Source organism: Temnothorax nylanderi, unplaced genomic scaffold (genome assembly GCF_030848795.1).
Source record: "Temnothorax nylanderi isolate EJ_2023f unplaced genomic scaffold, tnyl_v1.0 TNYL_tig0603_pilon, whole genome shotgun sequence".
Lineage (NCBI taxonomy): Eukaryota > Metazoa > Arthropoda > Insecta > Hymenoptera > Formicidae > Temnothorax > Temnothorax nylanderi.
Genome location: NW_027249665.1, coordinates 35,001 through 101,747, shown reverse-complemented (window position 1 = coordinate 101,747; position 66,747 = coordinate 35,001). Strand labels below are relative to the sequence as shown.

At 35.7% G+C, this 66,747-nt stretch overlaps 2 protein-coding genes, 5 long non-coding RNA genes and 2 pseudogenes across 12 annotated transcripts; 5 read left to right on the top strand and 4 right to left on the bottom strand.

The window, feature by feature from the left end:
• The first annotated feature begins 1,421 nt into the window (after positions 1 to 1,421).
• LOC139784271 (serine palmitoyltransferase 2-like) lies at positions 1,422 to 3,777 on the top strand (annotated as a pseudogene).
• A 992-nt stretch (positions 3,778 to 4,769) lies between these two features.
• On the top strand, positions 4,770 to 6,590 carry LOC139784270 (uncharacterized; annotated as a pseudogene).
• Positions 6,591 to 22,569: 15,979 nt separating this feature from the next.
• Positions 22,570 to 25,134, top strand: LOC139784273 (mediator of RNA polymerase II transcription subunit 24-like). Of its 4 annotated transcripts, none has more exons than XR_011721526.1 (7): positions 22,570 to 23,059; positions 23,392 to 23,695; positions 23,812 to 24,058; positions 24,153 to 24,251; positions 24,335 to 24,460; positions 24,598 to 24,934; positions 25,005 to 25,134. XR_011721526.1 is itself a non-coding variant. In XM_071723440.1 (7 exons), the coding sequence occupies exons 2-6, from the start codon at positions 23,643 to 23,645 to the stop codon at positions 24,811 to 24,813; spliced, it is 789 nt and encodes a 262-aa protein (XP_071579541.1). In that variant the 5' UTR covers positions 22,570 to 23,059; positions 23,392 to 23,642; the 3' UTR covers positions 24,814 to 24,858; positions 25,005 to 25,095. The 4 variants fall into 4 exon arrangements, 2 of the variants coding, with proteins under 2 accessions (XP_071579541.1, XP_071579540.1); XR_011721525.1 differs by having other exon boundaries at positions 23,392 to 23,743; XM_071723440.1 differs by having other exon boundaries at positions 23,392 to 23,743; positions 24,598 to 24,858; positions 25,005 to 25,095.
• A 5,367-nt stretch (positions 25,135 to 30,501) lies between these two features.
• LOC139784274 (uncharacterized) lies at positions 30,502 to 31,804 on the bottom strand. The gene is made up of 3 exons (XR_011721527.1): positions 31,500 to 31,804; positions 30,816 to 31,167; positions 30,502 to 30,741 (listed from the first exon to the last, which is right to left on the bottom strand). It is a non-coding gene; the product is annotated as an uncharacterized lncRNA (long non-coding RNA).
• Positions 31,805 to 33,590: 1,786 nt separating this feature from the next.
• LOC139784272 (uncharacterized) lies at positions 33,591 to 46,241 on the bottom strand. 2 transcript variants are annotated; one of them, XM_071723437.1, is made up of 5 exons: positions 43,477 to 46,241; positions 43,202 to 43,381; positions 41,882 to 41,997; positions 35,345 to 40,536; positions 33,591 to 35,290 (listed from the first exon to the last, which is right to left on the bottom strand). In XM_071723437.1, the coding sequence occupies exons 4-5, from the start codon at positions 38,025 to 38,027 to the stop codon at positions 34,173 to 34,175; spliced, it is 3,801 nt and encodes a 1,266-aa protein (XP_071579538.1). In that variant the 5' UTR covers positions 38,028 to 40,536; positions 41,882 to 41,997; positions 43,202 to 43,381; positions 43,477 to 46,241; the 3' UTR covers positions 33,591 to 34,172. The 2 variants fall into 2 exon arrangements, with proteins under 2 accessions (XP_071579538.1, XP_071579537.1); XM_071723436.1 differs by having other exon boundaries at positions 33,591 to 40,536.
• On the top strand, positions 40,543 to 41,733 carry LOC139784275 (uncharacterized). Its single transcript, XR_011721528.1, has 3 exons — positions 40,543 to 40,738; positions 40,832 to 40,973; positions 41,267 to 41,733. It is a non-coding gene; the product is annotated as an uncharacterized lncRNA (long non-coding RNA).
• Positions 46,242 to 49,041: 2,800 nt separating the features above from the next.
• On the bottom strand, positions 49,042 to 49,647 carry LOC139784267 (uncharacterized). Of its 2 annotated transcripts, none has more exons than XR_011721522.1 (3): positions 49,570 to 49,647; positions 49,348 to 49,473; positions 49,042 to 49,277 (listed from the first exon to the last, which is right to left on the bottom strand). It is a non-coding gene; the product is annotated as an uncharacterized lncRNA (long non-coding RNA). The 2 variants fall into 2 exon arrangements; XR_011721523.1 differs by having other exon boundaries at positions 49,582 to 49,599.
• A 334-nt stretch (positions 49,648 to 49,981) lies between these two features.
• LOC139784266 (uncharacterized) lies at positions 49,982 to 50,864 on the bottom strand. The gene is made up of 3 exons (XR_011721521.1): positions 50,574 to 50,864; positions 50,406 to 50,502; positions 49,982 to 50,142 (listed from the first exon to the last, which is right to left on the bottom strand). It is a non-coding gene; the product is annotated as an uncharacterized lncRNA (long non-coding RNA).
• A 3,334-nt stretch (positions 50,865 to 54,198) lies between these two features.
• On the top strand, positions 54,199 to 55,246 carry LOC139784268 (uncharacterized). Its single transcript, XR_011721524.1, has 2 exons — positions 54,199 to 54,808; positions 54,891 to 55,246. It is a non-coding gene; the product is annotated as an uncharacterized lncRNA (long non-coding RNA).
• Positions 55,247 to 66,747: the final 11,501 nt, after the last annotated feature.

Here is a 66,747-nt window from a genome sequence, read left to right as displayed (position 1 = left end):
TTCGTACAGAACAAACTTATTATTTCGATAATTATAGGCTTAACCCAGTATCTTACTTCTCTTAGCCTTCCGCAGAAATCTATTGAAACTCACGATACACTTAAGTATCAGTATTCAAGTATTTTTAAAGTATTTTTTTTAATATCTTAAACAAAGTTTAAAATAGCACAATTTTTAATATAGAAACTAAATAGTCAAATTATATTAATCAGTAAAATACGTTTCCAATTTTATTTAAAAGCTTAATAAAAATAAATCTCCCTCAATGGCAGGTAATGGCAGTGGCCCGTCATTGGTACTTTTACCTATATTCTGCAGTCTTTTTCTACTACCCCTATTCATATATAATTGTTTAAATTTGATTGTTACATCTAGCTTTATACGCAATCAAATTTTGAATTTTTTGAGAAATGACTCTTATGACCATCTAACATTATTTGAACAAAACTACATTAAAAGTGATACCCTAATCTGACTTACAATTAGAATAATGTAATATTTGACCAGAAGAGGATGGAGCCCGTAAAATTTCTGTGAAAATTATATAAAAATTAAAAAAATGTACAAATTAGGAATTTGCACATTGCTTCCTCAACATTTTTAAATGTGCAAATTAGGAATTTGCACATTGCTTTTTATTGCGCTTATAAAGCTTCCTCTATGAGGAAGCCAAACTAATAAATACTATTAATTTTATGCATCAAATAAAATACAAGCTTCCTCAAGAAATAGAGGAGCTTTGTGAGCGCAATAAAAATAATGTGAAATTCCTAATGTGCATACTTAAAAATGGTGAGGAAGCATGTGCAAATTCTTAATTTTTTTTATTTATATGAAATAAATAATGAATATCTGAAAGAATCAAATAAAAAAGCATAAAGCAGAAATGTGATCGCTTTGAAACTCAAACGTTAATACCTATATTTGGCCAATATTCTATCTCTGTCCATGTGTGACGACCATATGTGGAATGACATAAAATATATATACTAATATAAAATAATATAATATTCGTTAAAAATATACGACTTTTTTCATAAGTTACAGTTTCACTAGTCAATGTTTATAATTAATTTGTAGAAAATGACAAACTTTTATACCATTTATTAAAATCAACTGATTTTAGTTTTAAACGGACATATTTTGATGTCTGTTTACTTTGTAATTCTAATTAATCCCATTTTTAATACCATCAACACTCTTGTGCTTACGTCTGTTTAGACTAAAATCTGATTTCAATAGTTCTTACAAAAATAGAATGTTTCTGATATTTTGGAATGAAATTTAGAGGGGGGCCGAAAACCGGCTTAAAGCTTCTTTCTTTATTTTTTTTTTATGGTGATAATTTGCTATGATTTATTAAAGTTCCATGTTTTTTTTTAACTGCATACAGTAAAAAGAAATTGAACGAATCACTTTTATTATGCTAAGGTACCATGCCCATACATGATGAACTAGAAAAGTTGACTGCGAAAATTTTTGGGAGTGGAAGACGCCATAGTATTGGAATGGGATTTGCCACAAACTCGTTAAACCTACCTTCCTTGGTCAGCAAAGGTTGTCTGTTTCTTAGCGACGAGAAGAATCATGCGTCGCTTATTCTCGGACTACGACTATCTGGCGCAGTGACACAGATCTTCAAGCATAATAGTACGCATATTATGTAATAGTCAAATAGTCAACGCATAATTATCTACTGTTGACAGTACAAAAAGCTCATGATCCACAGATGTGAAGCATTTAGAGGAATGTTTGAAGAAGGCTATTGTCTCCGGGCAGCCGAAAAACTGGCGAACCTTGGAAGAAAATAGTTATCATTGTTGAAGGCGTTTATTCTATGGAAGGTTCAATCGGCCATTTACCCGAAATATTAGAGTTAAAAAAGAAATACAAAGTTCGTAAAAGTAACTTTGATTGTAATCTATTACTTCCTTCTTTAAATTCTTATTACGATTATATAATTTTTTAATTGTCGAATAGGCCTACCTTTATGTGGATGAGGCACATAGCGCGGGAGCCATGGGAAAACATGGGAGAGGAGTTTGCGATTACTACGGTATTGACCCGCGCGAAGTAGATATACTCATGGGAACATTTACGAAAAGCTTTGGCTCGGCGGGTGGATATATAGCTGGAACAAGAGTAATATTTTAACGATCTTTCAACAGTCTCGACATATTTAATACTTATCTGTAATCAGATCACGTTTGTTTCAGACATTGATAAATCATATAAGGATATTATAGTCATGCGCATACGTACGCGGCATCGATGTCCCGCCTGTTACGCAACAAATTATCACGTCGATGCGAATTATTGCAGGAGAAGATGGCACAGATGCTGGTGAAAAACGTATCAAACAGTTGGCTAAGAATACGAGATATTTAGACGCAGATTGAATCAGATCGGAGTTATAATTTATGGAAACGAGGACTCGCCCGTTGTGCCTATGCTAGTTTACTTATTCTCTAAGATCGGGTAAGTTAAGATATTATCTCTAAAATCCGAATCATTTCATTCTCTTTTTTCTCTGTAATGTTTAATATAGCGCAGTGATCCGTACTCTGACGACCCGTAACATAGCAACCGTCGGCGTTGGATTCCCAGCAACGCCGTTGATGGAGGGCAGAATTAGATTTTGTCTTTCAGCCGCACACACAAAGGAACAATTAGATTATGTAAGTAATAGCTGGTAAACTAAAAGACTTGATATTTTAATCGCAATTTTATTTATATCTCAGGTATTGTCGCATATTGAGGAGATTGCGGACATGTTAGGATTAAGATACTCGAGGAAACCTCGCACTCCTACGAAAATAGAATATTCCGACAGCGAAGCGGAATGACCTACCTCGTAGAGTAATGAATCGTTAGATAATATGTTTCTATGACGGGTCAAGATAGCTGAAAATTTTAAATATCGCCATAGCTCCAAATATAGTTCATCGCATCGCACAATACATTAAGTGAAAACTACATATATTATGATTATTACAACAATAAGCTAATCCTTACGTAAATTTCTCATTAAAAATATACGAGTGTAACGATTTATACATGAAGTTAAGAAATAACTGGAGGACGTATAATATGGGCAGGCTAAACCAGATAAATGCAAGGAAAGAAGGGGGATGAGATTAAAGTACATTACATCGTATATATGACTAAGACGCGAAATTTTTTGTTATAGTTTTTTTTAAACGTCGATTTTATGCCAAGAGAAGTGCTATTTACAAGCATTTACAGAAATAGTATTTCGTTGTATTTTACGTAGGTTACAACTATAAACCTCAGAAATATGTCGCGCTTTGTTTGAAAAGATAATCACGAAATGACATTAGCCAATTAGATCTGTTGCTATTTGTCACTGTTCTTTCCATTTGCCTTTTATTCGAAATAAGGAATTACACTGCCTCCAGATATCTTCTTGCTTTTCACGATCCGTACATATTGAACGAACAAACGAATTTGATCAATATCAAATGTCAATGAGTTATAATTGTACATACTGTTAATTTTATTTACTCATTCTCACAGTATTCACGCATAGTTGAAGAAATATTCTATAATTAAAGTACATTAAAAACATTGCAAATACTAACTAAAGTTACTAAATTTTTATGACTGGCCATCTCTCTGGAATTGTCATCATTGTAGAATAATTTAAGTTAACATTTGTTTTGTTTATTTCACACTTTATTGGAATAATTGATAAAGATTATGTATCAGAAAATCTAAATGTAGAGATAATCCAATATAATGCATTATGTACTTCTTTTTTTATTATCATTCATAATTTTATACATATATATATTTATAATATAGCGTAATATGATGATTATGTAATATTATGTATAGTATGTATATTATATAATATACTTTTATATATTATATAATTAATTTTTACTTATATATTAATATTATACATATTTATTTATGTATATGTATAAAATCATGAATATATATATTCATATCTTTTATATCATTGGAAAATGGGAAATATGCTTTACTTCCAGCCATTAAACAAATGTTTTATGCATATATACAAAAAACTGTTTTTATGCACATTCCTTGTAATCTAGTACTGGGATCGATTTCGTAATCAGTTTGTAGCAATCATTTCAGTTTCAAAAAATAGATTTTTGTAGATGGACGTAAATGCACATTTATAATTAATATACAGGGTTAGGCAAAAGTATGGAAACCCCTAAATTTTACGAAATATTATGCGTTTCGAGAAATATGTTTCAGACAAAAGTGGATGGTTTCAAGTAACGCATTACATAGCAATATTAGTATGACCTTGAAGAGTGTTGTCAAGGTTACGTAAAGATCACCTTGAAATTTTTAAATAAAAACCCTAATTTTTTATTACATATTCTTGTAGCTTACCTCGAAAGCTTTTCAAAACACTATAATACTCCTCTTGATTATTACTTTTGGGTAATGCTGATGCTGGAGATAGTGACTTCCAAGCTCCATAACTTGAAAAGTATTCTTTTATTAAGTACTTTTTAAGTTATGGAGCTTGGAAGTCACTATCTCCAGCATCAGCATTACCCAAAAGTAATAATCAAGAAGAGTTAGACCGAGGTGGCCAATCGTCTCCTCCCTCATTTTGGTTTTTTCTTTTTATCCTATGGGGTGAGGGGGAGGGAGAGGGCGATTGGGTCATTGGAGGACCCTTCCTAAGAGGGTCCAATAAAGGGATTGGAGCCTCCAATGACCCAATTGCACTCCCCCTCTCCCACAGTGTCATTTTCCTCGCGCATAATCACACGGGTAGGGTGATAGCGTTCAGAACAGAGCGCTCTGCTTCTGTCGAGGACTTTTGTCTTTTTAATTCGCAAATTAATAAATTAAAAATTAAACGTTTGGCTAAAAATGGCTAACAAATTATCGGAGCGTGAAAGAATCACTATCCTAATGATGCGCGGATGGGGTGATGATGAACGATCGTTTACTGATGTCGTTCGATTGTTTAATGACACGTATCCGAATCGTCAAATTAATAAGTCCACTGTTTTGAAAACAATACGACGTTTTCAAGAAACTGATGGCGTAAAAAGTCGCGTTAGGTCAAGCAGGCCATCGTCTGCAACTAACAATGAGAAACAACAAGAAAATCCCCGTACGTCTCTTAATAAAGCAGCCCAAGCTCACGATATTGCTCCCAGGTCTGTACACAGAATTTTGAAAAAAAAAAAAATTAATTACATCCGTACAAATTGCAATACGTTCAAAAATTGCAAGACGGAGATGATGAGCGTCGTATACGCTTCTGTGTAAGAATGATGGAATAGATGACTGGTCCAACTTCCCTTATCAAATTGTTCTTACAGACGAGGCAACGTGACGTTCACGTTGACGGGAGAGGTTAATAATCAAAATTTTCGTTTCTGATCAGATAAAAATCCGAATTGGGTGCGGAAAACTCACACGCAATACCCACAAAAAGTAAATGTATGGTGTGGTATGATAGATGGTTATTTGATAGGGCCGTTCTTTTTTTTCGAAGAAACCTTAATGCTTAGAGGTACGAGAGATTACTTGTAGATGAAGTAATTCCAGCCATACGAAATGTTTTTCCAAATAACTTCAAAGAAATATGGTTTCAGCATGATAGAGCTTCTCATTTTGGTGCAGGACCACGTCGAATTTTAAATGAAGTTTTCCTACGAAGGTGGATAGGAAGAAGGAACCGAGGTGAAGGAGAAGAGCATTGGCCACCTCGGTCACCAGATCTAACTCATCTTGATTATTACCTTTGGGGCTACCTGAAGAGTGAGGTTTACAAAACAAAACCTGAAAACATCCAAGAATTGAGGCAGCAAATAAGAGATGAAGCGGCCTTGTTACCAGCTGAATCGGATCGTAGAACCATGTCTGCATTCTATCAAAGATTGGCATACTGTCAGAAAGTCAATGGGAGCCACTTTCAGAATTTACTCTAAAACACCAAAAAAATACACCAGAAAAAGAGAAATAGCAGAAATGTTTTACATTATAAAGTTCCATGACACCATGCATAACACACGCACACACGCACACACACGCACACACGCACGCGCAGAAATGTAAATCCGACCGTGCAACCTCTACGCGGTATACCTTGTTGCTGATGCCGACGATACTGTGACTTCCAAGCTCCATAACATGAAAAGTACTTAATAAAAGAATACTTTATTATAGTGTTTTGAAAAGCTTTCGAGGTAAGCTACAAGAGTAATAAAAAATTAGGGTTTTTATTTAAAAATTTCAAGGTGATCTTTACGTAACCTTGACAACACTCTTCAAGGTCATACTGATATTGTTATGTAATGCGTTACTTGAAACCATACAACTTTTGTCTGAAACATTTTCCTCGAAAATGCATAGTTTTCGTAAAATTTAGGGGTTTCCATATTTTTGCCTAACTCTGTATAATATTTTCCTTCGGATGGAATCAAGTGAGAATTTAAATCGAGCAACGTAACATTAATCGTGTTGAATTGGGTGTAAATAAAATTATGAGCTCTGAGAACTGATTATTAATGTAAATTTCAACATTTGTTAGAATTGGTTTCCTAATCTTACTTCAATAAAAATTATACACACATATATGATACATATCAACAAGATTTCTATCTTTAAGTACCTAAATGTCTGACGTTATCTTTGACACAGCTTTTTAAAATTTTGATATTGGACATGGGTTTTTTTATAATAAGATAAGTTAAAAATTTTCTTTGGTATACTGACTTTAAACAAGAGATAATACATAACAATGATGACACAGACAACGGAACAATAAAAAATATTTCAAATTTATTACTCCGTTAAATATTCAATGACTGTTGTTGGAATTCCATTTTCATTTCATTAAGCATACTGCCATTTTTGTAATATAATGATCTCATAATATTATCAAAATATATGTGACTGATAAATCAAATTGTCACGATATTAGAATATAGCATAAAAGAGAATTTCAATTACTTTTTAATCTCGCTGTCATATTTATAAAGTAAAAAAATACACAAAATGTATCATAAATATGAAAAATACGATCTTTGCCGTGTAATATATTCGTATTGATTACGATACAATGTAAAATATCGCAAATTTATTGTTCCTTATTACTAGGGCTTATACTATACATGCATACTTGAACGAATCATGTGGCCAAATTGTTCTAACAGATCGAAACGAAACACTCGAGCTGTCAAAAATACGAACAATTCAAACACTTTTAACGGAAATAACTGAACTACTTGCTCGCGATTTACAGTAGGTAAAGTACAAATATTCAAAGTTGAGACATCAAAGAAAATCCAAGCAAATAAGAATAATCAATTTTTGCCTGGTTTTTAAATATATCGTCTTATTTTATGTTGCTATTCTACCTAATTCCGAATCGAATTGTTCAAGTGTATATTCAGACTTGAATAATCTGAACAATTTAAGATTCGAGTTTTATAATTCGAATTACTTGAATTGCTCAATCATCAGAAAATTCTGAGCGTTACTTGTTACTATACGAAATAATTCGAACAAATAAAAAGGCACATTTGTTTATTAATACCTGTAAATTTTATTAAAATTTAGCATTTTATATTTATGTAGAAACACTAGGTATATATTTTTTTATGGTAATTAAAATTTTGGTACAATAGCACCAACTGAATATACAAATGGGCTGTTTAGGTATATCTTGTTAATCATTTGTAATTATGTTACACACTGACACCGCACGCATTTGATGTTGTTTTCTTATGTGAGCGATAGATCATTTTTATATGAGCATTTGTGCTTTGCTTATCACAAACGAAAGGTGTACTATTACGTCACTCGTTCGCAATATCTAATCTACGAGAAGATATCGCTACGTCATCAGTTGCGAAAATTAATCGCGTTGATACTGCAATGTGCAAACCTCTGTATAATATTTAAGTGCTTATATATACACACCAAACATATATTTGCATTTTGGAAAAGAAAAATTAAATAGACTTAATTCTATGATTGCTCATTAATCATAAGCAAATTGTTAGTGTGTTTACTAACAGATTGGAGACATATTTAAACGGAAATTATAGCAAATGAGCGACAATTGTATCTAATCTACATTAAGCTTGCTGTTCTGAGCAGAATTTGCGGATATAATATGATACGGTATATCGAAATTGCAGAAATCAATTTACTAAAACGGTTTTGAACGCAGTTCAAAGGCAAATTGGAAGCAAATTCTGTTGAGTTTCTGCTAATCTACTCCCGTTATATTTTATTGGAAAATTGCTATATTTCTATCAGCGATATTGTATGTCTTGCATTAAATCTGTAGCCTTTTGGCTGAGACCATTTGTACTAAACATTTCCCAAAATCTCTTTAACATATTTAACTATCTAGGTTTCACACTTATAGTCTGTTACACAAGAGCTTATGGACGGTTATTTTTATTGCCTTCAAATTAAAATTTTTTAAAACAATTATTAGATTTTTGAATAATTATATTTTCATGATCGCTCGTAATATAAAATCATGAGTCAAGGTTGAAACTATTATTATCACAAAATACATTAAAAAGCGACAAGTATGGGCTAAGCCATATCATTCGAAATTGGAGCAATATGATAATTACTCGTTTTGGGCATGGATTCCTAAATGAGAGGCTCAGAATAACGCTGCCAAGCAATAACAGATGTTGCAATAATAGAACTATATACAAAATTTTATATTTAAAGCAATAATATGATCGCTCACATGACTGTTACAGACTGTATATTATCGGACACTTGGATACTAATAGCTTAGAATACTATAAACTTTAAAAAGATCCAGTTAATACTTGCTTGCAAATATAGGGATAATGCATATAATATAGCATCTTTATGATTCGTAAAATTTATCAAGTTTTAATATTCTTACAATTTTAATTCTTTTACCTTTTAAGAGTTAGAAATAGTTTTGAAATATGTTATAATAAAACTAACTTTTTAAGACAAATGATATTTATTAAATTCTCTGGAGTCCCTTTATTGCCATTTTAGATTATAATGTTAGAAATGAAAAATCGTATAAATTTTTCTTACGTTATATATTGAGATGAATTTCGTTTGCATATAATTCATATAAAGTAAATTTATAGATGTGCCAAAGATTATTTTTAATTTACGAATTATTAAAAATTGTAAATCTTGATAAATTCATAAAGATTTTTTTCCAAATATTCTGAGAACGTAAGGTATGAATTTTACACGCGCACACGCGTGACGTATATTAGACAAAATTAGATAATTACTATATAATTAAATTTTATATATATATATACATAATATATAATTATATAATAAATTATATACAATAATATGTTAGATAATCACTAAATAATTAAATTAAAATAGTTTTTGTTATATTAAGTATATTTTATCATTCATACTATTACACGTGGTGGTATACGAAGGAACGAATTTATTTCGATATATGGTACAATAAGTAAAATTTATTTTTTTTACTTCAAATATCATGATCCAATATAGTTGCAGTAAGGGATCTCGAGTCTTATATAATTATTCTGTAACGTTTCAATTATATTATTTTTATGTCTCCAACTAAAGTAATTTACATTCTATAAATATGTATTAAATATGTGCATTAAACTTTTCGCTGAATGAGGCTATTTAATGATACAAAATGTATTACGTTGAACAAATTTCAATTTAATCTTGCGTTAAACAAGGGTATATAACAAGAAATTCTTGACAATCCAATAAATCCAAAATGCAATCAAGATGAACAATCTAGTTACGTTTAGCTGTGCATTTAATGCGAAACATGCTTCTATTCTAAGTGACTCTAGATGAGGATGTCAGACAAGTCATTGATCAACCGAAAAATGAAGGTAGATTGGATCAAACTGAAAAGAAAAGTCATGTACCATTTTGCAAAATTTGCAATAGTTATTAAGTGCTTTATTAAAACGTCTGAGCGAATGAGCGTATGAGAAGCAGTAGAACGGACTGGTAGGCATGTAAAATGTTTTAGTTAAATCTCTTAGCAGGATGAGCATCATCTGATTGTAAGAGGTGGAGTCACGCAGCGAGTGGCAAACAAATATGATACGTGAACGCGTGACACGACCGCGCACAAAAAACTATGATTCACCTCTTTCTATCAGATGATACCTTGCTAAAAGATCTAATAACTAAATCATTTTACATGCTTATCAAGTCTGACCTATCGGTTATGATGCGTTTATTTGCTCAGATGGTTTAATTAATCACTCAATAACTATTGCGAATTTTGCAAATGGTACACGACTTTTCTTTTCAGTTTGACCCAATCTACTTTCCCCTTTGGATTGATCAGTAACTTTTCAGACACCCCATATATGGATCAGATTGTGCAAATATGTGTTACATTTAATACAAAGAAATTTTGAATCTTGTATAATGTAAATCTCTCATTCGATATAATCGCATTGAATTTAAATTGGGTAATTATGTATATCTAATCTTAAATATAATATGGTAATAATATTAACCCTTAAAGGTTACATCTTAAGTCTCAACCACTTGAAACTCTTCAAAAATTAATGTTTTTGGACAATTTAATATTAATTATTGGCAATTTTTCTAATTCTATTATATTCTTTAGTCTTTTCTATCCCTATTTAATATATAATTCTTTAAGATTTGGTTGATTAAATCCAGCTTTATACGCAATCGAAGGTCCATATGCGAGGTTTATATATGGACTATGTAGCCTTTAAGAGTTAAGCTTTGTTTTTTCTAGCCGCATCTTCTTACACTTTCCGTAGTTTTGTCGCAAAGCAACTATTTTAGACTATTTTTTACAAGGTGTAGACATTTATTATAATTATAATTATTATTATTACTATTTTAGATAATCCTTCACAATTTTTGCGTGATTTTTTATTGCAAATATGTACATGAAAGTGTAAGAAATATCGCATGTACAAATTAATCGCCATAAGTCATATCTACTTTTTAATTAGCACATATTTAAATTGTATCAGCATCGTGCTTTAAGCAAAATATCAGTAATATCACTTTGTAAAGTGAAAAGGGTGTTTTATATTAGGAGACTAAAAGAGATAGTTTTAAAGTTTAAAGGTCGTTAAAAAGTGAATGAGAAATATCGATTAGAAAATTGTTGGGTCGCCCGTTTTCTCAACATTTCACGATTTGCAATGTATACATTCCTAATGATCGACAAGGCTATTTTTGTAATTAGCAGAGCAAACGCTTATAGCAAAATATATTATTATCATTACTACGAACGACTGTGATTTACTAAAACCTTTTCCTATATATTTTACTAGATATGTGTGTACACGGTAGGGGAGATCGGGGCAAACTTGACACTAGGCTTTTTGCCAATTTAAATCTATCGTAGAAACTTGCTTTTCCTACTGTAAATGCGTCTTTATGTGCCGGTATTATCAACGGAATTTGGTGACATTCTGAGTTATGGTGTAATTTTTAGCGCGACATAATAGCGTTTTTGATGGTGAAAAGTAATTTTTCTGATCTCTCGAAAATTTCTACTCTTTCATTCGAGCTTTACTATACTCTTGCGAATCTACCGGTAAGTGATTTACCGGTATTTAGATTTTTGATGGGAAATTCGATGCTCTATACGAATCCGATAATACTTTTTGCATATTTTCAAAATTTTTATATTTTTGAAGTGACAAAAGTGAAAAACGACGTTCGGGGCAAAGTCGACACCACGCCGTTTTATCGGCTCCCAATAACAAACGATGCTTGTCATGCAGCTATATGGCCCATGACAAATGTGTGCGCACGTCTAATCGCGAATTTACTTGCATAAATTGTTTTTCAGACATGAGTTTAGATGAAAATAATTGAATGTTCAACAATTTTTGTTCTCATTATTTCCAATGATTGTTTTACTTAAGGTAGTCCTTTCGTGAGAATAAGTATTAGATAGGTACCTAAATTTGATATATGTTAAATATACAGTAATAAGGGACATGTGTACGAAAAATCAGGTGAGGTTACCGACACTTTACAAGAAATAAGTCATTCTAAATGTGCGTTCGCGGAGCGTGCTATTGTCATTCTATCCTTGTTTATATCTAATGAACGAGAAAGATAGAATGATGCAAATTGCCACGGCCGAGGTTTTCAACGAATAATACATGTACTTAGCGATTAGATGAATACATTATTAATGTCTTAAAATATTCCCTAAAGTTTCCGGATTTCGTACGTACCTTGAAAATAAGGGCTTGCCGAATGTTTTGTTCTGATATATGAGGTTAAATGTAGTAGATCCAATCGCATATTGCTTTAGTCGTGGCTGCGTTCGGAAACGTCACCCGAGCGCACACGAGCACACTCCCCTCTTCTTCTATCTCAGCAAGTTAGAAGGAGAAGGGAGCACACCCGAGTGACGCTTCCGAACGCAGCCTAGCCATCATTTCAGACAATTTTACTCATAACACGGTAGCAGTGTACGCTTTTTAACAATTATTAATAGAGAACTTAAAACAAAATTAAGGATATTCCTGTTAAAAAATTATCTATTTTAGGAGCCGGCCAACATTATAAAAATAAATACAATTTGCATAATTTGCTTTACCAAGCGCGTGATTTTTTTGGTATCACGGCAGAATGGTACTTCTTTGCTACAGCACATGGGAAAAGTAAATTTTTGGAACCAAGATTCGCATTAGCGAAAACTATTTCAGGTATATTAAAATATCATGCGATTATTCCTGCGAGCGAGGATAAATTGATTTTAAAAGAATTGAGTTTTGATAAAAAACAAGACTTCTTTCCAAAAAACAGAAGAAAAAAATATATAACGCAGACTCCAGAACTATTTTTTAGTTCATAGTTATTTGTTAAAAATATATTATTTATGTAGTATTAAATAATTAGATTTTAATTTTAAAAAATTGATATTATAGAAAATAGATTGGAAGAGGCTGTAAGGGTCACACGCGGATCACGATGCGTTTAAATATTATAATGATTTATTCATCAAGTTCCAAAAATCCAAACGTTTCGGCTCCAGTCCGAGCCATCCTCAGTGGTGTAATATTAACGACATTAATAAAATGTTCTCCTTAACAACATGGCGAGTTTACTGTTTCCAAATTTTAGTTGTTTTTATGTGTTTTTTACCGCTGACTTTATATATTGAATATTTATTGTTTCTTAAGTTTTGACTTATACATTTTATATTTATTTGTACTAATGTTTGACTTTGACATTCCCGACTAGCTATTTATTGTATTTATTATCGCTCACTTTATATTATTCTTACTTTTGACCTATGTGTTTTTTCTATCTATTTCTGCTAAAGTCTGGCATAAGACGTGCCCCTGCCTGCTTTACCGAATCATTTTGTCGTTGTGCGTCGTGTCGACGGGATCTCTTCATACAGTTCTCTTTGTATAGACCATCCCCCCTTTGCCTTATGTTCATACCATTTTATTTAACTCTGCGATGTATTTGTTCTCCAGACTACTTGGTAAGTTGTTTTAGAATTCTAATTTAAGACAAGGATTTAACTCCTTAATTACTTTACAGATTTGGACCTTGTAGTCTCACTAGGTTTCTGTAAAATTTGGTAACAGTAGACTCTCCATGTTGTTAAGGAGAACATTTTATTAATGTCGTTAATATTATACCACTGAGGATGGCTCGGACTGGAGCCGAAACGTTTAGATTTTTGGAACTTGATGAATAAATCATTATAATATTTAAACGCATCGTGATCCGCGTGTGACCCTTACAGCCTCTTCCAATCTATTTTTGAATTTCGAGGGTCTTTATATCACATTTTATTGATATTATCGAGTTTTTGGCTGAAATTTGGCTGAAAATCCAATTTCGTTTTGGAAAAAATATTCGTTTACGAGTGGATCCCATTGCGATCCCAAAATTTCCTTTATAGTACCATATTCTATATATATTGGAGTATTTGAGAATTTTTTCAGATTTTTTAAAAGTGGATATAATTTTTTATTTACTTACTTAAAAGTAAAAAATTGATTTTTTTTATACTATTAAATTTTTCTCACTAAAATTAACTTTTTTATCTGAAAGTACGAAAAAAATCTTAAAAAATTTATATCTATAAAAATGTATATTTTATAATTTTAGCTACAAATGTCAAAAAAAGACAGTTTCTTAGAACCTACCTCTAATATCTTGGATGCAAGGCATATAATACTTATTTTTTTACCTTTAACCTTATACAATATGTGCACTAACATGTTTTCATGATTATTTCAAAAATCCCAAGCAATTTATTTTTAGGTGGACCTCTGATACGTGGAATGCACCATATATAAGATGAATTATTAATTATTAATATGAATAATAGAAAAATATATTCGTAATTAGCGTCAAGATGTTATTAAACGTAGATAAAATCTGATAATAAATTAGCGGTAGGCAATAGAATATAATTAACTTTACTTAAATCTAATCAGAGTCATTAGTATAGGTTAACAGTTCGACCATGTTGAAGTAGTGAAGTAATTAACATCAAATTAATTATGAAAAGAGTAATAAAGTGAACTAATAATATATTAAAAAAACATTAGAACAACGTGTTACTTATCCCTTGTTGCTCGTCCCTTTCCTTCGCGAACTGTCGTGGTGTGTGGACGTGTGTGGACTAGAGCGGACGTGTACAAATATATTGTGAGCTGATATAATTAGCGGACGTGTGGAGATATATTATTGTGAGCAGATAAGACGTTGTGAGCTGTGTTGAGAGGAGTGTAACGTGGAGTGATGTTTATCGTGTTGTGAGCTACATATACGAGATGAGATAAGTGACATGTCTGTTTAGATTATATTTGCTGCGAACCCATCTGTCATATTGTGAACTTATGTTAAAATATAATTCTTTCTCTCTTATCAACCAGTGTTTGCTAAATAGAGAAACAACAATCTCTTTAGTTTTTTAACAGGTTATGGGCCCAGACTTCCGCGTATTAAAAGGTCTGGTAAATAGTGGTTATAAGAGTGAGAGAGAGAGTAAAGTAAAAAGAAAATAAAGCAGAATACCTTAAAGAATAATTACCGAATAAAGAATATAGAAATATATAATAAGAATAAATATTCATAATATGACAGGTTGCTATAGAAACTGGTATGCGTTTGTCGATAAATAAATCGTTGCTAAGGAAAGGGCATGCGTTTGTTTAATGATATTAATTCAATAACATGTAAATAAGGAAAGTGCATGCATTTGTTTAAATGAAGTTGAATCAATAAGTTGTTGCTAAGGAAAGAGCATGCGATTGTTTAATAATAAAATTGAAAAAGGATTAAATTAAAAGAGTTAAAGGAAAAATAAAAGATAGATTACAAACGCATTAGATGTAACAGTTGAGATAAATAAAGAATTTAGAAATGTTAGATATAAGTGTTAAGATAAATAAAGATTGAAGATAAGAGATTTTGAATATAAAAGTAAAATTAAAATGTGCGTATGAGCAAAATAAAGTCTAACTTTAAAAAAGTAAGAACAAAGTAAAAAGTAAAGAAAAAGTAATAAAGTAAAATAAAATAGTAAAGTAAAATAAAAAATAGTGTGAAGTAAAATAAAATAGTGAGAAATTAAAATAAAGTAAATGTAAAGTAAAATTAAAAATAATGAAAAGAAAAATAAAGTAAAAGTAAAAAGTAAAGAAAAGTAATTGAAGTTAAAAGTGATACGCAGATTTTAAGATTACGATAAATGAAATATTGTCTAGGTTAAGAAATGAAAATTGTCATATCATAATATGTATTTATATTACGTGTTGTGCGTATTAGTAAAGAATTTATTACGTGTCGATATTGAATATAGAATTTAACACGTGTCGTTTTTTGAATAAAATTATCTGAAACTTTAAAATTTAAAATGGCAAAGGTTGCAGAAGATTATTTTAATATTGAGAAGTTAACTGGTGTTGAAAATTTCCAAATTTGGAAATTTCAAATTAAAATAATGTTTCGTGCAAACGAAGTGTTAGAAATTGTTACAGATAATAGTGTTGGTGAAAGAAATGATTTATGGCGAAAGAAAGATGCGATTGCGCAAAAGATAATAATATCAACTATTGATAAGAAACCTTTTCTTAATATAATGGATTGTAACACATCTAATGAAATGTGGACTAAGATATGTAATACTTATGAAAGGGATACAGAGCAACAAAGGTGTAGCCTTTTGCAAAAATTCTATAATACTACTTTTGAAAAAGGATCAGATATGACATCTTATATAAGTAAGTTAAAGAATCTAGCTTTCAGGTTGAATGCAATGGATACAAAGATAGATGATAAAATGCTAATTTCAAAAATATTAGCAACTCTACCGAAAGAGTATATATATTTTGTAAGTGCTTGGGAATCGACGGAACCTGATAGGAAAACCATGGAAAATTTAACAGCGAGACTAATCGGAGAAGAATTTCGGTTTCATCCGAAGGAAGAAGAGAATGCAGTCGCCTTCAAGACAACTCAAAAAAAGTGTCATAAATGCAATAAATTTGGTCACTTGGCGAAGTTCTGCAAAACAAAGTTTACACCAAAAGATAAAAAGCAACTTCGTTGCTTTAAATGTAATAAAAATGGTCATATAGCAAAACATTGCACTGAGGAAGAAAATAGTGAAAAAAGGTGTAATATTTGCAAGAAGAACAATCATTTGGAAAAGGATTGTTATTTTAAGAATAAGAAGCAAGATAAGAATGAAGATGTTAAAAAGATTGCATTACTTACAAGTGAGATGTATGAGGAAGATTCTTGGATTGTTGATTCGGGAAGTACGTCAAATATGACAAATAACAGAAGTCATTTCCAAGAATTAAAGAAGTCACATATTCAAATTAATGTTGCAAAATCGGAAGAAACGATGCAGGCAGAAGGTATAGGCAGCATTGAATTTAGTAAGTGCATATTAAAAGAAGTCTTATATGTACCGAAACTAACAACGAATTTACTTTCAGTAAATACAATAACGAAAAATGGTGGTAAAGTTATTTTTACGAAAGACGAGGTAATAATTAAAACTAATAATAAAACTGTTTTAAAAGGTAGGAAACTCTCAAATGGATTGTTCCAAGTGAAACTGACACCAGAACACAACCTAGAATCACATCTGACTGAGAACTGTGGAACTAAGGCAGAATTATGGCATAGAAAACTTGGACACGCAAGTTTTGGTAAGATGAAAAATATGTTGACGCTTTGCGATGGACTTAAACTCTCAAATAATGATTTGGATGAATTAAAGCAAGTGTGTGAAGTCTGTCAGAAGGCTAAGCAGTCAAGACTCAAGTTTGGAGATACAAGAGCGAGAGCTAATAGGCCAATACAAATAATACATACAGATTTATGTGGTCCTATAGATTCAGTGGAGTGGAATGGAAAGAAATATATAATAACCTTCTTAGATGATTATACTCACTATACAATGGCTTATCTTTTAGAAAGCAAAACAGAAGTGCAAGAAATTCTGAAGGAATATGTGGAACGAGTTGAAGCGCACTGGAACTTAAGAGTTTCAAAAATCAGATGTGATAATGGAAAAGAATATTTGAACAAGAATATTCAATTATGGTGCAAAGAAAAAGGAATAGTATTGGATAATACGACACCATATACGCCTCAATTAAATGGAAGAGCAGAAAGGTTGAATAGAACATTATTGGATAAAGTCAGAGCACTATTATCTGATTCATGTTTGAATAAAAATATGTGGGGAGAAGCCTTGTATACTTTGGTTTATATATTGAATAGACTACCAACAGATACACTCAAATGTACTCCTTTCGAGATGTGGGAAAAACGAAAACCAAATGTGAATGGTATGCAAATATTTGGAAGTATAGCGTATGCTAAGATATTGGGACCACTGAAAAAACTTGAAGAGAGAAGCAGGAAAATAATCTTTGTAGGCTACGCACCAAATGGATACAGGCTATGGAATTCAAAAGAGAAGAAAATAGTTATAGCCAGAGATGTAAAATTTCAAGAAGTAAATTTAAAAGAAAATAAAAACTCAGAGACAAGAAAAATAAGATTTATTCAACAGAATGATGAAATTGAAGAAGAAAGAAATCTAGAAAATGAAGAAACTGAAGAAGAAAGAAATCTAGAAAATGAAGAAGAAGGATGGGAAGATGCAAACGAAGGAAATTCCTCTTATGAAGAAAGGGGAAGACAAGATATGAATAAAATAGAAGAAAGAAGAAGACAAGAAGATAATGACGAAAATAACGATGTAAATACTTCAGTCAGAAGATCATCAAGACAGAGAAAATGTCTAGAACGTTATCAAGCAAACTATGTAATGTTAACATATAAAGAAGCAGTGTCAGGTCCCGACAAGCTTAGATGGGAAGAAGCAATCAATGAAGAAAAGAATTCTCTAGAGGAAAATAATACTTGGGAGATTATAGATATGAAAAATCTTAAAGAAGGAAAACCACTAACAGCAAAGTGGGTATTTAAGATAAAACAAGATGGAAGATATAAGGCTCGACTTGTGATAAGAGGATGTGAACAAGAATTTGGAGTAAATTATGAAGAGACTTTCAGTCCTGTAATTTGTACGAGTGCTCTTAGAAGTTTATTTGCACTTGCAGCAATGAAGAAGTACAAGATAGTGACTTTCGATATAAAAACAGCTTTTCTATATGGAAATGTCGAAGAAGATGTGTATATGTATCCACCTGATGGTTACGATTATATAGGAAAAGTCCTCAAGTTGAAGAAAGCACTGTACGGCTTGAAACAAGCTCCATTGAAATGGAATAAACGGTTTACAGATTATCTGAAAAAAAAGGGATTCAAGCCACTAGAGAGTGAACAGTGTATCTTCAAAATGATTAATAAAAAACTGTTTTTGGGAATATATGTAGATGATGAAATACTTCTTGGAGACGATTTACAAGAAATTGAAGAAATTATTGAACAGCTTAAAACGGAATTTAAGATGACTGTTGAATATAAACCAAGAATATATGTTGGTTTAGAAATTTCAAGAAAAGAAGATAGTATAAAATTGAAACAAGAAGAATATACAAAGAAAATTCTTAAACAATATGGTATGGATAAAGCAAAGCCAGTGAAGATACCGATTTTGAAGAATGAAGAAAGAAATACACCAAAGAAAGAAGAATACAATTATAGAGAAGTTATAGGAAGTCTGCTGTACCTTTCAACCAAGACAAGACCGGATATATCTTATGGAGTAGGTTTCAGCAGTAGGTATATAGAAAATTATACTCAAGAAAATATAAACGATGTAAAACATGTACTAAAGTATTTGATTGGCACAATAAATCAAGGTATACAATTTGATAGTAATGCGAATTCTAGTGTTCTTCAGGCTTACTGCGATGCAGATTTTGCAGGTGATCTTATGACAAGACGAAGTACAACAGGATTTATTATATTCTATGGAGGAGGAGCTTTGAGTTGGTGCTCACGAAGACAATCAACGATAGCACTTTCAAGTACAGAAGCTGAATATATAGCAGCTGCTGAATGTTGCAAGGAGCTACTATACTTAAAGACTCTTTTGGAAGAACTTCAAGATAAGAAGAAACAAATAGAACTCAATATCGATAACCAAAGCACAATTTTATTAATAACAAATGGAGTTGTTAATAAAAGATCAAAACATATAGATGTCAAATACAGATTTGTTCATGATCTAGTAAAAAATAAAATAATCAAATTAAAATATTGTCCAACTTATAACCAGAAAGCAGATATTTTGACAAAGGCATTAAACTCAGTAAAGTTTGAGAATTGTAAGAAACATATGGTGAATTAATTTGGTGAAAATTAAGGAGGAGTGTTGAAGTAGTGAAGTAATGAACATCAAATTAATTATGAAAAGAGTAATAAAGTGAACTAATAATATATTTAAAAAACATTAGAACAACGTGTTACTTATCCCTTGTTGCTCGTCCCTTTCCTTCGCGAACTGTCGTGGTGTGTGGACGTGTGTGGACTAGAGCGGACGTGTACAAATATATTGTGAGCTGATATAATTAGCGGACGTGTGGAGATATATTATTGTGAGCAGATAAGACGTTGTGAGCTGTGTTGAGAGGAGTGTAACGTGGAGTGATGTTTATCGTGTTGTGAGCTACATATACGAGATGAGATAAGTGACATGTCTGTTTAGATTATATTTGCCGCGAACCCATCTGTCATATTGTGAACTTATGTTAAAATATAATTCTTTCTCTCTTATCAACCAGTGTTTGCTAAATAGAGAAACAACAATCTCTTTAGTTTTTTAACAGACCAATTTAGCAAATCGCAACGCAAATAGATAATGGAGCTACGAATTTGAGTATTTAGACGCACAGTTCGCAATATTCGCCAGCCTCGCTTCGAAGAGAAAAGATACGTAATAGATGTACTGGAACTGATTGGAAATGTTCGGAATGGATTCCGATCGAAATTCAATTATTCCCTAGATTTCTATTGTTTTTTAGGGAAAACGGAATAATTTCAATCGGAATCCAATCCGAACAGAGAGGGCAGCTATTATGTATCTGTTCGGAAACGTTTCCGATCGGAATATAATAATTCCGATTTTCGTCATTTTCCTATTATGGACATTCAGATAAATTCCGAAACGTCGGAATGATTCCGTTTTTCATCAGTTGTCCTATTTTGAACATTCAGAAAGATTCCGAATCGATCGAAATCATTTCGACACCTCGCAAGCAAGCGAAAAGATGATTCCGATCGGAATCAGATTACGGAAACTTTCAAATACGCGTTGACAGTCAAAGTAAAAGCAACATAATTGAAGGTTATTATTTATTCGTAAATTTATATTTCATAAAAAGCATAAGAAATTAAAGTGTATGTTTAAACATTAATTAAACGTAAATTAAAGTTAATTATTTTATTTAATTATGGTAAGTATTACATATTTTATATTATAAATATACATATTATATTACTATACATACTATCTATTGCATTTAATTATTTATAATATATTTTCTTTTCCTTGATATTTATTACAGTTAGCTGCAATACGTCGTGAGAGAGAAAGGCAACATCGTCTAGCAATTCGCCGTAGTCGTATTATGAGAAGAACCATTAGGGATATGTATGACCCATTTATTATTCCTGAAAAAGAATTTATGGGATACTATAGATTAACAAAACGTTTGGCACGCACTCTTATAGAAGAATTAGAGCCATATCTTCCTCTACGAGAAAGAGCTGTTGCAATCCCAAATCATATTAAAGTAAAAAGTTAAAAATTATCTAAGAAACACACAAATTTTATTTAAGTGGCAATGTAAACATTAAAGGCGCGGGGACGAATCTATCCAAACGTCGGCGTCGGTAACAAGTCAACAAAAGTAACTTGTCACCGACGTTTGGATAGACTCGTGCCTGCGCCTTTAATTTTAACTTGTTCATTAAATTTATTATTTCTTCTTATTAGTTGAGGAAGACTGTAGTATTACTGTTATTACGTATTATTGAGAGATTAAACTATTTTTTAACTTTAGACATCTATTTCATTGCTCGTTTTTGGCCTTGTATTTAATATTTATTTATAAATCTTTAAATTATATTAAAGTTAAAAGTTAAAAAATATATAAAAGTAACAAATTATTTAGGCATCAGCAATATAATATAAATCTTCTATCAATAATATTAGGTATTGTGTGCCCTAAATTTTTATGGCCAAGGCAGTTATCAAAAATCTGTTGGCATTGACAGTAGATTAAATATAGCACAGTCTACAGTTAGCGTTATTTTAAAAGAAATTACATCTGCAATAAATGAACATATGTTAAGGCGATGGATACGTTTTCCTACAACTCAACAAGAGATTCAGGAAATTGTGCAAAAGTAATACAATAATTACACAGGCACACAAAAAAAAGTGTCTTGGCCGAGACACTACACTAGTGTATTCCCATGTACTTTTTCCCGCTGAATCCGAATCCGAAGTCAGAATTGTCAGATTGGCTAAAATTTATGAGATAACCACAAAAAAATGCTCAAAAACACGAATTAAAGGCAAAAAAATTGTTTTTTTGTGGTTATCTCATAAATTTTAGCCAATCTGACAATTCTGACTTCGGATTCGGATTCAGCGGGAAAAAGTACATGGGAATACACTCTTGTAGTGTCTCGGCCAAAACACTTTTTTTTGTGTGCCTGTGTTATTAGTGTACCACATATTATTACGACACATTTATATAATACAAGAAATTAATAATTAATTAAATTAACATTTTAATATAACACAATATAATTCAATGCAGTACAATACGAAATATTCACACTAACAGAAATGAAATAGTAACATTAATATTTTAATATAAAAGCATATAAGAGACTGTAACTGTTTAAAGATAAAGCAGAATAAGGACAGAGATTGTGTATTCGTCGATATTAGATTCAAATATAGTTTGAGCAAGCGAGTATAGATGGCAACCATGTTAGCGAGCGCTACCAATTCACATGTGATGTATGTAACACTGCGCGCGCGGCGCAGAGCGCGTGGCAACCTCCCGTAACTTAGCCGGTCAACTGCGACTTTATTAATTTTTTTTTTTTTAATCGTTTGTTGGTCGTTTGTTGGTGATTGTTGGCCTAATTACAACGTTTGTTGGTTCTTAATTTTTTTTTAAATTAAAAAAGAAAAATTAGCCTTAAGTTAGCCGGAAAAATTTTATTTTTAATTTAAAAAAAGCCTAATCGATGCGTAATCGTTTGCTGATGATTGTTGGTCTAATTTTAGCGTTTGTTGGTTTATTATTAGTCTTAAAAACGAAAAAAACCGAAAAATTATCTCACGTTAAAAGCCGCATTTGCAGTAATCGAAGATTGGTTTATTTGCTTACGACTTAAGGTTTATTTATATAAATGTAAGGCTAACATCTATAAAACTGGCTATGAATACGGGCCTTAACATCGGCAGAAAATCGCGAAAAGATCAAGAAACATGAAACATGGTGGTATTTCCTGTCTTTTTGCGCCAAGCCATCGTTTGAACGAGAGACCGAGTGAGATTAAGGTAATTAATGTAGAATTCTATATGCTAATGTTTTAAGCAGAACTTTCTTTGATTTCTAATAGCGTTTTTCGAGCTGGTGCGCATTCAGTGCACATTAAAACCGTCATACACAAACCAACGTAAAGTGTATGTTTAGTATAAACAGGTTAAATCATGATTGCATTATTTGATAAAATATGTACTGGGTATTTTATCAGTCGAAATATTTGCATTTTACTTTGAATATTAGAGATTAAATCAGTGTATAAACAGCTTTAATGTGCATTGAGTGCGCACCAGCTCTGCCAGTGAAAAACGCTATAAGAGGATATATCTTATTTATTCTTGCATAGATAAACAGAATGTTATCGGAAAGTCATCTAAGCATTTTGAGAAGAATCTTCGGAAAGATGAACGTAGAAACCAATTGTTGCAATTAAGAGGAAAGAAGCACGAGCAAGTATTTGCGCAGAAGAGAAATCTCGGTGGTTTTTCTTCGTCACCTGTTCTTATCTGTGTCATACCGTTGCAAAGTGACGTGGACATTGTTAATTAGTTACAGCAGATACAATGTAAAGAACATTTTGTATCTGCTGTAACTAACATGGATGAAACTGCTAATGTTGCTACTAGTCCAAATGGCATTATACATATTGGGTACGCTATAAAACAGGAAAAGAACTTGTTTATTCTATTATTAGTGAGGTAAATTAAAAATTTGTTAATATTATATATATATATATATATATATATATGTATTTGTATTAATTTAGTGTTTCAAGACTGAAACAGCGGTTTTCTATCATTGTACCGTTGATGGGTGACGTTTTAGCAACATTAGATGCAGCCAAAGTTGCTACCACGATACTCTTTGTTACTTCTGTCGCGAGTCAAGCAAACGATGGTACGCAAAGAGATATTATAGGCGATTGGGACAAGGAAATTATTATGTCTTGCCTTACTCAAGGTTTACCTTCTACAATAATTGCGGTGCATAATATTCAAAGACTTCATATTAAGGTAAGTAATGATACGTTTAACACTTTATATAAAATTTACAAAGAGTAAACTCTTCACAATAAAGAATTAATTAATTTCTACATTCGTTTCAAAGATTTTTAACACTTTGAGTGCCAAACTGATTTTGGCTCTCTTGCTACGAGCTTGGCGAGAACGCTGGACTGATTTGCAATGGGGTATTAATATCAAAACGGTAAGCGTCTGTATTTCCTTGATGTGCTTTCTATTTGCTTCTCAAGGTTCTACATGTTTTCTAAAATTAAGATTAATTCTTAGATTTTGCCAAGAGGAGTAAGTGGTGATGTATATAACTTAGCAGATTGTATATTACAACAAGCGTTAGTGGGACCAGGACCTAATCAGTTAGTACTGTCTTATCTGAAGCACTCGTTAAGTTCTCAGGTTTGTTTATTAATTATATATATATATATATATATATATATATATATAATATATTTCAGGGGTTACTTTAATTTTTTCTTACACAATACACATATACTGTGACTTGTCAGTGATTTATATTTCAAATTGTCTTGCAGCTAGTGTCATACGCTGCAGTGTTGCAGCGAATAAGTAAATATGATGCTTTTCACAAGCCCCATTGCATCGTGAGCCTGCTGGAGTTCCTGGAGTCTATACAAGTTGGTATCACATGCCGCGGTAAACCAGAGGAAGATCTCTTGGCAGCGGCAGTCCTGTCTATTGTACATTGGCTTCTACAATGTTACCTGCACACCTTGACAAAGGCGCCCTAGAGTAATCCTCTCACTCCGCATCCGAGCGAGCTCGTAGACAAACCTGTTAGTATTTTGCAACAGATGCTGAATTCGGACTTTTTGTGCGCGATGATGTATCTGGCTAAATACGATGACAAAGGTGTGCTGTGACCAATGGAAAATTATTCAACGTTTTGCAATTGCTTATGCATTTGCACTTTTTCTTTTAGATCTATACATAGAAGTTGTGAAGAAATGCCAGGAGACCGAGACATTACTGAAGACGAGCACTCAAAAGTCCGTGGTACCGATAGAGGATTCACTGAAAAAGTTATGCAATCTGGAGATCGAAAGTCTCTGCCCTGAGAAAATGAAAATGGAGTCTATTACGCATTGTCTGCAGCCACTCTTTGCCGTTCAAGTGTTACTGAATCCTAGTACCGAGACAACCGTGTATTGTGTATTGTGTAAGAAAAAATTAAAGTAACCCCTGAAATATATTATATATATATATATATATATATATATATATAATTAATAAACAAACCTGAGAACTTAACGAGTGCTTCAGATAAGACAGTACTAACTGATTAGGTCCTGGTCCCACTAACGCTTGTTGTAATATACAATCTGCTAAGTTATATACATCACCACTTACTCCTCTTGGCAAAATCTAAGAATTAATCTTGATTTTAGAAAACATGTAGAACCTTGAGAAGCAAATAGAAAGCACATCAAGGAAATACAGACGCTTACCGTTTTGATATTAATACCCCATTGCAAATCAGTCCAGCGTTCTCGCCAAGCTCGTAGCAAGAGAGCCAAAATCAGTTTGGCACTCAAAGTGTTAAAAATCTTTGAAACGAATGTAGAAATTAATTAATTCTTTATTGTGAAGAGTTTACTCTTTGTAAATTTTATATAAAGTAAACAAATGTTTCGCTCGACAAAGTAACAACTAAATAAATTCAAACGGCCAATTTCGAGCAATTATCAGGTGTTAAAGAAAAATATTTAATACATTCAATATAGTATACAATTTCGTTAACGTTTCGCGCCTTACTTGGCCTTCCTCAGAACAATAAAAATTACAAAAACGCATATATATCTCGCATTATTCTAAGAGTACAACGAATCAACTCATTACGACGCCACAATTTGCATTAATCCGGTCTCACCAAAGCAATCGGACAGTTAGTCATATTGAAGTCAAAAGTGTCAATTATTCGTCAATCCACGCACTGAGTCGGTCGCTTCTCCCGCTGTATGTCCCTTATTCGTCCATGAAAACTCATATGGATGTAAATTCCTTGTCTCACAACCATCTTAGTGACAACTATGTTAAAAATAGAATTCACATAAGACCGAAAAGAATTTTTGATTTAAAACGAGCTTAGCCACAAATGACTCACATAAGTAGTCGATGAAACAAAGAGCCGGGGTGAATTCATTACAACGTCTCGCACAACGTGTGTTCATCGTGAGAGATAGCGGACGACTGAGACGATACCCGCATTACAAGGACACGAAAACATAAATCTTTGTTATTAACCCAACGTTCAAGATAATCGATTCAAGATGTCAAAATAAGCATCGTTTAGCAGTTCCGTGTCTTTATTTAAATTTATACCATTAATCTGCTCTTTAATATGTATCATTTCTGCGGTTAATCTCTTTTTGTAATTATGCTCAACTTCCAGAATGCGCGTATTATCCCAGTCAAACGAATGATTAAATTTAGTAGAATGTTCCGAAACAACAGAATGCTTTGAATCATCTAATCTTATATTGTTTTTATGTTCCTTTAATCTAGTTTGCAGCTGCCTTTTTGTTTGACCGACATAAGAGGCATCACAATTTTTACAACATATTTTATAAACTACGTCATTATTAGAAAAATGGGCGTTCTTATCCTTATGGACCTTAATGATGCTACTAAGATTGTTAAGAATGCGATATCCCACAGAATTTTCAGATTTATCGATTGCTGAAGCGATGATTTCGGAAGTATGCCCCAAATACGGAATAACAATAAAACTTTTTTTCTCTGCATTTTCGGAATCATCACTCGTATTGTTATGCTTAATCGACTGAAGTTTCCTCAGTCTCTTGTTAATATGTAAAAAAATCAAATCAATGGGATATCCATTACCAAGCAATACTTTGATGACAAAATTTAAATTTTTATTATAAAAGCTAGGATGTGATAGCATAATTCCTCTGTCCACTAAACTATAAATTGTTCCTATTTTATGTTGAATCGGATGATTAGAAAAGAAGGACAGTAGCCTACCAGAAAACGTTTCTTTATGGAACCAATCTGTTATAATTGTGTTTCCCTTTACAATCAACATCAAATCCAAAAAGCTAAGACGGCCATTATTCTCGTATTCGATTGTAAAATTAAGTCTATCATGATAACCATTAAAGTGATCCAGAACATCTTGAACGCTATCCCTCGGAATCTTCATAATAATATCATCCACATAACGTTTATAAAACGACAAATGGATGTCCAATGCACTCAGAACACTCTCCTCCAAATCCTCCATGACAATGTCGGCCAATGTCGGGGATAAAGGGGAGCCCATTGGAGATCCAAAAGTCTGCTTATATGTGACACCATTAAACGTGAAAAAAGTGGAAGCCAAAACAAATTGGACTGCAGTAATAAATTCAGCGCGAGATAAACTTGTTTTTTCTTTTATAAACTTCCATCTCTTTTTTAAACCTTCCACGACCAACTCAGAAGGTACGTTCGTAAATAACGAAACCGCGTCCAGTGAGATTAAAATCTCCGATTTCTGCACATTTATTTTCGATAGGTCAGTACATAATTCAAAACTGTTATCGACGTGGCTCTTTGGTTTTGGTAAACTATCAGCTAAAATTTTTTGCAAAAAAGCTGCTAAATTATATAGTGCCGTGTTGACAGATGAGACTATTATTCTAAAAGGAACGTTCTTTTTGTGAATCTTTGGGAGACCATAAGCTTTTGGAAGTGTAGAATCGCTGGAATGTAAGAAAAAATATTGATTCTTAGAAATATATTCCTTCTGTAGCCACTTTTTTATCAAGGCATTTAACTCCCTTTCTATTTTTGCAGATGGATTTCTTTTGACAATTTCATATGTATTTTTGTCACTAAGTAACAATTCCATTTTTTGAATATATTCTTTTTTGTCTAAAGCTACCGTAACCTTCCCTTTATCGGCTCTTGTGAAAATAACATCCGGATTGTTTCTTTGAAATTGGCAAGCAGAGTTGTACCTCGCAATGAGACTACGTTCAATCAATGTGACGAGTGGTCTTTTTTGTAATAAGTTGGAGAATTGAGGAATCGCCACATTGCGTATTCTGATTTTATTGTCAATTTTGTATTTGCCATCATTATTTTCCAAGTCCTTGATGAACTCATGTATGGCTTTTTTCTTATTAATAGAGAACGGTAAACTAAATTTATCTCCAAGTTGTAGTAAGGATGAAACTTCAGTGGGAATGTCAATGTTGGAAAAATTCAAAAACCATTTGTCATTAATGTAATCAAGCGGATTAGTATTTCTAGTGTTCAAAAATTGGAGTGGTTTAATTGAGATATTGATATCAGAAACAGAATCAGAATGTGCAAAATTAATATAATTAATTTTCTCCCTTCCAAGATCCGCAATCCTACATGAAAACTCTATGGGCTTGATCTTTTTATAGAAATTAATTTTCTCGGATTCCAACAACCAATCAAGTTTCTTTTTATGTAATGATGTTAATTTATATTTAAAGTTATCAAACGCTCTACTATGATGCGAAATAATCGACTGCCAAATATTTGAAGGTAAACAATCATAAAGGAAACGAGAACTATACAACAACTTCCTCTTAAGGTCATCCAAGCATCTATGTAAATTAAAGATTTCAATTTTTAAAGCGTCAGTTTTGAAAAAATACACCAACCTTTCGATTCTTCGCAACGATTTATAATGTGATACTCGCAGATTGTTCTTAAACAAGTGTGTGAGATGCGATGGAAAGACATTGTTATTTCTACATAGTAATAGAAATTGTAACTTCGCTTTGTTCTTAATAATTTTGTAGTTTAAATCTATCCAATCCTTCAATGCATAAGAAGCCCGATTGCCAAAATTATGTAAAATGAATTCTAAATTAAACATATGAAACCTAAACGGACAGACATTCACACGCATTATAAGGCCAGCGTATATTAAAATAAACAAATGTTTCGCTCGACAAAGTAACAACTAAATAAATTCAAACGGCCAATTTCGAGCAATTATCAGGTGTTAAAGAAAAATATTTAATACATTCAATATAGTATACAATTTCGTTAACGTTTCGCGCCTTACTTGGCCTTCCTCAGAACAATAAAAATTACAAAAACGCATATATATCTCGCATTATTCTAAGAGTACAACGAATCAACTCATCACATCCTAGCTTTTATAATAAAAATTTAAATTTTGTCATCAAAGTATTGCTTGGTAATGGATATCCCATTGATTTGATTTTTTTACATATTAACAAGAGACTGAGGAAACTTCAGTCGATTAAGCATAACAATACGAGTGATGATTCCGAAAATGCAGAGAAAAAAAGTTTTATTGTTATTCCGTATTTGGGGCATACTTCCGAAATCATCGCTTCAGCAATCGATAAATCTGAAAATTCTGTGGGATATCGCATTCTTAACAATCTTAGTAGCATCATTAAGGTCCATAAGGATAAGAACGCCCATTTTTCTAATAATGACGTAGTTTATAAAATATGTTGTAAAAATTGTGATGCCTCTTATGTCGGTCAAACAAAAAGGCAGCTGCAAACTAGATTAAAGGAACATAAAAACAATATAAGATTAGATGATTCAAAGCATTCTGTTGTTTCGGAACATTCTACTAAATTTAATCATTCGTTTGACTGGGATAATACGCGCATTCTGGAAGTTGAGCATAATTACAAAAAGAGATTAACCGCAGAAATGATACATATTAAAGAGCAGATTAATGGTATAAATTTAAATAAAGACACGGAACTGCTAAACGATGCTTATTTTGACATCTTGAATCGATTATCTTGAACGTTGGGTTAATAACAAAGATTTATGTTTTCGTGTCCTTGTAATGCGGGTATCGTCTCAGTCGTCCGCTATCTCTCACGATGAACACACGTTGTGCGAGACGTTGTAATGAATTCACCCCGGCTCTTTGTTTCATCGACTACTTATGTGAGTCATTTGTGGCTAAGCTCGTTTTAAATCAAAAATTCTTTTCGGTCTTATGTGAATTCTATTTTTAACATAGTTGTCACTAAGATGGTTGTGAGACAAGGAATTTACATCCATATGAGTTTTCATGGACGAATAAGGGACATACAGCGGGAGAAGCGACCGACTCAGTGCGTGGATTGACGAATAATTGACACTTTTGACTTCAATATGACTAACTGTCCGATTGCTTTGGTGAGACCGGATTAATGCAAATTGTGGCGTCGTAATGAGTTGATTCGTTGTACTCTTAGAATAATGCGAGATATATATGCGTTTTTGTAATTTTTATTGTTCTGAGGAAGGCCAAGTAAGACGCGAAACGTTAACGAAATTGTATACTATATTGAATGTATTAAATATTTTTCTTTAACACCTGATAATTGCTCGAAATTGGCCGTTTGAATTTATTTAGTTTATATAAAGTGTTAAACGTATCATTACTTACCTTAATATGAAGTCTTTGAATATTATGCACCGCAATTATTGTAGAAGGTAAACCTTGAGTAAGGCAAGACATAATAATTTCCTTGTCCCAATCGCCTATAATATCTCTTTGCGTACCATCGTTTGCTTGACTCGCGACAGAAGTAACAAAGAGTATCGTGGTAGCAACTTTGGCTGCATCTAATGTTGCTAAAACGTCACCCATCAACGGTACAATGATAGAAAACCGCTGTTTCAGTCTTGAAACACTAAATTAATACAAATACATATATATATATATATATATATATATATATATAATATTAACAAATTTTTAATTTACCTCACTAATAATAGAATAAACAAGTTCTTTTCCTGTTTTATAGCGTACCCAATATGTATAATGCCATTTGGACTAGTAGCAACATTAGCAGTTTCATCCATGTTAGTTACAGCAGATACAAAATGTTCTTTACATTGTATCTGCTGTAACTAATTAACAATGTCCACGTCACTTTGCAACGGTATGACACAGATAAGAACAGGTGACGAAGAAAAACCACCGAGATTTCTCTTCTGCGCAAATACTTGCTCGTGCTTCTTTCCTCTTAATTGCAACAATTGGTTTCTACGTTCATCTTTCCGAAGATTCTTCTCAAAATGCTTAGATGACTTTCCGATAACATTCTGTTTATCTATGCAAGAATAAATAAGATATATCCTCTTATAGCGTTTTTCACTGGCAGAGCTGGTGCGCACTCAATGCACATTAAAGCTGTTTATACACTGATTTAATCTCTAATATTCAAAGTAAAATGCAAATATTTCGACTGATAAAATACCCAGTACATATTTTATCAAATAATGCAATCATGATTTAACCTGTTTATACTAAACATACACTTTACGTTGGTTTGTGTATGACGGTTTTAATGTGCACTGAATGCGCACCAGCTCGAAAAACGCTATTAGAAATCAAAGAAAGTTCTGCTTAAAACATTAGCATATAGAATTCTACATTAATTACCTTAATCTCACTCGGTCTCTCGTTCAAACGATGGCTTGGCGCAAAAAGACAGGAAATACCACCATGTTTCATGTTTCTTGATCTTTTCGCGATTTTCTGCCGATGTTAAGGCCCGTATTCATAGCCAGTTTTATAGATGTTAGCCTTACATTTATATAAATAAACCTTAAGTCGTAAGCAAATAAACCAATCTTCGATTACTGCAAATGCGGCTTTTAACGTGAGATAATTTTTCGGTTTTTTTCGTTTTTAAGACTAATAATAAACCAACAAACGCTAAAATTAGACCAACAATCATCAGCAAACGATTACGCATCGATTAAGCTTTTTTTAAATTAAAAATAAAATTTTTCCGGCTAACTTAAGGCTAATTTTTCTTTTTTAATTAAAAAAAAAATTAAGAACCAACAAACGTAATTAGGCCAACAATCACCAACAAACGATTAAAAAAAAAATTAATAAAGTCGCAGTTGACCGGCTAAGTTACGGGAGGTCGCGTGGCAGCCCGGGTATTGCGACCGGTCGAGAATGTATCAATGCGCATGCGGGAGCGGGCGTGTCCGTTCGTGCAGCGCAGCGAGCGTTCATTCTCGTTTTGTACGTCCAACGCGACGGATCGTTTGTTGAGTTAGTTATTGCGTCATAAAGAGTTGTTGTTTCTATTGGTAAATTCCGCATATTCACGAGTTATAGATTGAAGCATCAATATTTGTACGACGAGGACGGTACGCCTCTGAAAGGCCGTATTACATTCAACATCGAGAATCAACCATTCTACTGAACGAGGAACAGAAAGAGAGAGAGACGGTAAACGACGACGCAGCTTCTACTGGAACGTTCTGGAAAGCTCTGGCGAGATTGGTAACACGACCAATATTTTCACTCGAGAGAAGGCCCTTTCGATCTTGATCGAGGCCGTAAATCATGAGACTGTATGCACTGTCGTCGACAGTAATCAGGTAACGAGTCAATTTTTTTTGCTTTAACCAATGATCGTTTATGAGAATGCGTTAGATGACGATCTAACACTGAGACGACCGCATGGTCTTGTCACGTTGCCGATTATTGGTTCCAGATAATCTGAGAGCACGACGAGAGAATCATTCATATCTCACAAAGACGATACGATAAATCTGCTGGATTAATTAAACTTTATTGAAAATACTGAGCTCAGTAACTATAATTCGAAACTATTTCTTTGGTAAAATGACGATCGTCGATAAAGTTTCTTCAATATTCGATTTGATTCATTAAATGTAACGATAATACTTTTCATTAACAACGTTATGTTAATCCTTACATACTTGAGAGTGATCAAATCAATCGTTTCTTTTTGTAAACAAGCGTTTCATTAACTGTTTAACACGATTCAAGGACAAATCTGTCGTTTGCGTTTCTTTAACATTATTATGAGCGTTTTCTTTATAACGAAGATAAGAGATAAGTTCATATACATTCGTGCGAGCGTTTCATTAGCGATTACTTTAAGGTATGATTTAGATATAATGATTTGAGCGATATTTGCTTTCTTTAAGAACGGACTTAACGTGTCACTGTTAATGAACACTGCTATACATTGCATATATTCTATTGTTCATTGAGATTGAGAATAATAATTATCATATTATTATCTCTTGTATTACTGGTTAACTTGAGAAACTGAGTAGTGTTGTTTTCTAAAAGATTATATATCAGAGACCAATTGAGTTGGCACATTAAGTCTATTCGTCTTATTTCTTATATTATTTCTGTGTTCTTAACATATATTGTGTTCATTATACATGTTTAATAATTAAGATCCTTTTCTGGATAAAAGTAAAACGATTAGTCTCCTGAAAATCTGCAGGACATCAAAATCAGATAATTCGAGATACGTATCATCTTCAACTCAGTGTTGTACACAACATGAAAATCATTCTCGTGAAATAAGTATTACTAAGAGACAGATACGTAATAAAATATCACGGAAGGGATCTTTACGACTAATTACTTTTTCTTTGCATTTGTTTGAGAATGAGCTTGGCTGATAGAATGCTAACACACGAATGAGTAGATCATACAACGGGGTAATTGAAATGAACAGATCGGCACTGAGTTTCAGGATTTATTTCTTTCACAGAGTCGTAAATCACTATATACACTATATACACTGCGTTATGTACTAATTAACTGAGCGTGAGCGGTTTATACAATAACGATGAGTACCGTGCTAAACTGATTTACTTGCGTAGAGTACAACGTGAGGCCGTTGAATCGTTCCGATTACAATCAGCAGCCACGTGGCTTTAGAAAATGAGACGTTTCACGAGATTAACCAACGAGACACTGGACCTCAGTTTAATTAATCCGCGTAACAATCTTAATGAGGTCCATTGGCCTCAAAGATGAGGTTTATCCTTACTGAGTGCCCGACCGAATAAATGATTACGCGAGCGTTAGAATTTAGACTGCCATTGTTCACGAAAGCAAGAGAGTAACTGCCGGAATGCCGGCGATATCGGCAAGGCGAAGGCCGGAGCATGCTAGCATCACGTGCCATCGCTATTCGAAACGATCCGCACGATCGTCCAGGAGGTGCTGCCACCTCACTGGGCTTGACTACCGCACTCCTGAACATTTCTGCCCGCCATCAGCAACCAAGTTGATGATGTCCCTTGAGTGATCTTTAATAAGTTACTCAGGATGATACACTGGCAGCACAGCAAGCTTGGTGATGGGCCTGGTGAGTGTAGTGGTAGCGGTTTTCAGCTGTACCACCCTGGTGAGGCCATCCTTGCCCGGCATTAATGTTAGGACACGGGCAAGAGGCCACTTGCAGGGAGGAAATCTCTCATCGGTGAGCAAGACTAATGAGCCTGGCTTAATGAGATTTGACGGATGATGCCATTTTAAGATTGCCTGCTGTCGTTGTAGGTAGTGAGCTGACCATTGAGACCAAAATTGCTGAACCTTCTGTTGAATGAATTGCCATCTTGACAACCTAGAAGTAGAGAGATCAATAAGTGAAGGTTCTGGTATGGCAGTGAGGGCTGTTCCAATGAGAAAATGTCCTGGTGTGAGGGCTGAGATATCTTCCGGGTCGTCGCTGAGAGGCTCCAGAGGTCTTGAGTTGAGTACAGCCTCGATTTGCGTGAGCAGCGTCATTGACTCCTCAAAGGTGAGCCGCGTTTCACCCACAGTGCGCCTTATATGGAATTTAATGGATTTCACTGCAGCTTCCCACTTTCCTCCCATATGCGGGGCAGCAGGTGGGTTGAAACTCCACTGAGTTTTATTTTCTGTGAGCATTGCCGTGATGAGTTGATTTTCTTGAGTATATTGAGTGAATAACTTCCGAAGCTCCCTGTCGGCTCCAATAAAGTTTGTTCCGCAGTCTGAGGTCAAGGAGGCAGGCACTCCCCTTCTCGAAGTGAATCGTCTATACGTTGAGATGAACCCTTCCGTTGAGTAATCGGAGACGACCTCTAGATGTACGGCTGATGTAGTGAGACACACAAAGACACAAATCCATGCTTTGTAGGTTTTTGCTCCTCTTCCCTTGGTAGTCTTAAGGATGATTGGCCCTGCATAATCAAGTCCAGTGTGAGCGAATGCACGTGAGGGTGTGACTCGGGTCAGAGGTAGTTGGCCCATCAATTGATGAGCACGGATCCCCCTTTGCCGAGCACACACCACACACCGCAAGATGTGGGATTTGACAGAAGCTCGTCCACCAACTATCCAGTAAAGTTGTCTGATATGAGCCAACGTGAGCTGAGTGCCTCCATGCATGGTAGATCTGTGCGCTTGATCTATAATGAGTTCAGATAACTTTGAATCACGAGGCAAAATTGCTTGGTGTTTACCTTCGTACGTGAGTGCAGCGTTATTGAGACGACCACCCACTCTAATAGTGCCCTGATTGTCGATGAACGCTGTGAGGCGACTAAATGGGTGAGATGTTGGCAACAGAGAGTTGGAATGTAACACCTTGAGTTCGTGGGTGAAAAGGGCAGCTTGAGTGGCATTGATCCAGAAAGTTCGTGCCCTTTCCATGTCAGCCAGGGTAATGAGACTAGCTGGTGATGAGTTGAGCTTGCGTTGTAACCGTGAGCAAAATCTGAAACAAAGAGCTGTGATTCTGAGTAATTTATTGAGGGTTGAGTACCTATAGATGAGATCCCAATGATATTCTTGAGCTGATTGAGTCGTGAAAAGCGAGGTTCCTGGACGAGACTCGAATGTGCATTGCCCGTCGAATTGAGTAGGTTGGGTGGGCCATGAGGTTTCAGAGGCTAAGATCCAAGGTGGTCCCGTCCACCAAAGTGCATGGGTTTCAAGTTGAGCCATTGTGACGCCTCTTGAAGCACAGTCAGCTGGATTGGCTGCGCTTGGCACGTATTTCCAATGAGCTCCCTCAGTGAGTTCCTGAATTTGAGACACCCTGTTGCGTACGTAGTCTTTCCAGCGAGACGCATGAGTTTTGATCCACGCGAGCGTTGCTTGAGAATCTGTCCACAGGTATTTGTCCCTGATGTCCATTGTGAGTGTGGCTAGGACATGCTTCATGAGTTTTGCCAATATGAGAGCTGCCGTGAGCTCTAACCTCGGGATGGTTAGTCGCTTCAGCGGCGCGACCTTTGTTTTTGAGCAGATAAATGTCGATTGAGTACCTGTGGATGGTGTATATGCCGTCAAGTAAATCACGGCAGCCATGGCGAATTGAGATGCATCAGAAAAGCCATGAAGGTCCACTATTGAGCTGCTGGTTGTGTTGAACCAACGAGGAATTGAGAGCCTGGCCAGGCTGGTGAGATCCTTTCTGATGTTGAGCCAACGTGAGACGACCTGGAATGGTAGTGGATCATCCCAGCTGAGTTTGTGAAGCCAAAGTTCTTGAAGAAGCATCTTTGCTTTGATCACTACTGGTGAGAGAAAACCTAGTGGATCAAATATCTGAGCCACTTCAGACAATATGAGGCGTTTTGTGAATTGACCCTGGTGAGCTGGTAACATGGTTGAGACAGAAAATGTATCTTCCTGAGGCGACCATTTGAGACCGAGTAGTTTTGTGTTGCAATCGTCAAGTGAGACTGAAGAGTGAGCGACTGTTTTCGATGAGATTGCCTTTAGGAGTTCAGGATGATTGGAGTGCCACTTTGCTAGAGGAAATCCGCCCGCATTACACAGATCTCTGAGTTGATGAGCTATTTTGATGAGATGTTTGATTGTGTCTGATCCACCGAACATGTCGTCCACACATCTCCCACGCTCGATTGGCGGCAATGCGAGGGGAAACCTGTGGCCTTCATCCTTAGCCAGTTGGAGAAGAGTTCTCACTGCAAGGAATGGGGCAGCTTTCGTTCCATAGGTGACAGTGGTGAGGTAGTACAGTACTTCGTTGTATAGCTCGTCTATCCAGATGATGCGTTGCAAATCCCAATCGGATGGATGCACTTTGATTTGACGGTACATCTTGGTGATGTCAGTAGAAAATAGGTATCGGTGCTGTCGGATCCAGATGAGTACATCAAAGATGTTGAGCAACAGGTTTGCTCCGGTGTACATGGTGTCATTTAGCGAGAAGCCCGTAGAAGTGGCACAAGACCCGTTGAACACTACTCTCAGCTTCGTAGTTTCACTGTCAGGTTTGAGTACTCCATGATGAGGCAAATAATAATGAGTTGAACTTCTTGATGTATTTGATGGGATTTTAGCCATGTGATCGAGTTGTTCATACTCTTGCATAAACTGGGTGTAAAGTTTCTGAAGTTCACTATCTCGTTTGAACCTTTTGAGAGTTCCCTGTAGACTTCTACGTGCTGCCTCATATGAGTTTCCTAAGATACTAGTTGACAACTTGAATGGAATGCGGACGATGTATCGACCAGTAGAGTCCCGTGAATGAGTAGTCCTGAAGTGAGTCTCGCACTCCTGTTCGTCTGTGGTGAGTGAAGCTGTGGTTGCCGTTGGAGGCTCCTCCTGTATCCAGAATTTCGTTAACAGTTCTTCTAGGTTGGTGTCCTGCTGGAGTACCTTGGTATGATGTGCCGTCCTTGTGTGAGTAGGGATTGTGGACCGAACTGGGCCAAGAACGAGCCAACCAAATATGGATAATTGAGCAACTGGTGAGTCTGACGTGCATTTCTTAAGGTTAGGTTTGATGACTTGTCCATACGAGTCAGCTCCAATGATAAGATCAATTTCTCTTGGTTTGAGAAATTCCGGATCCGCCAGTTTTAGATGTTGAAGATGAGGCCAATCTTGTTGAGGGGATTCAAATGTTGGCAGAATCGTTGTCAGTGTCTTGAGTATGTGAGCACGGACGGTGACAGCTGCGTGAGAATGAGTTGAATGCAGACTGAGGTCAACCACTCCCTTGGTTTGAGTTGTTTGGTTGCCACCAATTCCAGTGATCGAAACTGACGAATGTTGTCGCTTGAGTGAGAGCTGAGTGACGAGCCTTTCTGAAACAAACGTGAGTTCTGATCCTGAATCAACGAGAAGTCTGACTGTGTGAGTGGCCACCGCTGAGCGAACGTGGGCCATTGCAGTGGCTAGCAAGGTGTGTGTTGACCTTGAGCACTGAGTTGCCTGGTTGACGATTGCAACATCGCCTCAGCATGTTGTTGAGGGTGATGAGGTTGAAGTAGCCGCTACTTGCTGAGAGGGTGAGGTGGTCGGCTGTGTCGGTGTCGATGAAGTTGAGTGAAGCATGGTGTGATGTCGAGCAGAACATGTTTTGCACCCTTGAGTTGATCTGCATGCACGAGCGTTGTGTCTGCCAAGACAATTATAGCAGAGGCGTTTTGTTTCTGCAATTCCCTTTCGTTGTGCAGGCGTGAGTTGCCGGAACCTTTCACAGGTCACTATGAAGTGATTGGCGTTGCACATGTCACAAGCATAGGGTGCCGGCTTGGACTGATTGGCTGATGAGGACGGCGTGGTTGGTTTTGAGGACGCGTGGTGAGCAGTTGCCTTTCGTTGAGTTGGCTTTGACTGAGCATTAGCGGCCTCCACTCTTTCCAGTGCCCTTGCCTTGGCAGTGAGAAACTCCATGAGTAGCTCAAACTTGGGAAATTCTTGAGAAGCACCGAGTGAGGTTTCCCATGCTTCTCTTGTGTCACTGTCCAGGAATCTTGATACGTGATGCACTAACATACAATTTCCCAGCTGTTCTGAGATGCCTAACGACTGTAAGGCATTGGTTGCTTCGGTCACCGTACTGATGAGCTTCGTCAGGGATGACGCGTTTTTGTGAGCGGGCGTTCTGATGCTGGACAGCTGATCGAGATGTGCTTGTATTATAAGGCGTTTATTTTCATAGCGCCCGATAAGTAGTTCCCAAGATGGCATTAATGAATCTCCTGTCATCGAAAGATTTTGTATGAGCTGGGCCGGTGAGCCCTTCAAGGACGATCTCAAATAATGTAACTTCTCGACATTAGTTAATCGTGAACTGTCCATGATTACGGACGAAAAGAGCTCCTTGAATTGTGGCCACGCTGTGTAGCTGCCATCAAAACTTGGTAGTGAGATTTCTGGCAGCCTCGGATGAGCAGGGCGATTCAATTGAGTAGTCAAATTTTGCGTGAGGAGTGGTTCAGTGAGTTCATGCTTGAATTGCGTCAGCGTCTCTCTGCCTGAACAAACCAGAAGTGTCTCGTTAAAGTGCACATTGTTGCTGAAGTATTCATGGTCCAAGAATGATTCCGGCCATGCTACTTCAAAGTAGGTATGTTCCTTGAGGAACGCTTTGTGCAGCTCCTCCAGTTGAGTAATTTGAGCCGTCACTCTTCCAAGAGAAGTCTCCGTTGCTGAATCAGGGATAGATTCCACAAGCTTCCGAATTGATTCCACTCGACACATCTGGGTTCTGCATTTTAAGTAGAGCTCTGCTGAAAGGCGAGCTGGGGATTTTGTACGTTGAGACGTCCTTGACGGTTCTGTTTGCTCACTAGTCTTAGTTTGTGATGGTACCTTGAGTGTTTGTGTCGGAGTGCTACGTCCGGAATCCATGGGTTTGTTGACATCTTTTTCTGACATGTTGAGCGTGAAGGATCGTTCGAGAACCGTGAAATGGCGGCGCGCACCGACACTGCGTACCGCGATTAACCGAGAGTCACTGAATTTTCACTCCTTTCAATCCCCGTTGTATCCGGCTCGAAGGACCAAATGTTTGAGAATGAGCTTGGCTGATAGAATGCTAACACACGAATGAGTAGATCATACAACGGGGTAATTGAAATGAACAGATCGGCACTGAGTTTCAGGATTTATTTCTTTCACAGAGTCGTAAATCACTATATACACTATATACACTGCGTTATGTACTAATTAACTGAGCGTGAGCGGTTTATACAATAACGATGAGTACCGTGCTAAACTGATTTACTTGCGTAGAGTACAACGTGAGGCCGTTGAATCGTTCCGATTACAATCAGCAGCCACGTGGCTTTAGAAAATGAGACGTTTCACGAGATTAACCAACGAGACACTGGACCTCAGTTTAATTAATCCGCGTAACAATCTTAATGAGGTCCATTGGCCTCAAAGATGAGGTTTATCCTTACTGAGTGCCCGACCGAATAAATGATTACGCGAGCGTTAGAATTTAGACTGCCATTGTTCACGAAAGCAAGAGAGTAACTGCCGGAATGCCGGCGATATCGGCAAGGCGAAGGCCGGAGCATGCTAGCATCACGTGCCATCGCTATTCGAAACGATCCGCACGATCGTCCAGGAGGTGCTGCCACCTCACTGGGCTTGACTACCGCACTCCTGAACAGCATTATATAAGAAACAGCTTACTTTATTGCATTCTATTTATTTGTACGATATATGTTCTGCCATTGGTATATATTTCTTTGCAAATACACAGTCTCTGAACAGTCCACTATTTGGTTTCGTGTTAGTTCCCTCATCAAATCATTAGACCTGGCTTCTGCGCGAGCTGGTACATTAAACAGTAACACATTATAACATTAATGAATATGATTCTAGTCTTTAATTATTTTTGTTATTACTCCGTTTCCATATTTGTTGAACTGCTCTGCGTCTGCAAAAATCATAAAAGATAAAACTTTTTAATAAACTATAGTATAATAAAGTTATGTTTTTCGTATAGGAATTATAACAATTCTAGAATTCCGGGATTATTGGGATTTGTAGACGGAACTAACATAGCAATAAAAATTCCTGTTGTACATGAAGGATTATATGTTAATAGAAAAGGTTATCATGCACAACATGTACAAATTGTAAATATATCTTTAATTTTTAATACAATCAATATTTAATAATAGAAAAATATATTATACTTAATATTATAATATTAAATCGTCTTTTCATAGATATGTGATACGGATCTAAATATAATAAATATAGTGGCAAGATATCCCGGCTCCACTCATGATTCATTTGTATGGAGACACTGCTATGTAAGGCACCTTCTACAAGCACAATATGAAGCTGGCAATCAGTGTTGGCTATTTGGTAATTGCTCATTGTAAAACATAAGTCGCACAATCTTTAAAATAATTTATTAAAATTATTGTTTTGCTTAATTTTGCTAATTAAGGTTTTTATATTATTTCATCATTTTAAAAATGAATGTAATCTTTAAAATTGCGCCAATTATACATATATATTACATAAAAAAATAACTATATTGTACTTTCAAAAAATTAAACTCAAGTGATAGTATCTTTATTTAAAAAATAAATAAATAAAACCCAAGTGGGAGAGTACTTAATAGCCTTTTTCCCATTTTTGTTTCAATTCTCAAGGAGATTCTGGATATCCGTTAGAACCATGGTTATAATAACACCATTCGCTGATGCGCAACCCGGCGTACAAGAACATTTTAACGAACGTCATAGCAGTACGCGAAATGCTGTAGAACGTTGTATAGGCATTCTAAAAAAAAGATTTAGGTGCCTTTTAAGATACAGGACTCTAGAATATGCACCTGAAAAAGCAGCGCAAATTATAAACGCTTGTGCGGTACTGCACAATATGTGCATACGGGCTAGAATGCCCGATCCTCCGGAGCCTGAAGAAGCCATTATGGCTTTGGAACATAATGATGAAATTGAAATGGTGCAGCCATTAGTAGAGGGCAGAGCTTTGTTTCATCAAGGACAACGCACACGTAATCGACTCGCTGACAGATTATTATAAATGGCTTTATTCAACGTATTGTAATGTTTTTTTTTTAAATTGCTCGTAAATTTAATGAGAATTATAATGCTAATCTCAGAATTTGTCAAATAAAATTATTACCAAAAAATACGCATTTAAAAATATAAATGATAGTTTCAAACGTAGTTCCCAAATTTTATTGGAGTCCCTGAGACCCTAGTGTGGCTTTCGAGGGATAATAATAATGTTAATATACGTACCAATTTTGCATTTGCAATTTGTTTAATAGATGCTGCAATATTCATAACCGCCTCTGTTAACGTTTTTATTGCAGCTGTTTGTGCTTGCATCTCACGTAATATTTCTAAATCAATATCTATAAAAAAGAGAGAATATACTGTACATGAAAGTAAGATGCTAAGGTTTCTAAATAGAAGTTTATTTATTTATTTATTTATTTATTAACATCTTTAAAGAAAAAGATGCATTAGCATTTTGTTAGATTCTCTTACCACGGACTTCTGTAAGTCTTTCTTTTTGTAACCGTTTGGTCTTGTATTTTCTTTTTTCTGAAGTAGGAGGAAGATGCGATGCAGAAGAAGGGAGCAATGTTGCTTTGTTATTATTTTTTGCATGAATGGATGTGCATATTTCAGGTGAAGAAGAATTAGAATGGAGTGGAGTGGTTTTCTGATTATTTGATGGATTTGAATGAACGGATGGGGAGAGCAATATTCGTGGAGCAAATGAAGCTGTAGATGGCAGACAGATTGATGGAGAAGAAGGTGAAAGTGTGTTATGATTTGACGAAAATGTAGGTGGTCTGGATGCGGGAGAATTATTATTATTTTGTATGTTACGATTTAATATAGATGATCTAGATGCGGTGGAATTATTATTTTGTGTGTTACAACTTGATGTAGATGGTCTGGATGCGATGGAATTATTATTTTGTGTGTTACAACTTGATGTAGATAATCTGGATACTGTGGAATTATTATTATTTTGTGTGTTACAACTTGATGTATATAATCTGGATACTGTGGAATTATTATTATTTTGTGTGTTGTGATTTGAAGATGTAGATGATCTGGATGCGGTGTAATTGTTAGAGTGACGATTTTGTATAAAATGTATGGAGGATTCTGCGGGATCAATATTACAGGTAATAGATGCTCTGTCTAAACTTCTGGTTATATAAAGAAAGAAGGAATAATAAAAGGGATGGATAAATAAAACGGCGCGTATAGAAAGAGAAGATGAAGAGAAAATCAAAGAAATTTAACCCTCAATATGTATATGAGTCTACGGCGCGGCGTCCGAGCAAAAATGTCTGCTTGTAACTGTAAAACTTGCAAGTCTGCTAGAAATATATATTAAATAAGCAATGTTTATCAAAATGACTATAAAATCGTCAAATACAATTTAGACAGATGTTTTGTGAATTTTTTCAGATTTTTTTTAGGTAGGGAAAAATAGCGTCAAACGTGACAGACCCACGTAAGCACTGGGAAGGTACCGGAAAACGTGTGTACACAGAGGGTTAATTTAGTACTAAATAGTAATTTAAATGTACCAACCTCTGCTGGATCAATAACATTTTCATGGCCAATTGCTGCCTCTATGCCCATTAACGATATTAATCGTTCCTCTATTTCTAGCAGAGGAGTACTGCTTGTGCCTCCTCCTCCTGTACCTCCCTGATAACTTTTTAATTTTGCCGCCTTTGCTTTAACATCAACGCGCCAGTCTCGCCATGACTATAAAGTATAGAACATTATTATTATAAAAGTGATAACTATAAATCATGTACCATTTATTATACATATATAAATGTTACAATTATAGTCCTTACTTTAATCCATTTATCGACAGTTTTTGTAGTCCCGTTTCCACAACTATTGAGACTATCGGAAAGTTGCTCCCACAGCATTCTACTTCTTTTCTTTGCGTCTGTACCTTGCACTCGATTCTGTGCAAGATCTGGGTGTTCCTCCATAAATTGCATACAAAAGTCGCTGCTCAGATGTAGTCTTTTTGCGTTTCTATTTAAAAAAAAGATAACATTTAAATATATATAGGATATAAATATACAATATATATAATATACAATATATATAATATATATAATGTATATAATATATATAATGTATATAATATATATAATGTATATAATATATATTAAAATGATAATTACAAATAATCATATTTCGGAGCCTATTTTTAATTTATGTATATTTTTTGCAGAAATATTTAAAAACATATCGTTGCCGTTCTGTGAAAATTCACTATATCTAAAAGTATTGTTTTGAGGAAAACGCATTTTATTAGATTTTTTACTTTAAAACAATTTTTTTACGGCATATTAAATAAAGGTTAGCGAAATAATTTATCAAGTCTTGTGCACTTCTCTATGATTATTTCAGTAATTATTAATAAGATAAATATTTAATATATATGTAGGGGAGACCGGGGCTAAGCCGACAACGGGGCAAACTTGACACTAGGCTTTTTGCCAATTTAAATCTATCGTAGAAACTTGCCTTTCCTACTGTAAATGCGTCTTTATGTGCCAGTATTATCAACGGAATTTGGTAACATTCTGAGTTATAGTGTAATTTTTAGCGCGACATAATAGCGTTTTTGATAGTGAAAAGTAATTTTTCTGATCTCTCGAAAATGTCTACTCTTTCATCGAGCTTTACTCTTGCGAATCTACCGGTAAGTGATTTTGATGGGAAATTTGATGCTCTATATGAATCCGATAATCGTTTTTGCATATTTTCAAAATTTTCATGTTTTTGAAGTGACAAAAGTGAAAAACGACGTCCGGGGCAAAGTCAACACCACGCCGTTTCGTCGGCTCCCAGTAACAAACGATGCTTGTCATGCAGCCGTATGGCTCATGACAAATGTATGCGCACGTCCGATCGCGAGTTTACCTGCATTAATTGTTTTTCAGACATGAGTTTAGATGAAGATAATTGAAAGTTCAACAATTTTTGTTCTCATTATTTTAAATGATTGTTCTAGCTACTTTATTCCGAATTTTTGTACTTTTTAAATACACAATAAACAATGTATTTTCATTTTCAGACAGTAAAAAATAAGTTCCAGATCAAATTGTGTCGATCAGACAAAGTGTTGAGTTTGCCCCGGCGGGGTGTCGAGTTTGCCCCGGCATTTTTCAATTCGAAAATTTGTCTTCGCGTCACTTTTCCTTTCCTGGCGGCAAAACAAAGCGACGTACAGCAAAACTTCCTGAATCAATTTTGTACCTGAAGAAACACTCTTTAAATATGTACCATTGAATTTGCCTAAAAATTTTAATTAAATATTAAAAATTGCCTTTGAAAAAATAGTGTCGGCTTAGCCCCGGTCTCCCCTATATATATATATATATATTATATATATTTTTGTAGATAATTATTATCAAGATAAATATTTTACTTACATTTTCTGTCATGTTTCTGCAGCGTGTGACACTTACAAATGACGCGTTTTTTTGCACTGTGATTGGTTGAAACTGTCCGTTTCGCCCGTTCCGCTTGTTTCACTATTCACATTTCGCATTTACCAAAACGTACGAAAACCCGATTCCGTTCCGATTTCGACAAAATTCATAATAGCTAAAGACACGAACGGAATTGTGATCGAGAACTCACCGATCGGAAACGTGAGATTCCGATCGGAATCATAAAAGTTACATAATAGCTGCCAGAGTTCCATAGAAGAAGAAACTCCATTGCTATAGTTTAAAAAATTCCGCCAAATTCAATAAGTTACCCGCATTCACCCTGAAATTTCAGGGTGGAAAATTTTCCTCCTGGAGGTGCACCCGGGTGAAGTTTCCGAACGACTTCATCTTTGTCACACTGGTACAACCCGAACGTTTCCGAACAGCGTGAGCCTCGGCGGGTGCACCCGGGTGAAGTTTTTGAACGTAGCATTAGAATCGAAAGAGAATTTGTTTCGATTTAAGGAAACACTTTCGCCGCAATATTCTGGTCGAGTGCGAGCTCGCGCGCGGAGGCCCGGGGTTTTATTCCCAGCGAACTTCGGAATTTTCTCGAATCCTCCGGACCCCGGTAGACGAGCCGAAAAATCCGTTGAGCCAATCGGCTGTCGACAGTGTCGACATCCCGCGAAATCCGTAATTTGACGAATGTCAATGGCTCAGCTGATCTCGAGGTCAGCAACCGATCAGCTGTTTTGGTATACCGCCCGCTCGCTTTCCCCCGAGTGTTTGCCTCGCGCACCGAGGCCCCGAGACAAAGGAGCGAGTCGGTATAGGCAAAAACTTAGCTCTGTTTTTCTGCCCTTCTCGTGTTCCGGGAAATATATGATTATTTCTGCGAACGGATCTATTCTTAGTTTTATAACTTTGAATTTAGACAACTTTAAATTGAAAGGCAGAATTTAACAGAAATTATTTTGAAGACCTGTGTAATTTTAATTCGCTGTATTATTCGCTGGATTAATTAAACTGCGCCGGTTTTAGGTTCGATCGCGAACACCATTTAAAAAAAATATATATATATATTTTTAGGATAAATCATGATATTCTTGGAATATGGTTTTGTTTTGGTTCCGTTGATTTTATTCAACTTTTACATTTATTTGCGTAAAATACTCTGTAATTTATTAAGAATAATACTATTAGTACAGGTACAATTTTCGGGATAATATGGGGGTTCTATCGACACAGTATCTTCTATCAATAAAATACCATCCTCCTCTTTAACTGGAAATCGATTGTCCAATAATAATTGCATAACAATATTCTTTCTTTTAGTAACCATCACATGTGAAAGATTTGCAGATGATAATGAAAACAATTCCGGCACAAGCATTTCGGCTTCCGATATTACTTCGACATTTTTTATGGCATGACTGAATATTATTTTAAGACGATATTGTGTAGACGTTTTTGACTGTAGAAGCACAATGCTGTAAAATAATATATCGTTATTTGCATTTAAATAATTAAAATTGACAATTTCAAATATAAAAAATCATTAAATAGAACTTAAGGGGGCAGTATGGGTCTATTTTTTTGAAAAATTCGATTTTCTAAAAACATCATTTTCGTGTACTATATATATGTAGAATTAGTGTACAAACACTTTTCGTTTTTCGATCTGGTTGACACGATTTTGGAGAAACTATTTAACCGATTGGGCTGAAATTTTTAGGGATTGTTCAGTACATGTATAGTTTCAGCCCGTACTAAAATCATAAATTTTTAATTATTTTTAACCCTTTTTTAAAACAATTTTAGTTGCAAAAAAGGGTCGAGATATTCAAAAGTCCGCCATTTTGTTTCTTTTTACCCAAAATGTTTAATTTTAGTACCGGCTATAGCCACTTACTTATATTTTAATATCCCGTTTGAATTTTTTGTTTCAGACGTTTCTAACTCGAGATATCATGTCAACCAGATTTCTATGGGGTACCCTTACAGTCGCCATTTTGTCGCCATAAATAAGAAAAAACAATTTTTTTATGTACTTCAATATATGTGAGAAAATATATAAAAGTTTCGAGATATTTCAATACATTTTACTATGACAAAAAAATTCTTGAAAATATGTGCAATAGACCCATACTGCCCCCTTAAATAATGTAAGAAATATATAATACAACCTATTGCTTGTAATAGTAGAATAAATATACTATTGTTCATAAAAAAAACAGCATATCAAGAAAGAGTTGAATTACAGAAGTTCATTGAAAAAGCATTACAATATCTCATGCCAATAATGTGTTCCCTGTCAAAATCTCTGACTTGAATATCCTAGCCAAATCTATCGAGAGCAGATTTTGAAAGTATCTGCTATAAATTTTGTCAATAGAATTTTATCAGTAGAAATGTAACAGAATCCGCTAACAGAATATAATGGCAGATTGACTGCAAACTGAAAAAAATCTGTCATTTTGCAATCATATAATTTAAATAATATATTTCATTTACATGTTTACGAAATGACATTCTGTCCGGTTTTTGCCAACAATTCGCTGTCAGATTTTTATCGGTTTTGCCGGCAAAAAAACGAGTTTAATGCGGACACAGATGATATCAAATCTGTTGTGATATGTGAGCAAATATACTGCCAATCTATTGTCATATTGCAGGCAATTTGCTTATCGAGTACAGCTCTCTTGCACGTCTACATGGCATCTTTAATAACAATTGACCAAGTATGACGAACTAGCTTTAACGATCCGCTTTATTTAAAACGGAATAAGAAGGGAAGGGAGAAGAATACAAGAAACGTTGCAAGTTCCATTTATCCTAGAAAAATCAAAGGCGTAACTCGAGTCTTTCTTAGTATTTTTTTTTTTATAAACAGTAATGTATCTATAATAAAATCTGTAAAACTTCTCCAAAATATAAATTTTTTAAAAACTAATACCTTTTTTAAAGTATAAGTTAATCATGAATATAAATAAAGATTCGAGAAAATACAATTTTATATAAATGTAAAGAAAAATAAAGCGTATATTTTTTATATGAACAAAGAGTTTTCATAAAAAGATGTGTTTACATAAAAGCACATATGTACATCACACATTCAGTTCATAATAAAATCCAGATTTCAAAGATTATGCTTTTCAGGCAAATAAAATATAAAAAAGAGAATTATCCTAACAGACGTAAATACGTTTCATTTTTATCATCAAAAGTAAAATTAAGTTTAGAATTAAAAATCTGTGATATCTTAGAATTTTATTACATGTATTATACATTACTAATAAAATAATTTCAATAGCTTTTCTAACCTTTCTGATACCGGATCAACCGTGTAAACAACACCACAGTGAATATTTTCGTCCTTCATCATTATCTTAATTTTCTTTCCAACGTAACTCTCGAATAAGATTGGGTCGTTTTTGAATACTTGATGTGAAAAATTTAAATCTTTTTGTATACTCATATTCACAGAGGTCTTCTTGTTCAAATTATGGCACCTGCCTCTTTTCAGATTAATACGGTATTAAATCTTAGAGAGTGCTTAGTATAAAGTAATAGCCATAGACATAGTATATCTAGACTAGAGACCCTATAATCAGAGTCTGGCCATACGGTAACAGGCTTTTGATTGGTCCGCCATTTCTCTTCAACTCCCGCCGAATTTTGAATCATGGTAATTTCAATAATTGAAAATTTTAACAACACAATAAAAAATAAATATTTTATAGTACAAATATTGTTAATATAGTAGTTTAATTATAAATCTTTATAATATATTTATTTAAAATCTAAAAAATTCAATAAATCTGTTCACATTTTGTATATTATATATTTACACAAGTATCTGCTGTTTAAATGTTCTGTGTATTTATGTTTTTATAATAAATTGTTTATAAAAAATAATAAAATGTAAAGAAAAGGTAGAATAAACGGAAATTTTAGAAGTATTATAAAATTATTTATTTAACATGCATTGCCATACTTTTGCTATCGTATCTATACTTGTTTAATGTGGTACACTTTCTCTTATTAAAAATTCTTAATCTAAATACTACAAATCGACTGATTATTTTTTTCGTTGAAGATGTAGTAGGTTGAGAATTATTGCGGTAGATTGTGTCATCGTCCATTTGCAATGTTTCGTCTGTTTGGAATGCCTCATTATTCATGTCGTTTAGAATCTGGAAAAAATGTTATATATTAATATAAATATAAACTTTATAATGTTTATTTTGTTATTTCATTACTAACCTGATATTTTTTATTTCCAGCATCATCACACGGAAGTAAACTAGAACTAGATCTAGATTGTGTGTCATCATTTATTTGCAATGCCTCGTTTGTTTGCAATGCATCATTATTCATGTCGTTTAGAATCTGGAAAAAATGTTATATATTAATATAAATATAAACTTTATAATGTTTCGTCATTTTATTACTAACTTGATATTTTTTATTTCCAGCTTTACTTACTTCATTACTTACTTCATTACACAAAGGTGGATTGTAACTAGATTGTGCGTTATCAATGTTATCTATTTGATTTTGGTTTTTTTAAATAAAAAAACCAAATATTGTGGGTACTGCATTTCGTTTCAATTTCCTTTTGTGATCAGCTCTTTTTTGTTCCCACATATTTGAAGCAAAGTGCACCTTGAATAAAAATTATATTAATTATTTAATTCATTCTTTATTGTAACATAATAATTAGGAAATAATTAAAAAAAATTACCTCACAAAGATATGAATAATCCATTGGCAACCAATCTTTACGACCAACATTTTGTGCCCATAAAGCTCGAAGTTGCGGATCTTTTGGGAATACCTTCATAATGTATCCCTTTGTTGATGAATTATTGCACAATGGGGCTGAACATCCAACCATTTTTGCAATAAGTAGCTTCAAATAATAGCTTACAACTTTTTAATATCGTGACTTTCGTTTGGAGTTTGTATATCCTCAACGTATGTTACGTTAGTTTCATTAGATGTAACTGTATTAATTGCAATAGGGCCATCCACCTTTCCTCATTACAACAACGTGATCTAAAGTGATAAAGTTTAGACAAATTTCAAATTGCTAATTGCAGCTGAGAAAAAGACTCCGATAAATTAACGGAGCATAATAAATTATTAAAGATAATTGTGTTAAATAATATATCAGCATGTTGAATTTATTTATATCTATTAATTTATGGAAAATTAATATATCTGTTTGAAAATTAAATAGATACTTTTCAACTTGGGGAACAAACATATTCCTCCTTTTGTAAGAACGACAAGAATTACTTTGTTCTTCCCTAACTTACCAATGTAATATGTCCAAGTTTTGTCCTTAAGTCATTGTGAACATATTGAGGGAGTTCTTTTCTATCGGTGATATACAATCCTCTAGCTGTGTATGATCTAAGAAACGTGTACATTCAATTAGAACATTACGTTTATATCAGAAATATGTGTGTGAGATATTCAGTTACTTGTTAAACTGGTACTACTCGCAATACCTTCTATCGCGTGCAATGGTATAGCACTTATGTAATTCGATAGGACTGTCTAATTGCGTGCTGGTGGACACAATCGCAGAAATCCCTTTAGAGTTCCATTCATTCTACTGATAACGAAAGCTGTTATTGCGTCGCAATAGTAATTCCGAAAATTACAAATTTTACAGTGCACGTGCCGGCACGCGGTACTTTCAGGTTATGTGAGTTACGCCACCACCACGCCACCACAGAGTGAGATAGTATATATCGTTTTCTCTCTCGTGGGTTTTTGAAGAAAAATGTCGGACGTTGGCCAGACTCTGATTATAGGGTCTCTAATCTAGACTAGAGTCCTAAATAATAAGAGAAGCGCATCCGGCGGCTCGCTTGCTGATTGGCTGACTGCGGCTATCAATCACAACCGAGAGTGTTGGGCCCGCAGCTGATTCCGTGTGCGAAGACTGCGAATATGTAGTTCCGCATTTCACACCTCCATTCGACCTCCATTAGACGTATTGATAGATCTCTTTTAGACGTTGTATAGATCAACCATAGATGTTTCATAGAGCTTCGATGGATAATTAAAATATGTTAACTAAACGTTTTATAGATTCTTTATGGATATACGTCTTGTTTATAAAGCTTACAACAAATTAGATAATTATTTATAAGTTGTATCCAACAAATTATTAAAAATTGCTTCGCAGACCCCTGCTATGTGATACCAGAGGTATCACTTCAGATGATCTGCAGCAAAGAATTATCGCAGTCAGGCTTTTTTTTGTGGATCCAATGTGCTATTTGCAGTACCCAGGAACGAGCCTATTACCTGCATGAAACATAAATAGTTAGTGTTGTACATGTAAATGATATATGGAAAGCGACTTTTGATTTCCAAGTATACGAATTGGGGAAAAACTTGCAAAAAACCCATAGTTAATATTAGTCTGGTTGAGAGAATGAGGGGGAAGGAAAAGGAACAAGGACGTGAGGAAATATGTGTGTGTCACACCGAATCTAAAAATCTAAGAAATGCTTGGGAAGTTTACATCTAATAGCAAGTGGAATTTCATTTGTGTTGTAGTTGCCCGTATTGCTGATGAGTGGATTATCGTGATCATGATTATACGCTTTGTGAATCATATTTTTGATAACTGTATTTATGTATTCTGTTTGTGTTTGATTGTGCAATTCAGTGATGCGTAATTTGGGGAGATTTAGGATAATGCGAAGAAATTTGTTTTGCATAATTTGTATGCGTTTAATGTGTGTTTTGTGTGCTGCTGCCCAGACCGGAGCCGCGTAAAGTAATACTGATCTGGCACAAGTCTTGTATAGTAATAGCTTGTATTCCGTCTTAAGTTTACTTGTTTTATTAATGAGAGGGTATAACTTTCTAAGAGCTCCCTGTGTTTTATTAACTCTATCGTCGATTGCCTGATTCCATTTTAAACTTGCGTCGATGTTAACGCCAAGATATTTTACCTTGAAGGCCCAAGGAACTTTAAAGTTTGCCATTTTTATTGAAGGTGGTCTAGGAAACTTTTTACGGGTAATGATTATAGCCTCGGTTTTTTCATTATTGATAGCCATCTTCCAACTACTAAAGAATTGCACGATGGCATCAACATGTCTCTGCAGCCTGCTGACGAGTAAAGCCGGACTCCAGGAGGAGATGTAAACGGCAGTATTATCAGCATAGACTGCAAGTTCAGTCTTAGGGTCCTTGGGGATATCATTTATGAAAATATTAAAAAAGATGGGCCCCAAGAGAGCCCTGAGGGACTCCAGAGATAGCGTCACAGATAGATGAAGTTTCACCCTCGAAATTTACTACAAATTTACGATCTTTTAGATACGAACGAATTATTTTGATTATATATTCCGGCATACTGAGAGTATTTAGCTTGTATAGCAAGGCCTTGTGCCAGACAGAATCAAAGGCTTTTTGTATGTCTAGTAATACCATGGCTGAGCTTCTCTTTTTGTTGATCTCCAAAGCGAAAAATTCGGTAACTCTAAGCAATTGTTGTATGGTTGGATGGCGCGTCTTAAAGCCAAATTGTTCATTAATTATGATATTATTTTCGGATAAAAAGGCATCAATCCGCGTAAGTAAGACCCTCTCATATACTTTGCTTAAAGAACTTAAAAGGCTAATGGGTCTGTAATTAGCCGGAGAAGTGTGCGGCTTACCCGGTTTAGGAAATGCAAGTATTTTAGCTGTCTTCCAACACGAAGGAAAGTAAAACAATCGAAATGAGTTTAAGATTATGTAATAGATCTGAATTACGACTTTATACGATGACTTTTTAAGCATTGCAGTAGTTATCTTATCTGAGCCAGGAGCTTTATTGTTAGGAAAAGACTTGATAATGTCAAAAATTAAGCGTGGCGTAATAAATTTTAGATCACATTGAGGTGTCTTTTCATCTAGATGTTCAACGTACTGATTTACTACATTATCGAATGGAGAAGTAAGACTGTCCGCCTCTTGATATACTTTTGGGAAATTTTGCGCCAATAGTTCGGTTATACGCAAACGAGTTATTTCCAAGATCGAAAGGTGGTACAGGAGTTTTATTTCTCTGTAGCGACCTCCACAGTCCCCAGATGCTATTATCACTAATCTTGGTTCTTTTTAAACGCTCCGACCATTTCTTATCTTTGGCTCCATTTAACTTGTTTTGGATAATATTGTTAAGAACGTTTCGATAACGCTTATATTTGTCAGAGCCAAGATGTTGATATTTTCTCCGATAATAGTTACGGAGTTTGATAAGCTTGTTAATTTCTGAAGCTACGGTCAGATCTGATGTTAGATAGTTAAAGTTATGATTTTGCACCTCGGTGGACTTTCTCAAGGCCCACAGAGAAACTGCTGCAGTTCATGAATGCAGGAATCTATCGATTCCTGGTTTTGCAGGCTATGTCTAATTTTCCATCTACTTGTAGCAAGATTAAAACCTTCCCAGTTGACCTTATGTGATTAATTTGATTTTCTCTTAATTTTTTATTTCTCTAAGTTTAATAGAAACCACTGCCAAGGGAACGGGCTTGGAAAAATTAGCGGGGAAAGAAGACCCTGTTGAGCTTGACTCTAGTCTGGCACTGTAAGGAGACATGAGAGGTGTAGCATAAGTGGGAGATGGCAACATCTCCGGTGAAATACTACTACTTTCATCGTTTCCTTACTTACTCAGAGACGGAGCGCGTGCCCCGAGGGCTTCGTGCCCCGGCGGTCACGGTGTTCTAGAGCCAAGCGTGTCAGAGTGGCGTGAGGCCTCGCGGCCGATCGCCGTTAATACTCCCGCGTGATCCGATTCGAGGACACTGCCAGGCGGGGAGTTTGACTGGGGCGGTACATCTGTCAAAGAATAACGCAGGGAAATAGGGAAGGTGATTGGAAGAAAGCTCGTTTGCCGTTACACACATAAAGTCGCAATTCAGATCTTTAGCTAGAAACAATAAGTCGATATTGGAAGGGCGCCTACGGGGTGCCTTATGTGTTGAAGCAAACTACTTATAGATGTTATTTGTGTTCTCTATGCACTTTGTGTTCTTCATGTTCCTTATACATATATATATATATATATATATATATATATATATATATGGGGCAAAATTTGTCAACCGGGACACCGGCCTGCCCATAATTGTTTTCATCGCAGAAAAACGACCTTGCGCCTAGAGGTAGCTATGGGTAAGAGCTATCGAAAGCCGTGTGCAACTTTGCAGAATTCAAAATGGCGGTCCCAAGATGGCGCTTCAAAGTGCCAAAAATCTCTTCGTTCTCATATGAACCTTGGATCTTTAGCTCATTCATGATTAAAACAGCTCTAAAATGACCTGTGTTAGAGTTAATAGTAGGTTGACCACGAATCAGTAGCTGGGTGATCGAAATTTGGGATGGTAATCCAATATGGTGGCCAGAAACTTCATTTACGCACCGCAAACTACTGACAATTGACCGGATCTACTTGAAAATGGTTGTGCGAGTGGTTCATGGACTGTATATGACAAATCCGATCCCAAAGAAGCAAAATCCAAAATGGCGATGATCGGAATCCAAGATGGTGATCCAATATGGCGTTCGATCCACTCTGTATTGTAAGTCACTGGAAATTCAGCAGATCCACTCAAAAATGATTGCGTGGATGATTTTGGGACTGCTCATCATAGATCTGACCAGGGCTCGGAAACTCCTATGGAGGGGCGATTACACAGTGGTAGTGATAGGTTGCACCTGAAGAGCGCGCTGTTGACGTAATATATATGTAACTTAGCTCTCTGAGATGCATCTTTTTATAGGTTACGCAATCAAACTTACGCCCGCAAGATTCGCAAGAATAGTGTGTATTTACGACAATTCAAGGTTGTATCAAAAAATTTTAGAAAGTTTCTGAAGAATTAACGATTCGGAAAAACCTATCGGGGAACATTAAAGAAGAAGAAGTGTATTCACGACATTTCACGGTTGCATCCAAAAATTCTAGAAAGTTTCTGAAGAATTATTAACGATTCGGAAAAACCTATCGGGGAACACTGAAAAAGAAAAAGTGTATTCATGATATAATAACGTTATTCACGTTACTCGAAGCAACGTTACGTTCATATGAATAAAACAGAAAACACCCCGAAACGAAGTTATACAGCTATACAAAAGGTATGTCTATCTCAATCTATATAAGGTATTAGATTGTGTATTTTAAAAATAAATATAGTATAAAATAAATAATATTTTACGCTTATATTTCTAGGAAAAACTGTGGATCAAAATTAATCGAATATCAACAGGAATCAAGCATTTTAGATTATTTCATGTAACGTAAGTATCTATGAAAATTTGTTAAATAATAGACACTAAGGCAATGTCCATACTATCTTAATGTCTATATTTATCAAGTTTATCCTAATTATACATTATATTCAACAAAGCATAAGAATTAACATTTTGCCTTTATTTAAAAAAAGCATAAGTAAAAAAGTTCTTCTAAAAAATGTTTTTTATTAAATATTTTATTAAATTTTATTAAATAACTTGAACACGAAACATGATAATAGTTTATTTATATTATATTATATATACTTTATTTATATTATATATACTTATTAGTTTCAGTTATCAAAAGAATGTCGCCACCAAAACGTGCAGCTGCTGCAGGAGGACGGTGTGTTGTTCCAGGATGCAAGTCAGGAAGAACAGGCATAACAAAACACAGGTTTCCAAAAGATCCCGCGAAATGTGAAGCTTGGAAACGAATTATTTGTAACGATGCTTTAAAAGACATGAATTACCAGACTTTAAGTAAATCTTATTATGTTTGCAAGCTTCATTTTCAGGAAAATGCTTACATACCTGGAACATGCAAACCAATGTTAATGAAAGAAGCAATGCCATCATTGCTTCTTTCTTTTGATACACCACAAGTTGCAGATATGTACGCATACAGTGAACCTTCGACAATTACAAGCTGCAATGTAATTGGAGAGCAAGAAATTGCAAGAAATTCTAATGTTCAGACATCTCGTGAATCTATTGCTATTTCAGAGCTTCGACAACCTACAATTAGCAGCTCTGACAACCTACAACGCAACTGTACTACATGCAAAACAGGTCATATTTTATCAAAAAGGAAATTGCACGCTGTTAAATCTTGTCCAGAAGCCACAAAAATGTATGAAATGGCTAAAAAATTTCGAAATATTGCAAGTTATTATAAACGTAAATGTTTTTCTTTTAAGCAACGACTTGCAGCCGCGAAAAAAATGTTTAAAGAACAAGATTTTAATTTATTTGCTAAAAAATTAAATTCCAGGCAACTAACTTTCTTTAAATTACAGTTGCGTATGAGTGATATTGCTCCCAATGGTCGACGTTTCACTAAAGAAGAAAAGGCATTAGCATTAAGTTTTTATAAAGCATCTGGTCAGTGTTACCATTTACTCAAATCAATGTTTATTTTGCCATCTGTAAGAACATTGCGTAAAATGTTGAGTCATTTGGCAATGGATACTGGTGTGAACCACACAATTTTAAAATCATTAAGAAATTGTGTAAATAAGATAACAGATGAAAAAAATAAATTGGTAGTATTAATATGGGATGAAATAAGCATATCGGCATATTTACAATATGATGCAAATGTAGACAAAATTGTTGGTTTCGAAGATTGGGGTACTTGCAGAACTTCAGCATTCGCGGATCACGCTTTAGTATTCATGCTCAAGGGAATTTATAGAAATTGGAAGATGCCTTTCAGTTTTACATTTGCTGCATCTCAGATGAAAACTTTTCCACTTGTCAAGCTCATTAAGTCTCATATTTTAGCTGCCAAAAAAGCAGGTTTGACAGTTGTTGCCACAATATGTGATCAAGGATCGTCAAACGTTGCTGCTATTAATGAATTAAAATCTCAAACGAGACAACAGCTTATTAATAAGGGCAAGCTTATTAATCAGGATAAAATAAATGTAAGTAAATTTATCATAAACAAAATGGAAATTATCCCAATTTTTGATGTACCACATTTAGTAAAATGTATGCGTAACAATTTGTTAACAAAGAACTTGGAATTTGTAATTAATAATAACGATAATAATCGTCATTTCGCTAATTGGGACCACCTTGAATTGGCATACAAAATAGATATGTGTGCAGACGCGGAACTCAGAAACTTGAGGAAGATTACGCAATACCATGTGTTGCGCTCATTTATTAAAAAAATGAAAGTTAAATACGCAACACAAGTTTTTAGCAGAACGTTTGCTAGTACATTGGCCACAGCAGCAAGATATAGGCATTCAATGCCTGACGGGTCAGTCATGCCAAAAGAAGCTTTGGATACAAGTAAATTTTTACTTTTTATGAATGATTTGTTCGACTCGCTTAGTGGAAGATCAGGCAAAAGTGATTTAACTAAGTGGCGCCGAGAAGTATCTATTAATTCTGGCCACAAACAATTCTGGGTGGAACAAAGAAAATGTATAAAGAATATGCGATTTGTACACAAAGTAACATTGAGGCCACTCCATCGTGTTCCATGTATAACAAATTGGTTAATTACATTACAAGGTTTTATAAATTTGCACAAACGACTAATCTTGAAAGAAAATTTCAAGAGCTTTTCTCCTCGTAATATTAATCAAGATTGTATTGAAAACTTTTTCGGTGCTATTAGAAGTCAAGGTTGTCGAAATGTTAAGCCATCTTGCTGGCAATTTATTGGAGCATATAAATCTCTTCTCATACACAATTTTACATCGCCACATTCATTAATTATTCTAATATAGATGCAAATAGTAATCTCGTTCAATGTCCAAGCTCAGAAATATTACAATCATTTACAAGATCCGTACAGATCATTCAGGATTTGCTGCAATCGTGTGCATTTGCTAGGAATGTTACAAAAAAAACTAACAGAAATGTTAATTGAAAAAGAACCGATGGAATGGGTAAAATGTTCACATCATGCGTCTTTTATAAAACAATGTTTTGCCAAACATATAGTATCACTACAGATACATGCGTTTTGTACAAAAGTAAATAGAATATTATCTGGGAAAGAAAGATATACTGGTAATAATGTTATATTTCGACAAGCGCAACATTATAAATTGAAACATTCTAAATATAGGTAGAATATATTTTAAAAAATAAGAATACTGTTTTTAAATAAAGTAATAAATATCGATTATATAAAATGTATTGCTACACATGTTATTACACCAACACATAATACATAAATGTTTTTGGCCATGATAGAGAGTGGAATTTGTTTCCTTTGTAGGAGTTTATCAGAAATAAATGTTCTTAATTGTCTTATTCAAAAAATTGTATACTTATTTCTCCCAACGCTATAAAAATAATATAATTGTTGATACATTAATTCTCAACATGTATTGTATTACTCTAAGCCTGCTTTATTAATACATATTTCATTTTCATAACTTTTTCTCTACTATCTATGATGCATATCTATTTAAAGATATTATTAACTTGAATTTTTTACGTTTAATAAACTTTATTTAAAATGAAATTTATGTAATAAACAATAAATAATAATTATTAACAAATAAATAATCAGTAAAATTAATAATTAATAATAAACAATAACAATGTGGAAATATTAAAGTCGAATTGATTTATCTTTCAAATAAAATTAATGCTCTCAGTAAAATTGTTTGCCATTAAATAAATAATCATTAGGATTAATAACCACTTAATCTAACCACCTAATGACTATTTATTTAATGGCAAACAATTCTACTGAGAGCATTAATTTTATTTGGAAGATAGTCAATTCGAGACTTTAATATTTCCACGTAAATACGGGTTTAAACGACGCGCCATCGAAGATTAGTGATAGGTTGCACCTACAGAGGGCGATCGTTACAGTCGATTACAGTTAAAAGTATGGGAGTTTCCGAGCCCTGCCCTAGATTTTGGCAGAATAATCCAAGTTGACGAACGGGTGAAAGGATTGGTTCCTTTGATATGTCGATTAAAAAAAAACAAAAAATTCGGAAAAATTAAAAAAATAAGAAAAGAAATGCAGGCTTTATTCAAATATAAAGACAGTCTTAACCCTGTAAAATGCAGAAAGCTTTTCTGATTGGAGATGACAGCTGATACCGTTCGATATTAGGTGTGGTTTGAAATGATGTAGGTGTCAGATAATGTTTGAACCAAATGATATAGTAATATAGGAATGCCACGGATCCCACGAAGTCGGTGAATCCCAATAATGTTAGAATACGTGAGAGGACGGGTTAGCACAATAACATGCGAGTTTACTTTGCTAGATCATTACTACACAATGGACATTGATGAGAGCAAATTAATCGACATATCAAAGGAACCAATCCTTTCACCCGTTCGTCAACTTGGATTATTCTGCCAAAATCTAGGGTCCCATCTGTTTCGTATCAGATCATGTCTATGCCTACTTGGTTTCTTTGGGACCGAATTCTCAATGAGAAGCCGTAAAAACTTCTACAGGACTATTTTCGAGAGGATTCGACAGGTTTTCAAGGATTTGCAGTACGTAATGGAGTGTTCAGCCACCATATTGGATCTGCCATTTTGGATTTGGCTTGACTGAGGTCAAATCTATGATGAGCAGTCCCAAAATCATCCACGCAATCATTTTTGAGTGGATCTGCTGAATTTCCAGTGACTTACAATACAGAGTGGATCGAACGCCATATTGGATCACCATCTTGGATTCCGATCATCGCCATTTTGGATTTTGCTTCTTTGGGATCGGATTTGTCATATACAGTCCATGAACCACTCGCACAACCATTTTCAAGTAGATCCGGTCAATTGTCAGTAGTTTGCGGTGCGTAAATGAAGTTTCTGGCCACCATATTGGATTACCATCCCAAATTTCGATCACCCAGCTACTGATTCGTGGTCAACCTACTATTAACTCTAACACAGGTCATTTTAGAGCTGTTTTAATCATGAATGAGCTAAAGATCCAAGGTTTATATGAGAACGAAGAGATTTTTGGCACTTTGAAGCGCCATCTTGGGACCGCCATTTTGAATTCTGCAAAGTTGCACACGGCTTTCGATAGCTCTTACCCATAGCTACCTCTAGGCGCAAGGTCGTTTTTCTGCGATGAAAACAATTATGGGCAGGCCGGTGTCCCGGTTGACAAATTTTGCCCCATATATATATATATATATATATATATATATAGTGTGACGTGACAAGTCGCGTCTCCTTCCCGGACGGGCTCGGCCGAGGGGAATTCGGAGATGCCTCCTCGTCGGTACGAGGGGAGGGCGGTTGCGTACTCTTAATTGGTCTAATTAGCATTTAAGTTTTAAGGGATTGCCGGTGGTGACCGAGGCCAACCTGTAACGGCCGCGAGCCGCACCGAGGAAGAGCGGTCAGGATCAAGGAAGCGGACGGGGGACACAGTCGGCAGTCGGGTCGCCCGGACCTCCCCGCAAGCGCATGAGTGCCGCCGGCCGGAATTCACTCCGCACTCGGTCGCAGCAGCGGCAGGAGAGGAATCGAGAGGACCCCGGAACACACCCGAGCGAAATGCCACTCAGGCCGGGGTGCCGAGGAGCGGCCCAGGGAAATGCGCAGCCCTGTGACCGCCACCCCGAGGGGCTGCCGGCGGACGGGGCCGAGGCCCGGCCAGCCTGACCCCCGAATGCCGGCTCAATCATCGCGGCCCGGACAGCCGGTTGATTCAAAAAGCCCGCGCCGAGTCGGAGGTAGTTGGAGCGGCGCCGCCGGAAGGGAAGGCGCGCGAGAAGCTGAGAGGCCGGTGGGAGCGCCCTAGAGTTGGAGTGGCGCCACCGGAAGGAGCGGCGCCCGAGCAGCCTAGGCGCCGGGAGCGCGAGGATCGGCGATCCGGTCGAGCGACACGCGACAGCGCAGGCGCGGGGAACCGGCGCGATCCCGGCGGATGATAGTCCCGACACTGTCGTACCGGCAAGGAACGGGGAAGCATCGCCCGAGTAACGAGCCGCCCGGACGGAAGGAGAGTCAACGACGAATTGTAAGGTCACCACCCTGGCGTCCCCGCGATAGGAAAGAGGGTTCGCTCGAGGCGCTGGCCCCAGGCACGTATCGGTTACCTAGGTGCTGCAGGAATTGCCTGTGGACGACGGTATGAGCGCGTGCGTTACCTTGCGCTCGCATTCGAGAGAATCGTGTCGGAAATCGTGCAAGGGCCCCGCCGAGAGTGAGCTCTTCTGTAAGTAGAGACCAATCGTGCCCTCCCCGAGAGTGCCGCCGCGGCCGACAGTCGCGTGGCGTGGAGTTATGTGAGTCGAATTGATCGTGTCGTGTCCACTCGTGTTAATCGGAGTAATTGTGTCGCGTTTCATCGTGTTAATCGGAATAATTGTGTCGCGTTTCATCGTGTTAATCGGAATAATTGTGTCGCGTTTCATCGTGTTGATCGGAAGAATTGTGTCGCGTCTCGTCGCGTGAATCGGGATGGTCGTAGCGTGTCTTGCGTGGAGATAATGGGAGCGAGCTGCGAGGGAAAACGGCGAGCCGCGAGTGGTCACGTAGTTTGAAGGGCACTCGGCCTCGTAGTTGAATAACGTATCCGGGCCCTCGAGGACGGCGAATATTGCGTTTGGCGGGACGGGAAGGTCGTCGGGATCGGCGCGGGGCCGCGGAATCTCCGGACTTGCGAAAGAATTCGGGATTCGCGTGGCAAGCCGCGGGATCGTCCGCGATACGAGTCCTTATTTTGTGTTCGGGGGCAATCGCCGGCCAGCGTGGCCGACACGGCGAGATCGCCCATAATTTTTGCGTCGTGCGGAATCGAGGTGGCCCGGATACGCATCGAAGACGCAAGCGGAGGTACTGCGATTCGATTAGTCGGCCTCGTGGCGTAAGTATTCGTTGTGTGTTCGAAGTAAGGTACCGCGTTACCTTAATTATCTCTCGCGTTAATCTTGAGTATTCGTTGTGTAAGTGAGGTACCGCGTTACCTTAATTATCTCTCGCGTTAATCCTAAGTATTTGTTGTATGTTCGGAGTGAGGTACCGCGTTACCTTAATTATCGCGTTAACCTTTCGTGCGTTCGTCTGCGTTTATCTGTTGCGTTAATCTTGCGTGCGTCCATCTATTGTGTTTAACATTCGACAGCATCGCGTTCATATATTCTGTGTTGGTTATCCGGCATTCTTGCGTCAGCATACCCGACATTTTGGCGGTAATCTATTCACCATCCTCGCGTTAATTCGTTGTATCGGCGTCGATCCGCCGCCGCTAATGTCTCTTCACCGCATGATCTCATTTCGAATATGATCTGCTCGGATACATTGTGCCAACAGCTATACTGACCGATATTACATTACCAATACATTATATCTACACCTACACTGACTGATTAAATATATTACATGCGATTCTTTTATTACGTTCCTGTGTGGTTAATTGCGTCACGCCTTCTCTCCGAATTCCCTGAAAGAGAGCTACGCCCTGAGGTATCGTCGGGGATATCGCGCTGTATCGAATTGTGTACGGTGGTGCGATCAGTCGCACCTGGCGCCCAATTATTTTGTGTCTGAATTAGTCGCGCGTCCTGCCAATCCACGATAGCCCTCCTCCGGATTGCGAGACCGGGGGAAAAAGCGTCGCAATAGATACACCCTATCGCGTTTCCATCTATGTATGTTCTATGGAATAAAGACCTTCTTGCCTTTCCTGTTGGACTGTCGAACTGTGTGGTCGCTGTTTCTTTGCTCTGCTCAACAGGTTATGGGACCAGAGCCCAAAGATCAAATTCCGAAGGAAAGGTCACAAGTATAGTTCTTTCTTCGCATTTGTTGCATTAGCCTTTCGCGAGAAACATTTTCTTCGCATTGGTTGCGAATTAAAGTTTAACCGGCAACTGAATAAGATACGTGATTCTGCAGTGCACGGAAAAATGGCGTCAGGCGGAGAATTATGGGGAACTATCGAGAAACTCAAAGGCAGTGAAAATTATCACACATGGGCTTTCGCAATGAAGAATGTGCTCGAGTTAAACGGGCTCGAAAAATGCATCATTGTCGGTGAGGGCGCCGAAGCTGATGATGAAAAATTGCGAAAAGCAAAAGCAAGATTGGCCCTGTGCATCGATACGTCGATTTATGTGCATATCCAAAATTCGGGAAGTGCTGCTGAGATGTGGAAGACATTAAAGACTTTGTACGAGGACAAAGGTCTTACGCGAAAAATCGGTTTTTTGCGAAAATTGATAACGACACAATTGGAAAGCTGTGAATCAATGACCGTGATGTAAACCAAATCATTGGAACAGCGAATAAGTTGATAGGAATCGGTTTCCAAATCGGCGACGAATGGATTGGTGCAATTTTATTGGCTGGATTTCCGGATCAGTTCAAACCAATGATTATAGGTCTTGAAAATAGCGATACTAAAATCACCGGCGATGTAATCAAATCAAAGCTCATGGATTCGGCGTATCAGCAACGACCTGAAAGTGCGTTCCTAGGAAAGATTGGCAATAGTGGTACTAAAAATCAAAAGTACAAAAGCAAACTAAAGTGCTACACTTGCGGTAAGAAAAGACATATTTCGACTGAGTGTCGAAATAAACCAAAGGACAAGGATGAAAAATCCAACAAGTCAGCGTCGAGCAAAGAAAATAAAAGTGCGTTATGTGCAATGTTTACTTCTGACACATCAACGAAGAATACAGACACCGACGGATAGTATGTTGACAGTGGAGCCTCACAACATATGACATCATCGGAAAATTGGTTATGTCAAAAGAAGCAGACATCGATAGCGAGTGTCGTGACAGCTAACGACTCAAAAATGACAGTTTCTAGTGTCGGGAATGTGACAATTAAATTAGACAGTACCGAAGTAAACGTTAACAATGTGTTACATGTACCTGAACCAACTACAAACTTGTTGTCAGTTTCGCAAACTGTAAAGTTAGGCAACACGGTAGTGTTTGATCAAAGCGGATGTTCAATCTACAATAAAGATAAAGCCTGCATTCTGAACGTCAAGCCTGTTGGTGGTGTATATAAATTTCAGGCTGAAAACACTAAGTGTTTTTTCTCACATGCATCAAACGATGACGCGATGATATGGCATCGTCGTTTTGGACACATTAATTATAAAGATTTGTGTAGGATGCGAGATGGCGCTGTTGACGGGATCAACTTCAAAGGAAATGCCGACAAGATCAAGGACTGCGTTGTATGCTTTGAAGGGAAGCAAACCAGGCTTCGATTTCCTCAAAGCGAAAATCAGTCGATCAACATACTGGATCGAGTTTATTCGGATCTATGTGGACCCATGGAATCGGCATCAATTGGCGGAGCGAGGTATTTCATGACTTTCGTTGACGACCACTCTCGAAAGGTATTTGTATACTTTTTAAAATCAAAATCTGAAACACTAATAAAATTCAAAGAATTTAAGCAGTTCGTCGAAACGCAAACTGAAAGGAAAATCAAATCGATTAGAACTGATAATGGTAAGGAGTACTGCGGCGAAGAATTTGAGTCATTTTTCCGAACGCAAGGTATTGAGCATCAAAAGACCGTTCCTTATACCCCTGAACAGAACGGAATAGCGGAGAGGATGAATCGTACGAATCGTACGTTGGTAGAAAAGGCCAAATGTATGTTATTTGATGGCAAACTTGAAAAGAGTTATTGGGCTGAGGCCATCAATACCGCTGCATATGTTGCTAATCGTTCCGTAAGTTCTATTTTACAGAAAAGAACTCCTGAAGAGGTATGGACAAACAAGAAAGTAGATGTCAGTCATCTGAAGATCTTTGGTTCGTCAGTCATGGTGCATATACCGAAACAAAAGCGCTGCAAATGGGATCCTAAATCTCAAAAATTGAGATTCATTGGCTACAGTGAAACCACAAAAGGATATCGATGTATAAATTCAAGCTCAAAGAAAATTACGATTAGTCGAGATGTGATCTTCTTAGAAAATGATGAGCTGAGCCCAAAGTTCAAAATCGAAGAGGATACAAATTCAGTGAGGGAATTTTTTCCAGTCAAAATAAATAACCCCGCGTCTGAAGAAGAGGCTGATGATGGTGAAGAAGAGGCAGATGTCGGTGAAGAAGAGGCCATAAATGGTGAAGAAGAGGATTCGTTCCAGTCAATTGAAGACGAAGAGAATCATATAGACGAACCAACTAATACAGATGTCCCACCGTTGAATGAGCTGCGACGATCATCACGAAAGCCTAAACCTAAAAACTTCGATGATTATATATGCCACTCGGCCAGGATCGAAGAAGATGATTTTGATCCTGTTACTACTAAGGAAGCCATGGAAAGAATTGACTGCGCAAACTGGAAAGTAGCAGTGAGTGAGGAGATAAAATCATTGACTGAAAATGCAACGTGAGAATTGGTTAATCCTCCACCCGATAAAAAAGTCATTAAATCGAAGTGGATCTTTAAAACCAAGCGAGATGCAGAAGGAAATGTTATACGATATAAAGCGCGCTTAGTCGCGAAAGGATGTTCTCAGCAATATGGTATCGACTACGATGAAACATACTCACCAGTGGTTAGACATACTTCTATACGTTTTCTAATTGCACTCGCTGTTAAACACGATCTTAAAATAGATCAAATGGACGCTGTAAAACAGCATTCCTACAAGGTGAGCTGTCAGAAGAAATTTATATGTCTCAACCAAAGGGTTTCAATGACGGCAGTGGAAGAGTATGCAAGTTAAGAAAAGCAATCTACGGATTAAAACAGAGTGGCAGAACGTGGAACAGAAAACTGAAGAAGACTCTAAAATTATTTGGACTCAAGAAATCTTCCGCTGATCCATGTGTATTTTTTTCAGAGGACTTATCACTTATTGCAGCTATTTACGTAGATGATATTTTATATTCTGGAAAGATGAAGCAACAAAAAACAAGTTGAAGAAATCTCTAAGTACTGCTTTTAAAATGAAGGACATGGGAGCAGCTACAGACTGTGTGGGGTTACACATAACGTATGAAGATAATGCAATTTGTCTGGACCAAACAAAGTATATTAACGACATCTTAAAACGGTTCAATATGGTCGAGTGCAAACCGACAAAAACTCCAAGCGACATCAACCAGAAGTTATCAATCAGCAGTGTCCCAAGGATGAACAAGAAAAACAACAACTTGCATTATATCCTATCAAGAGGCGGTGGGTAGTCTTTTATACCTAGTGCAAGGAACTAGACCGGATCTGACCTTCGCGGTGAACGATGTAAGTATAGGTTCAACCAAAATTTCGGCAAGGCTCATTGGACAGCCGTGAAGAGAATCCTACGTTACGATAAAGGAACAGCTGACTACAAACTACAATATACTAAATTAACCGAATGTCATCTGACTGGTTATGCGGATTCCGACTGGGCATCAGATATCGACAAACGTCGATCATGAACAGGATATGTATTTAAGCTCTCAAATGGCGCTATTTCATGGGCTAGTAAACGACAACCCATGGTGTAATAAGACAGGTGAATCATTCCCGTGGATGCGCAGTAGTACGCGCTTCGACCAATCGCGTTTGGGTCCAAATACACCCGCGAAATTTGAATACGCAAACAATTATACTAGGTGCGCAACTAAGTTTCCGGGTTTCACACATAGATGGCACCAATAACACATGTACTCGACTTACATGTCTGAA

Coding starts and splice junctions, on each gene's coding strand:
- LOC139784273 (XM_071723440.1), top strand. CDS start 23,643: ATGGATGAAACTGCTAATGTTGCTACTAGTCCAAATGGCATTATACAT. Junction 23,744..23,811: donor TTTATTCTATTATTAGTGAG/GTAAATTAAAAA, acceptor GTATTAATTTAG/TGTTTCAAGACTGAAACAGC. Junction 24,461..24,597: donor AGCACTCGTTAAGTTCTCAG/GTTTGTTTATTA, acceptor ATTGTCTTGCAG/CTAGTGTCATACGCTGCAGT.
- LOC139784272 (XM_071723436.1), bottom strand. CDS start 38,027: ATGGCCCACGTTCGCTCAGCGGTGGCCACTCACACAGTCAGACTTCTC.